Source organism: Saccoglossus kowalevskii, chromosome 4 (assembly GCF_978046115.1).
Source record: "Saccoglossus kowalevskii chromosome 4, keSacKowa6.1, whole genome shotgun sequence".
NCBI lineage: Eukaryota > Metazoa > Hemichordata > Enteropneusta > Harrimaniidae > Saccoglossus > Saccoglossus kowalevskii.
In genome coordinates this window covers 31,392,957-31,465,045 of record NC_140644.1, presented here as the reverse complement: position 1 = coordinate 31,465,045, position 72,089 = coordinate 31,392,957, and the positions used below count along the sequence as shown (strand labels likewise).

Here is a 72,089-nt window from a genome sequence, read left to right as displayed (position 1 = left end):
ATTAATGCCTGATTCAGTTAGGTCTGCACACAAGTACTTTACTGTATTTTGTGTCATTTTTGTGATTTGATCAAATTTGTTGATTTGATGGCATTTGAGCAATGTCAGTCTTGTCATTTGTTTGTCCAAATCAGTATATATTATGCGGTGTTAAGATTATTGCCGCTTTAATTGCCAAAAACATCTTCAACAAAATCATTTTCATAAATTTTTTTGTATTTTTCAATAATGAACAAAATATAATGCTGACACAAATGTGCGGAAGGTTGCACCAAAGTTTTTGCCAGAAATATTTGTTTAAAGGGTTAATTGCCTGCTGTCCCATATGATGTGTATGAATTGTAGTTAAATGATTTTCATCATTTCATCTAGGATGATAAACCTACAGCTAGAGAACTTGTACTTAGACAAGGTGTAAATAAAAAGACAAAGAAGAGACAAAAACAGTTTGACAAAGCCATGAAGGTGTTACAGGTATGGCAAGTCATTTTCTTTTCCCTTCATGTGCTATCATGTTGTGTTGCCAAAGTGCTCAGTCAGTTCTCTTAATTCCACACTTTCTCGCATAAACTGAAGCCAAGAATTATTAAAATTCAAAACACTTCACACATGACACTTCTATATGGATAATGGATATGCATAATCAGAGGTTTGTGCATCTGCATGTAACAACTAAATGATCTAAATTTTCAGTCATTTTGCAACTGAAAAACTCATTTTCGATTTTATAGTGTCTGATAAATTGCCCAAAGTTCTCATTATCATTTTATTTTTACTTGTGTATCAATATTGTCAGCTGATTGTGCAATTTGTTATCACTAAAGTATTAAACATAAATACTGTGAACTGCTTAATTTTAGCTGCAAGGAATTTTCAAGATTGTCGACAGTCTCCAGGCCTAATGTGTTAGTATACTAAATCAGGAAATGCTCAAGACGTTTGTCGACAGTCCCCAGGCCTAATGTGTTAGTATACTAAATCAGGAAACGCCCAAGATGTTTGTCGACAGTCCCCAGGCCTAATGTGTTAGTATACTAAATCAGGAAATGCTCAAGACGTTTGTCGACAGTCCCCAGGTCTAATGTGTTAGTATACTAAATCAGGAAACGCCCAAGACGTTTGTCGACAGTCCTCAGGCCTAATGTGTTAGTATACTAAATCAGGAAATGCCCAAGACGTTTGTCGACAGTCTCCAGGCCTAAATCAGGAAACGCCCAAGACGTTTGTCGCAGTCATTTCAGCGAAGGCCGGAGGACCGTTTACTTCTGCATAGTTTCACTTGATATTAATTATGCATTCAAGTGAATAACGTCACTCAATTTTATTAATAGATGGGGTATGGCTCGGTTCAAAGCTCGCTGAATTCCTCTTATGCCATGATCATAGCCAAGTTTTTTTCAGCCGCGAGAAAAAATATCGGAAGACATGTTCTGCTATTCACACACTATTACCGGAGGTTAACTTTCTATTCCCTGTGTACAGTACGCAATGACGTGTCCTGTGATTGGCTGGCTGGTTGGTTTGTGACGTTGCATGAGATGTCAATCATTTTCTGTTCAGTACTGTTGGAACACCATGTAGTGTCACGAGAGGGCGATTACAAGCGTTAACAGACCTCAGGCATGATGGCTGTTGACAGTCTAGGAATTTTCAAGATTTGATGATTTTATGGCAATCATGAATACAAAAATTGGCCCAAATTACGGACACTCTGTGTCATAGGACTGATGAGATTTAGACTGCTACAAAATGTCACTGTTTTCATTGACTGATATTAAGAAATATTTGTGCCTAACAAAAATAAAGTGGTTTCTAGGATTCAAATTGAGAAATTTGTCCAATTTCAGTTGTTACCATATATTTTCTAATGTAGGATTACAGAAATCACACTTCTCAGTCAAGATATTTTTTTTTATTTAGAAACACAAGAAGAAAAAGAAGCCTCTGACATTCAATTTTTCCGCCCTACATCTCATACATGATCCACAAAGTAAGTTACCTGTACATTCATGAAACTTGGGTAGAAACTAAAGTGTGAAGAGTAAAATGAGGGAAGAAGACGAGATTGAATTCAACAGCAATGGTCAGAGTCAAATGCATGTTGTTATCAATGAGTCAATAATAATTTATATATTGTATGAATTCCCATAACAGGTTTTGCTGAAAAGCTGTTCAAGCAGTTAGAGTCATCTACTGAGAGGTTTGAAGTTCGTCTGATGATGGCCAATCTGATGTCCAGATTAATAGGAATTCATCAGCTGTTTTTATTCAATTATTATCCATTTCTTCAGAGATATTTACAGCCACACCAAAAAGGTACTATACATCAACAGGGTCCATAGCGTTGGGAAAATTCTTTGAAAGACTTTGAGGTCTGGAAAGTCTTTGAAAAGTTTTTAAATTTCTTCATAGTTAATTAATTCATTTTAGAAAGGCCTGTTTTCTCCAGGGAACTACCATATCCTCAGAACTTTGATGAGCTTTGGTGATGATGTTGGCCTGAATTAATTGATTGGTGCTATATGTACCCTGCATCAATCATTGCTTGTCATAAATTTGGTTATGTGTATCCATAGAATGGCATCGTAAAATTACATACTTTTATGAATGTATATAGACCCTTTACACATTCAGTATTTCAAACGCCATTGTCTAGATATTTGCTACTGTAGAATACTTTATTTTCGCTTGGAATTTTTTTTAGCTATTTTCGCTTAAGTGAAAACAAAATCCATTGAATATACTTTTTTTCCTATATTTCACATTCAACTTGTCAAAAATCAGTGAAAATAAATTCCAAACAAAACACCCAAAAAGCCTTTACAAGGAAATTTAATTCCAGCTAAAATAAAGTATTCTACAATATTTTATTTGTGCTTTTTTCAACAGATCTCATAACTTAAGATGTGGAGTACTCATGTCATGCAAATTGTCTTTAGTGAAATCTTTACAATTATTCACATACTCAGTAAAGCAAGGTATGTTCCTCACTTCAATAATCATATGATTTTTTTTTTTTCAGAGGTTATAAAAATTCTCTTGTTTGCGGCCCAGGCTAGTCATGATCTGATACCATCGGAAGTGTTACACCCGCTGTTAATGACTATTGTTAATAACTTTGTAACGGAAAGAAATTCCAGTGAAGTCATGGCCGTTGGGTGAGTAAATTTTGCTAAAATCTTAGCAAATCATTGTATCTGATTGAATCCATGTGGTGGATGTATTGGAAATCAATTCAGCTTGACAGATCAACATAATTAGTTTGCAACACTTTGTTACTGAAACAATATTTGGAAGGTACCACCTGTATAAATAGTAATACTGTATCAAAAAGAATTTGTCAAACAGGTGGTGTTTTATCAACACTATTATTACATTTACAGTTATCAATGTCAACCATATCTATGATGGTCATCGGCTTCATTGTCTCCAACACTACTTTATTTCGGCTTTGTAAAAATATAACAGTGTAACTTGCCAATTATCTAGGTGCACTGTTTTCGCTAATTATAATAACTTGTCATGCTCCATTGATCTACTAAAGAAACTTGTGTTGTATTTCAGGTTAAATGCAGTTAGAGAAATATGCATACGATGTCCTTTAGTAATGAATGAAGATTTACTACGTGATCTGGTGCAATATAAATCCTACCGCGAAAAAGCGGTATCCACAGCTGCTAAGTCACTTATCCAATTATTCAGAACTGTTAATCCAACTTTATTACATAAAAAAGACAGGGTAAGGCTTCATAAGTTTTAAATTTAGTTTTTCAGTCTAAGTGAGCATACAATGCAGTTTATTAAAATACAATATCACAGCGTGTGATTGTACATAGTTTATATTATCTAATACTGCAACAAACAAATTATCATCAACCCAAATTGTTGCTGTTAGAAAGAAATGTGTTTGCCTAAATTAAGGAAAACTAGTATGTTTTTGGACTGATGCATTAGGCATCATTTTTAGTCCCTGTTCGGACGCAGTCCGAAAACGGGGACTTAATATGTTTTGACCTCCGTGCGTGTGTCCGTCTGTGCGTGCGTTCAGACCTGTATCTTAGAAATGCCTGGATAAATCACAATCAAACTTCACACATACATCATACATGATATTATACATATGCACATCAATTTATCTCACGATCTGATTCAAGATGGCCGACTGGCGGCATTTTGTATTAATGAATGTGGTTCTCGTGCCATATCTCTGACTTGCTTTCACTGATTACGTTCAAATTTGAAATATTCATTATACATCATGTCATAGATAGACAGATATATTGGTTTGACGATCCTATTCAAAATGGCCAAATGGTGGCCTTTTTTGTGCAATACAATCATCAAATATCAAGCATTTCTGGCATTTATGGATGGATTTCGTTCAAACTTGGTACATATATTAGACATTACAGGTTCCTGATGCACATCATTTATTTTTCAGATCGAATTCAAAATGACTGTCTGGCGGCCATTTTGTTTTAATGAATGGGCTTCTAGACCCATATCTCTTAAATGCTTTGACTAATTATATTTAAATTTTATATATTAGTTATACATCACGTTATATATTTTTTTCTTGTTTTTTTACTACATGTATATTATAACAGAACCCAGATAAAAAAAAACAGAACCCAGATAACAAATAAAATGAGTGTGGCTGACTGCCATAAAATGGCTTCTAGACCCATATCTGCGACTCGTTTTGACTGATTATATTTTCAAATTTTAAATATTCATTATACATTATGTCATAGATAAACAGATATATTGGTTTGACTATCCTATTCAAAATGGCCGAATGGTGGTAATTTTTGTGCTAAAAAATCATCAAATATCAAGCATTTATGGGTGGATTTCACTCAAACTTGGTACATACATTAGACATTACGGGTTCCTGATGCTCGTCATTTTATTTTTCAGATTGGATTCAAAATGGCTAACTGGTGGCCATTTTGTTTTAATGATTGGGCTTCTAGAGCCATATCTCTTAAATGCTTTGACTTATTATATTTAAATTTTATATATTAGTTATACATCACGTTATATATTTTTTTCTTGTTTTTTTACTACATGTATATTATAACAGAACCCAGATAAAAAAAAACAGAACCCAGATAAAAAATAAAATGAGTGTGGCTGACTGCCATAAAATGGCTTCTAGACCCATATCTGTGACTCGTTTTGACTGATTATATTTCCAAATTTTAAATATTCATTATACATTATGTCATAGATAAACAGATATATTGGTTTGACTATCCTATTCAAAATGGCCGAATGGTGGTAATTTTTGTGCTAAAAAATCATCAAATATCAAGCATTTATGGGTGGATTTCACTCAAACTTGGTACATACATTAGACATTACGGGTTCCTGATGCTCGTCATTTTATTTTTTAGATTGGATTCAAAATGGCTAACTGGTGGCCATTTTGTTTTAATGATTGGGCTTCTAGAGCCATATCTCTTAAATGCTTTGACTTATTATATTTAAATTTTATATATTAGTTATACATCACGTTATATATTTTTTTCTTGTTTTTTTTTTACTACATGTATATTATAACAGAACCCAGATAAAAAATAAAATGAGTGTGCGCTGACCAGTAACAATTCATTAATATTTCGAAGGCCTAATATGAGAGTGTTTTTGATGACAAAAGTTTCTATCACTCATCACTTTTTATAACCCCAGGAAAACACTGCTACAATTTTCCCTGATGTTTAAAATCCATGGAAGATGATCTCTGATGAAATAAAAAGGATTTACAATTTTATTGTGTACATTTTGGTACATGTACAACCACAGACACACACATACATGCACATGAGGTTATTGGTGATGCTATTCCTTTACCTACACTATATTGAATTGAGTGATGACTTTTTAGTTCCTTTTTGAACAAAGTTAGAAGTAGAGATAGCCAACAAAGCAGGATAGCTAAAACCTCTGCAGAGCAAACGTACAAATAAAAAAACAAAAGTGTCAAAATATTTGGTTACTAGAGGGCGCTATTGAAATGCATCATGTTTTTAAGATAAACAACGATGTTGGTCCATTAAAGGGGTAAACTTTTTCGGATTCTACGTGACTTCCAAATAAATTGTGGAAATAAAAACAACTCATAAATGCAGTACTGTTCTCTCAGTTTTACAAAGAGCTGGCAGTGTTCTCAAAACATAACACTGATGGTAAAATATCCAACCAGAAATTCTATTGTTAACTTACTCACATCAGATGCACACAATATACAGAAATACATGACTCATGGTTTAGGATTAGTGTGGTAGTAAAACACCCCAGTGGGTAGAACATTAACATGTAGACAACCAATAATTAGTATTGCCTTTAGAGTGAATGAATCCTGCATCAAATAATGAAGTGTCTTCTAACAGGACTGATCTTAAATCAAATTAGAATCTCAAAAAAAAAATAAAGGGTCAGCTTGCTGACTGCCAGAGAGTGATGTCTTCTAGAAGTTTACTGACTTCTGAATGTTGTAGCCCATTATTGTTTTTAACAAATTTGTAAACTTCTTAATCATTTCTCAACTATATTTTTTCAAAGTAATTGTTTCAATGTATAATGTTTCTATTGAGTAAATGACATGCCAGAGAATGAGTATGATTTTTGTGTCACAAAAGTGTACTGTGAGACCATACTTTACTTTTCCCCCTTCACTCATAATGTTTCTGTTTGTTATTGTTTTGCAGGGGAAACCAACAGATTTTAGTAAAGAAATAAAAGTGAAAGAATATGGAGAAGTGGTTGCTCCAGATTTTGTCCCAGGTGCAGAAGTGTTACCAGAAAGTAGTGCACTGACAGAGAACCAGGTGGAAGACCAACAAGGTAGAGAAACTTGGTGCATAGTTTTAGCACATTCAAGGGGAAATAAATTTAAAGGTTTTGCAACTTAGATGTGACTGATCAAAAGAAATCACAAAATGAATGTGTATTCATATTGTACATACATTTGAATACTTTAGAGTGTTTGATCACGTGCAGTGACTATGAAATCATGAGAAATGATTCTCTTATGTCCCAGACAATTAAATACATACTGTGCAAGTTATTCATGGTCAGTAAGACCTATCCAGTTGTGGTTGCCATGGGGATATGCACATACAGTACTCATTTTACCCAACAACCCACTTTTATTGCTTTTTATTTGAATGCTTATTGCTTAATTTCCATCAGCATGGTATTTTCCAACCAGGAAACAACCGCATTTTTATCACTTTTTTCCCGCTTGATCCCTTATTGAAAACACCAACTGCTTGCCCAAACACTGACCACTGGCACATGAATGGTAGAAATGGTGGTTCTATTGGTTATGTTTGGGTTTACATTGAGTATTAACTATCGTCTCAGTGTATTTTTAAAATTTTTGGTGACAATAATTATTGAATTCTGAAAGCCACTTCAAATCATATGACACTTTCTATCATTTGTTTAAAATAAAATACTAGTATTCCATTCCAGTTAAATCTAGGTCAAAAGGTCAGATTGTGTGTATATAATTATAGATAGTTAAAAACAGAAAGTATTGGAACTTTGGATGGCTATTCAAAGTCTCTGAAAACCAGAAAGACAAAATTATAAATCAATGTGAATTTCAGAACATTTTTAGTGGTCTGAGTTTTAAATACAAGCAAGTAAGCGAGTGGGCAGGTGATACTTCTGGGTTTGTGTCGTCTGAAATAAAGCAACAATTATCTGGTTGATTTCAACAAGCACTCACAAAAGCAATTGAAAAGCGGAAGGGGGTAGGAGATTGAACAAAATGAGTACTGAGTACTGTATCCACAAACATTGTGTATGAAACTATAGAAATTACAGGCATATTTCCAACACATTTTAGACCAGACTTCTTTATAATTCAACCACAGATTGGGAAACAGACAGTGACAGTGATGATAGCGATGGAAGTTGGCAAGATGTACCACAATCAGATGAAGAAGTACCTTTGAAGGAAAAGGAGGGTGTGAGTGAGGGGAATGTCCCCCATGAAGTCCAAACTCAAAAAGCAGCAACAATTACACAGACTAGGATCTTAACACAGGATGATTTCAAACAAATTAAATTGAAGCAGATGCAGAAAGAATTGGAAAGCACTCGGTCCAAGGGAAGTGATAAAAAGAGAAAACATATTGAGATTGTAGAAGAAGAAAAGGGGTTAGTCGATAACAAAATCTATAGTACATTCATGTATGAAAGTTGACTTTACATACCAACTAAGGAGTTCTCTGCCTGTAAAGTAAAGTTGTTGTCACTGTCATTTGTTAGTAATGACCTTGTTAATATCTATTGTAGTTCTCAATAACACAAAATGTATGCAGTATGTATCCAATGTAATGTTTGTTTGTTTCTCTCTATAGAAGCGGTGAACTTGTTAGCCTTAAAAAAATTGAAATTGTGAATAAAAGACCACGACATGACAAAGAAGCCAGATTAGCTACTGTTGAAGTAAGTTGCAGTTACTCATGTTCTGGGTATACTACATTGTAAAGTAACTGGGTATGCACTAACCCCTACCCAGTCACCCATGGGTATGCATTAACCTGTCACCAGTCACCCATGGGTATGCACTAACCCCTACCCAGTCACCCATGGGTATGCATTAACCCCTACCCAGTCACCCATGGGTATGCATTAACCCCTCACCAGTCACCCATGGGTATGCATTAACCCCTCACCAGTCACCCATGGGTATGCACTAACCCCTCACCAGTCACCCATGGGTATGCACTAACCCCTACCCAGTCACCCATGGGTATGCATTAACCCCTCACCAGTCACCCATGGGTATGCACTAACCCCTCACCAGTCACCCATGGGTATGCACTAACCCCTACCCAGTCACCCATGGGTATGCATTAACCCCTACCCAGTCACCCATGGGTATGCATTAACCCCTACCCAGTCACCCATGGGTATGCATTAACCCCTCACCAGTCACCCATGGGTATGCATTAACCCCTCACCAGTCACCCATGGGTATGCACTAACCCCTCACCAGTCACCCATGGGTATGCACTAACCCCTACCCAGTCACCCATGGGTATGCATTAACCCCTCACCAGTCACCCATGGGTATGCACTAACCCCTCACCAGTCACCCATGGGTATGCACTAACCCCTACCCAGTCACCCATGGGTATGCATTAACCCCTACCCAGTCACCCATGGGTATGCATTAACCCCTACCCAGTCACCCATGGGTATGCATTAACCCCTCACCAGTCACCCATGGGTATGCATTAACCCCTCACCAGTCACCCATGGGTATGCACTAACCCCTCACCAGTCACCCATGGGTATGCACTAACCCCTACCCAGTCACCCATGGGTATGCATTAACCCCTCACCAGTCACCCATGGGTATGCACTAACCCCTCACCAGTCACCCATGGGTATGCACTAACCCCTACCCAGTCACCCATGGGTATGCATTAACCCCTACCCAGTCACCCATGGGTATGCATTAACCCCTACCCAGTCACCCATGGGTATGCATTAACCCCTCACCAGTCACCCATGGGTATGCATTAACCCCTCACCAGTCACCCATGGGTATGCACTAACCCCTCACCAGTCACCCATGGGTATGCACTAACCCCTACCCAGTCACCCATGGGTATGCATTAACCCCTCACCAGTCACCCATGGGTATGCACTAACCCCTCACCAGTCACCCATGGGTATGCACTAACCCCTACCCAGTCACCCATGGGTATGCATTAACCCCTCACCAGTCACCCATGGGTATGCACTAACCCCTCACCAGTCACCCATGGGTATGCATTAACCCCTCACCAGTCACCCATGGGTATGCATTAACCCCTCACCAGTCACCCATGGGTATGCATTAACCCCTCACCAGTCACCCATGGGTATGCATTAACCCCTCACCAGTCACCCATGGGTATGTATTAACCCCTCACCAGTCACCCATGGGTATGCATTAACCCCTCACCAGTCACCCATGGGTATGCATTAACCCCTCACCAGTCACCCATGGGTATGCATTAACCCCTCACCAGTCACCCATGGGTATGCATTAACCCCTCACCAGTCACCCATGGGTATGCATTAACCCCTCACCAGTCACCCATGGGTATGCATTAACCCCTCACCAGTCACCCATGGGTATGTATTAACCCCTCACCAGTCACCCATGGGTATGCATTAACCCCTCACCAGTCACCCATGGGTATGCATTAACCCCTCACCAGTCACCCATGGGTATGCACTAACCCCTCACCAGTCACCCATGGGTATGCGCTAACATCTCACCAGTCACCCATGGGTATGCACTAACCCCTCACCTGTCACCCATAGGTATGCATTAACCCCTCACCGGTCACCCATGGGTATGCATTAACCCCTCACCAGTCACCCATGGGTATGCACTAACTTCTCACCAGTCACCCATGGGTATGCACTAACCCCTCACCAGTCACCCATGGGTATGCACTAACTTCTTACCAGTCACCCATGGGTATGCACTAACCCGTCACCAGACACCCATGGGTATGCACTAACCCGTCACCAGACACCCATGGGTATGCACTAACTTCTCACCAGTCACACATGGGTATGCACTAACCTGTCACCAGTCACCCATGGGTATGCACTAACCTGTCACCAGTCACCCATGGGTATGCACTAACCCGTCACCAGACACCCATGGGTATGCACTAATCTGTCACCAGACACCCATGGGTATGCACTAACTTCTCACCAGTCACCCATGGGTATGCACTAACCTGTCACCCAGTCACCCATGGGTATGCACTAACCTGTCACCAGTCACCCATGGGTATGCACTAACCTGTCACCAGTCACCCATGGGTATGCACTAACTTCTCACCAGTCACCCATGGGTATGCACTAACCTGTCACCAGTCACCCATGGGTATGCACTAACCTGTCACCAGTCACCCATGGGTATGCACTAGCCCGTCACCAGACACCCATGGGTATGCACTAATCTGTCACCAGACACCCATGGGTATGCACTAACCCGTCATCAGACACCCATGGGTATGCACTAACTTCTCACCAGTCACCCATGGGTATGCACTAACCCCTCACCAAACACCAATGGGTGTGCACTATCCCCTCACCAGTCACAATGGGTATGCACTAACTCTTCACCAGTCACAATGGGTATGCACTAATTCCTCACCAGTCACCAATGGGTATTCACTAACCCCTCACCAGTCACCAATGGGTATTCACTAACCCCTCACCAGTCACCCATGAGTATGTACTAACCTTTCACCAGTCATCCATAGGTATGCACTAACCCCTCACCAGTGACCCATGGGTATGCATTAATTCATTGCCGGTTACCCATGGGTATGCACTAGTTCCTCGCTAGACTCCCATGGTTATGCACTAACACATCACCAGTCACCCATGGGTATGCACTAACCCATCACCAGTCACCCATGGGTATGCATTAATTCATTGCCGGTTACCCATGGGTATGCACTAGTTCCTCGCTAGACACCCATGGTTATGCACTAACACATCACCAGTCACCCATGGGTATGCATTAATTCATTGCCGGTTACCCATGGGTATGCACTAGTTCCTCGCTAGACACCCATGGTTATGCACTAACACATCACCAGTCACCCATGGGTATGCACTAACCCATCACCAGTCACCAATGGGTATGCAATAACCCCTCACCAGTCACCCATGGGTATGCACAGATAGTATTATCTACACTGGGTGTGACATCATGATAGTGTAGCAGAATGTCTGTAAACAATTATATTCAGAATACAAGGGAACACAATCTGTTAATGTCTGATTACTAGTACTGTGATGTCACTAGAAAAATATGTGTTGACATATATTACAGCCTTTACTTAAAATGATAAGAATAATCTTGTGTTGCATGACACCAGCAGTTCTTACAAGAGACATAAATATAGGGGCCACTGGATAATGACCATATTGTTTCCGTCTTTTGTGTAATTTCCAATAGTAAACAATTATGCACTATGTACATATGAACTTGTTGAAACATGAAAGGACTGAGACCAATTAGAATAATTTGAGTATAACAATGTATTCAGGCAATACAATGACCTAAACTAACTTAAAATTCAACATACATTGCGAGCCTACTTACTTTGAAATAAGATAAATTCAGATGTGGGGGGGGGGGGGGGTGTTAAACCCCCTTATACCAGAATAATGTGTAAGTCAGCATAAATTCTATGCAATAGGCACACTGGTGCTGATTTGCCCCTCCCCCCTCCCGAAATGAACTTAAACTCCACCATATTTATGCCTGTTCAACATATTTACATCTGTTTTTATTTACGCTGTTTAAAGAACACAAAAAATAAGTGAACACAATATATGTTGTTTATTTTTAGACTGGTCGTGTTGATAGGCCGAAGTTTGGATCTAAGAGAGGTCGACTAAACCCACATGCAAGTACAACAAATAAGGAGAAACGTAAACAAAAACCATTTATGATGGTCAAGCAGAAAAGACAAATTAAAGCAAAATGCAAGAGATCATTTCGAGATAAACAGGTAATTTTCATTCATCTTTGTATATGTTAACTTTGCTGATTACCCTGTCTCATACAACTGTTGAACACATCATGGATCATTCAATTTCAGAATTATAGCTTACAATCTTGAACTGATTTCAGCTGCATACAATGTATATTTGTGGATTAAGGTCTCAAACTGAATGTATTTAAGATTCATTCATGACAAGAGGTGATAAACTTAAAGCGAGGGTATTTGGTATTATAATATTTATTTTATTCTCAGAGTTTTTATATCCACCAAATACGTACCTGAGCTATTTTTTATATCGTTATAACATGTTATACTTGCCATAAAATAGCTATGTATATAATTGTGCTGCTAAGTGTGTATTTTCAATTCTAGTAACGTCTTTGCTTTGTACTTCTATGACAAGGGGATTTTAAGAGTAATGGTGATGAAAATTGCTTAATATATTGTATACATTACTATATATTGTAAAATATGTCAGCGTTAATTAATTTTTGCTGAATAGACTTTTCAGGTGTTTGTTATGGCATTTATTTGAATTTAAAATATAGAAAAAAAGGTATATTCCCTAGATTTTATATTTACTGAATCATCTCTTCAGCGAAAATAGCAAAAATTAATTCCAAATGAAAATAAATAATTGTATAGTATACAGATTGCCACATCAATTGTGGTTTTTAATTGATTGCATTCTTATTTATTATGATGCCATTTTTATTGATGTAAAATAAAAGTGGCTTGAAAGACAAAAGTCAAAACCTTGAAGATCAGAGTCATTAGTTGAATTTCACTCAATCTTATTATTCAATACATTCATCTCAAGTTGACGTTGTTCTGAAAAACAAAATCTATTATACTAGTAGGTTATTAGTAGCTAATCCTGCCATTAGTATTAATTAGCTAATTAGCGTATAGATGTATATATTTAATATATACATTGTATATATATATATATATAGTAGACTCTGTATAGAGGTCGAAATCCAATAATTATATAATATTATAATTATTATTGTTAATGCTAACCCTGTGTTGTATATGCTGTTAATATTTGTTTACTTCTGTTTGTTTTCAGATTGCATTGAGAGATTCACTGTTGAAGAAGATGAGAAAAAACAAATAGTTCCTGTATCATCTATTGAAAGTAATACAAAAATGAATTTTTTGTAAAATGCTTCAAATCTATAAATAATTGTCATTCAAGGGTTGTCATCAACCTTTGTACAATGCTGTGAACATTTCTAGTATAATTTCATCACATTTAAATAATGTGTTAACAAAAAAACGCTGACGTGATAACATCCAGAAACTTCCCAGCGTTACATAATGTGCATATGTTATAAACATTACTTGAATACTAATTTAACGGTATGTGTTTTTTCTATACAACATCATGAATGGTTTCCGACTGTCAGCATCAGAAACATCAGAAACAAAAATTTCAGAAAGACACAACTGCTATCATAATATTTGGCCATTTGTTTTAAACCATATCTCTGAAAAGAGTATTTGTTATTGTCCAGACAGAAGTGGTAATAATACAATATATATGTTTAATATGTAAAAATGTCACTTGAATAAACCAATGATATAAAATACTTGAAACTGAAACGTGTACAATTTATTTCTGAAAGTAAGAACTACGGCTTAGTAAATATTGAAATAATATTACAGCTGGTGAACACGAAGTTCAATAGATTCTCTCACTAATAAGTGACATTCTATATATTCACATTCTAGAGACAGTTTTCAAAACCGACTTTCAATATTAACATTTGTGCATTCACTACTTTACAGTTTCAAAACAAAAATATAAAATAATTACCGATAACAAAAAACACAGCACACATTAGTTGATCCATTGTGGTAATTAGAAGACTTTTCACACTTTTATTGAGATGATTAAATTGTTCTAGTTATGAACACAACAGTTAAAAAACATCAATATGTTTCCGATAACTCTAAGTTTGGTTAAATGTAAATTGAACATCAAGTTATAATTTTTGTAACTCTTTGTAACATTTTTGTTTTCTTAATTCATTGTTTGTAACTGGTCACTAGATTTGACAATACTTTTTGTTTTTACACTGAAAAGATATCTGCATGAGCCACCAACAGCGGCTGTCCCTGGCGGTATGCATCCAATATGCACTACTCTATTGTATTTGACAACAAAAGTGTGATGTCATAGCTTGTGGTTTTGATACTGAAAGACGTCTATGAACTGATGCACGAGTTCTCTGAAGCTCTAAACTGCTATGTTTGGCAAGCAATACCAGAAAAACACTTTAATATCATTTGACAAGCTTATAGCAGTAGGAAGTAAGCAATAAATTAACAGGATATAGGAGGGTTTCATGCATAGCTACACAAAATGAGTAATATTTTAGTAAGTCTAATTCAAATTCCTACTGTAACAGACAAAGTGCCTTAGGGGGATCCTGCATCAAACCCGAGCAAGGCTCAGTTGATACTAAACAATGCTACAAAAAGAGGCCATAGTTTCATACAACTGCAAGGGATAATCATGGGTCAGCACTGTGCACACAGTGGGAAAACAAGGCTGAGGATGTCAAATGTTACTCTTTAATAGCAAAAAACAAAACAAAAGCATTTCAAAGATCCAGTATCTTTCATTTCATTTCAAAGATACTGGGAATACTCACCAATTCTGATCTCCAAAATTGAGATCGATTCCTATAACTGATTGTCGCTTATAATCGTAATCTATTTCAAACAAACTCCGAAGTTAAAAGGTCTATCACAATTTGCTGTTGCTTCCATATAATTGTTGACTACATTATGTAACTTATAATGATTGTTATTTCACCAATATTTCCATGTGGTTGAGTTTTACATTTTATATAGATAGGAATCAGGGAAACATTTCAAATAATTGAATATGTGAATCCTATGCAATGCACAATGCGAATAGTCAATAATACGTTCATGGTTCAATTTTCTTTATTTGTTTTTTATCAAACTATCGACGGTACATTTGCTCTGAAAACGAAGGTCGCCAAGGTAATAATGCTGCTAGTATACGGACTTACTGATAGTTAATTTTTTTTTTCACAAAATTTATATTTATTAAAATTTCAAAATGAGCTTGAACTGTCATATGCCATTTATTAATAACTTATATAGATGATATGCTTCAGGTGAAATAATCATAATAAAACTGCATGAATATTGTGTAATCATAAAAACAGCATTTGGTTGAACTAAATGAATAAATTATGCTAAACGGTAATAACAGTTTTGCCTTAAGACAGCAAACATCTGGTTCTTGCTACGTAGTGACTGTCTCATATGGTAGGATGGCTGATAACTACATGGAACCCACCAGTACACTCAACACAAATAAGAAAAAAGATGGTCTAAGACGAGTATTTTTCATAGCAATTCCTGTATGCACGGTGGTATTTATATCACTTGCTGTTACAGTTGGTGTATATGCATCTCGATCTAACGTGGTGAATGGTCTTGGTAATGTATATTTTAATTTAGATCATTATGTTTACAACAAACATTTGTCAAAACCATTGGTTTTAATCCACTGTTTTCACAGTCGGTCTAGTTGTGACTTGTGGCGATAAGGTTAAAAATTACTAGTAACATGTGGAAACACGATTACGTAACATTGGCGTAGAAATCTAGAGATGATTAAATGTATTCTCTCTTATAATATAATGATTAAAAATAATACCAAAAGCACAAACATTCGTAATTATCATACTCTGTGGTTTATTTTCATTTATAAACTTAATTTGAACAAATATTGGAAAAGGAAAAACGAAAATTTAAACATACTTGTAGAAAAGTTTAAGAAAACGAAAGCGGAGGCCAACACCACAGAAGGTCAAGGTCCCATGCGTACCTATGTATGGAAAAATGGTCTCATCTTAACGTGAAATGGAAATCAATATTTTAATACCATTCATTTTTCACAAACATCCTGATATATACATGGGTATGAGTCATACATATCTTATATTATGTATGTTTCAGTGTGTTCACCGGATGAGTACCAATGTAAAGACGGTGTATGCATTTCCCTTGTTATGAAGTGTGACGCAGTTTATAACTGTCCTGACCACTCCGACGAGCAGTGTTGTCCCACTACAGGTATAAATATATGAATTTACGTTTATTTTTAAGTCATTAAACGCTGTAATTATTAAATATTAGATTTCATTGGCTGTCCTTCCTTTTGGGCCTTGCATATGTATTTAACCCTACTTCATTAAAAGTGTAAATGCCTAAAAAATACGTTTCTCATTCTGGTTAAATATCAAAATGTTAGCTAATCTCGTAACATACTCGCCATAACAGGAATTATTGCGCCCGACCCTTATTACTAGGACGATACTATAATGAAGACCTGGTGTTAAAATGTCATGCCGATCAGAGACTAGCTTGTCGTATTAAATTCTACCTTTTATATATGTTTTGACTCAACTGGCCATATCGCGATAATCACTAGCCATGTGATTGGAAACTCCGACGCACGTTTTTAAAGCACGACTTGGGGGTCACATGTTACATTTCATCATTAAAAATATTATGAATGCATAATGTGTATTTGTGCATGTTTTGTTTCACAGAATGTGGTGTGTTTGATTTTTTCTGTGGTGATGGAACTTGTCTTCACAGTGACTGTATGTGTGATGGCGTCGATGATTGTGATAACAATAGCGACGAAAAGAACTGCTACGGTATAAATACAATTACAATAATTCTAACATGGCTATGCGCCCTCCACCAATCAGATCACTCCGCGCTCGTAACTTCAAAACCATGTATACAGGGCGTGTCATTTTATAATCTACATAGACACAATTCAATATAATCTTCAGAATATATAATTTCTATAATGACAGCAAAAGCTCACGATTAGTACTGACGTACATTGATAAACGACGCGATTAATGAGAACGGCGTATTTTATAGAATGGTGAATTACATGTTATGAGTAGCTTTGGCATACTCGGTAATTGTAACTCGACTTTACCGTGTATTACTTATCTCACTTATAGATTGTGACAGTGAAGCGTTTCGATGTGCGGGTCAATGCGTGCCATCGTCGCATGTATGTGATGGTGTGTTGCAGTGTGTTGATTATTCAGACGAACATAATTGCTCACGTAAGTCGTGTCCTGGTTTGTGGTCTGCGAGATAGCAACTTGTCACCGATGATCCCAACAATGCACACACCCACTGTCGTCTTAGATATGGCCACATTCAATGTACCACGACGACCCACCGCCTCTTGAGCGAAAAAAATTAATTCTTGCACATTTTAGAACGGGCGCGGTATTCACAATGGAAAGATATACCTGATGTGCCGCCCAAATGTGTCATTTTTCCATGAATAATCCCTACATATGGGTCAACTTTTTCTGGAGAAAAATTCCTAAATATGAGTCAGATTTGAAAATCCACGGCAATCCGGAAATTACGTCATTTTCACAAAAAATTACTTCCTCTACCAAAAATATAATTTTTTTCTCGTTTTATTTCCAGACCGAAATGTCTGTAGAGCAAGGTCGATGGTTTGTGTTCGATAAGGGATCGTATTCCCATACACTATTTTTCTGTCGCCAATACGAATAATTTTTCGGCGACTACGTTTCTTTCAGGTTGTTTAGACGGAGAAGACGATGTTTGGTCGAATCATGCAGAGTTCTCGTGCGATAACTCGCGTTGTGTGTCAGCATCGCATCGATGTAACGGGGTTGATGACTGCGGTGATTTCTCGGATGAAACGGCTTGCAGTAAGTCATTTATTCAACTTCACGTCGTAACTTATACATAAACATCATATCCACCGAACAATTCTGTGTTGGTGTTCACTTAAAAACGAAGCTATTTTGATACTATTCATTTGAGTGGTTTCAAAATCTTCGCCTGGCGTAGAGGGCGTAAAGACGTATAATTGTTTTATGTTACCGTAAATAATACTTACGCACTTATTACAGCAAACATGGCATGCAACTCGTCGGAGTCTGATCTGTTTCAATGCGACAACTCCGTGGAATGCATTCCTTTGTCACATCACTGTGATGGCGTCAGTGATTGTACCGATAATTCAGATGAACTATACTGCAGTAAGTACAAGTAAACCCGTTCCTATCGCAACAATTCACACAGTTACAATTTGATTCATGGAGAAATGCGGTACCGCTATTAGAAACATTGTTGTTTTGGAAAATGTTATATTTGAAAATATAAATGGCTTTGGCTTGCGCTTCTATACGTTGTTGTCTCAATATTTCATTGAACACTATTGCATGACGTTTTTACTCTTAGACTACGAAATTTCATAAAATAACCAATGGCCCAAAACATTTATCGATGTATTGTATATAACCAATGTTGTCGACAAAACTTGTTTTTGTGATGTACCTGCGGTATAACGATTATAAAGTGTACTATGAACAGTGCTACGAATAGATTTTTCGTGATATCAACACAATTAAGGTAGCGAGACTATTATTTGCTTACTTGTTTTCATCTTCTAATTGTGACCAAATGACTACAAATAGACCCAGGAAAGTATATATTTTTAGAATCGCCAGACTTCAAGCTTTGCAAAAGTGTGTTTGCCATGCCCGTATCTGCATTATATGACCCATTACTTAATCAAAGGTGAAAAATTACTTTTTCTGTAAAAAAAAATAATTACGCATTTATGCTAGCGATAAGAAGTATTTTTTTCACTTTTCCTAGTTGTTCAATAGTCTGGTAAATTGAATGTGTCTGGTCAGTTTCATGCAAGCAACGCGTTTTAAAAAATAGTGTGCTGAATTTCAATTACTGTTTTAGTCGCATTGCCCCCAACTCAAACCACAACTCGTTGGTAAATAATCGATGAAATAGTTTGTCTGGACACATTCAAGTTCCTCTCACTGTCACCTCAAAGCTGTGAAAATTTGGTGTTAATCCGACGACAATAAGTATACGTTATTTTTTGTTAAAGACCTTGTATTTTGAAAAACATAAACTCCTAGAAAATGTCCATGAAGTAACAGCAAAGATTTTCAAGCTTGTTTATCGGCACAATCAATTTGTTTTCCCATCAAGGTATGCTTTAACATGTGTAGGAACATCCAAATGTGTAAGGCTATTGGAAACCAAAAAAATAAAGGAATGGGATAGCTATAATTGGATAAATTCGGCATATGAAAACACCAAAATCAATGATTTTTTCAGTGGCTGTGTGACCTTGTGTCTGACACATTCATATGCAAATGACTAATCTGTGAAACAAACAGGAGCGGAGACAAACCACTCACATGTTTGGAAACACTCATTGTGTGTCAGATATCTACTGATAACACATCCTAACATTGCTTTGTCTTGAGTTTATCTTTGAAACTTATAGGCACACAGATTAAACCTGTGTTATTGATTTTGGAAAACACTACTGAGGCTGCCTTGCTTCCCTTCAGAAAATCTACATTTTAACCAACTTACATGACATTCTATGTTATGTTGACTTTATCATATGAAAGTGTATAGTGCATTTCATCAATTAATAAATAAATGTGAAAATCGTAATTTTCAACACAAATAATAGTCTCGCTACCTTAAGACTTGTTTTGTCCCTCAAGCAGTGTTCCATTTTTTTTAGTGATCGCGTCCACTGTTACCCTGGCCTATGTAGCTACGGTATTTGAAACAGTGGACGCGATAACGAATAAGAGTTAAATAATATTTGGGAGTAAATTCAAGGCTCGTGGCTCTCGCCATTTGGGCTTCTGGTTTACGGAAACGATAGTATTCGCAAACTTGTTATGCATATCTGTTAGAATATGGCTACTTATAGGAAGTATTATTGGAATATAATATAAAAGATTTTCTACTGAAGTAAAAACACTTAATTAATCATTAATGAATTATGACACATTTCTTTTTTAGCGTGTTTGAAAAATGAGTTTATGTGCGCGGACGGACACTGCATCCGTAAAATATATGAATGCAATGGAAGGAATGACTGTGGGGATTTCTCCGATGAAAAGAATTGCTGGTGGTACGTCTCATTACAATGTATTGGTGTTAATAATAATTACGTCTCATAATCGCTACGCAAGTAAAACCTATCGTGTCGATAAATCTGACGACTATTCAAAGCGCACATATTTATGCCATATACATTCGATTGTCTACCATAAAGTTAACTTGTTTTTTGATACATTGCAAGAACTGAATCAATTATAAGTTAGAGAAAAATGTACATTCCATTTTTACATTCACCCTAGAAGACTCATTCAAATCGTTACGTTTTTTAAAATACACACAACTGCAATATAACATTAGACTTTGCTTACGTCGCGGTCATGTGACCTAATTCAAATTGACACCAGTGTGGTAGCGGTTTATGATTAGATTTTTGCAAGTACTACAATACGATATATAGATTGTTATGCTTGAACCGGTACATTTCATTTTTAAGACTCGCTGTTTTGACTTCACGGGAATCTTCTATGAGTTGAATCGGTAATATCATCTTCAAATTAATTTGAAAGAAATCGTTCGAGACCTATTTGAAAATATCCGACAATATATTTTAGGGAACAAAATTGGCCATATAATTTCTAGTAGATAAATAAATATAAAGTTCATCGACACTTGGTAATGTTATTATTTTTTTCCACACAGGCACAACTACACAATATAATGGATATATTCCATACTCGAGTATTTCAAAATGACAGTATTGTGAATTCATGATAAATGACGACAACGCGACTCATGAAAATATACACTACACTATACGGTGTGGTAGATGGGCAAATTTGTTATTAGTTTTGAAAGTAAGGGAAAATCCATTATACTTTTATAGCAAAAACAGTTAATCAAATACAAAAACTGAATTTGTCGAATGGGTTAGTAAAAACAGTACTATCCAATGATAATCTTGCAGTGAATGGTCCAGTATTAGAAAAATGCACAACAAATTTTATGAATTTCACGACCCTTTCGACGATATTTATAACAAAACACCTACATCTCAATTTAAAGATATACTTGACAGTTCCCACTTCGTTTTCAAGTTTATAATATTGTACCGTATTTTTTTCTGTAATATAATCATTTTAACTCCTCTTTGGGAAATTTGTGTGTTCTAAATAAAGTACGTATGATCAAAATAACTAATATCTCGTTCCTTCAGAGTCTCAAGTTGAGTAAGATGAGACGATTTTATGGCCCCCTCTCCAATTTAACGTACGGGTGAATGCAGTCAGTCTCAATTTGAGTTCAACAGTAAATTTAAACAAAAATGTGATGACGATGACACGAGTATGGTAGTGTATTTCATGACATGATCAACTATAATATCAGTTTTCTATTGTTTTAGCTGAGGCAATATTTCATTCACAAGAATGTATCACACTTTGTGATCCAATATTTTTGTGGAAAACAGCTATCAAAATAATCATGTTACTTTACTTCTCAATATATCAATACGTGTAACATATATCACTTGTTGTATTATTGATCATTTTGTTACAAATAATTGTAATTTGCTTTTTACTACAAGTAAAATAGAAACAAATTTTTCCGATAATTTTTGGACATGATAACAATCTGGTCTCGTTTCGTAGATGAGCTTAGTTAGGTAGACTTGTACCCTTTTACACACTTGGTAAAAATGACGCTTTTATGCACCAAATGCTTGTTTAGAGGCTATTTTTTAAACACCTTGTTGAAGTTTGTGTAACAGTCTTTTTGATGGACCTCGTGTTCATCGGGCATTCTCAGTAAGAAGTAAAAAGTTAGTGATTATTAACAACATAGTATAGATAATGTTCTTTTGTGAACAGAGATAATATCGGTGCGACAACCAGCCTTTGTTTATTTTGTAAGCAAATAACACCGAATAAACGGCAAGGTAAAGACTATGTCTAATATAGTAAATACGTACTGCGTGCGTGACTCGAACCGGCGCTCGCGTACGGCACCTAATCGCCTAGCTTCACGCCACTACACGTCTTCCCCTCGGCCACCGGGCATCCCCAAAAAAGGATGCTTAATAACCGAGCTTATTACGTGCAGAGAACGTGAAACCCGTCCACGCGTAATAAGCTCGGTTATTAAGCATCCTTTTTTGGGGATGCCCGGTGGCCGAGGGGAAGACGTGTAGTGGCGTGAAGCTAGGCGATTAGGTGCCGTACGCGAGCGCCGGTTCGAGTCACGCACGCAGTACGTATTTACTATAATTAGACATAGTCTTTACCTTGCCGTTTATTCGGTGTTATTTGCTTACTTTACTTCCTATGTCGACAGCAACTATGAGTTTTGTTTATTTTGGGGGTGTTCCAGATGCAAAAATTACACCTTTTGAGAATTTTAGATTTAAAGCTATTAGGAACACAAAGTTAGTGAGTACATATTTACAATACCAGCACAGGTCATCAGGTAAGACAATACGAAAATAAAACAGGTAAGACAATACGAAAATAAAACAGATCATTGCAAGTGAATTGCATTGTAATTTTCATATTATAATACCAAAGATCTATTTAGAGACGATTATCATGTACAACAAAGACAAAGACCACATATTGACACATTAACACCCACATCTCCAAACAGATGACAACCTACGCAAAAGTTGGTGGATAAGACCTGATTAAATTACTGTAGTTATGTACACACTCTGAAGTGTAATGATTTATTTGGTAAAAAAAAAAATCAGTAAATACGCTTTTAAATAGAATAAAATAAAATAAATATAAGTAAACAATTAGAAGGCATTCCTTAAAGTGCAACACCCACCATAGGTACTAAGTACTACATGTAATCCTGAATTCAAATCTTCTTTCCACAGCAACCATATCTCTGCCAAAACAAGTAGTCAAGTCCAACTCTCCAACAATTTCTTGTAAATTTGTTAATAGCTGTTGAATCAACTTTAAATGAAACAAATCCTTTAAAAACTTGTTGGCAACAAAATCAATTGTACCTTTTTCATCTCAGACACAAACCTTTCAAAACTTTATGAAAATTCATGCACATGCTAACATAATGTTTGATTTTTTCTCAAGCGCACCACTACACGTATACTCAACTTTTGACATTTTGAAGAAATATAAAATAAAGGACTCCAAACAATCCATTGTGAGATAAGAATAGGATGTTTGCTTACTATGTCTTGGCAATTATTGCGCAAATCCCAATCTGATTAAAATCTGATGTAGTGTACGGGCTTTAATTATTTTGGCTATAAACTTATTTTAATTTTTATTACTTTTGTTATTAATGCCCTTTTATTTTATTTTATTTTATTTTATTATTTTACTTTGATTTTGATTTTAAAAAATCACAAAATCAAAATCAAAGTAAAATAATAAAATAAAAGGGCATTAATAACAAAAGTAATAAAAAATAAAATTATAGCCACAATAATTAAAGCCCGTACACTACATCAGATTTTAATCAGATTGCGCAAATCCTTGCTTTATTTAAAGTAGAAGGATACATGTACACATGTTTGAGAAAGTTGGTCATTAATCAAATGACAATGTTCATTGGTTCATCATGGAGCTTTTGTTCCATGGAACCATGAAATAGCATTCTTTCATGTGTTGCTGCGAGAAATTTTGAGACACTTGTCTTAATATTTTTCAAACGTCCCCATTTTTTGAACAATTACACAGAAAATAATGAAAAATTGGATTTTTTCAGCCTGCAATTTGAGAAATGGCATATTTCTGTCATTTGAACATAAAAGTGGTATGATAAAATGGATACTTTCCAGCTACTATTGAAAATGATGGTGACCCCAACTTTTTTAAGTAAATATCCTTAGATCGCCCAGGGGTACAATTTATTGTAAAAAAATAAATCCTGGGTATGAATAGGGTTCTACCTTAAATAATGAATCCCGCACAGCACCATCTATGGCTTCACCACACACATTATCACACATTAAGACCAATTTCTGAAATCAATATGATGCTATGAGGATCCATTATGTTGATATAAACCCCCACCATCAGAATTAAACAAATTTAGGTCAAATTGGGGGCTTTTGTTGAAATGAATTCACTTGCCAATAGTATCAAAATGTAAAGCTATGACTTCACAACAATTTCTAATTATCAATTTGTGTTATTGTGCCAGGTGTCAAAACTTACAACCTGATCAGTATCATTTTATTCACATTAGCAAAAAAGTACAAATTTAGGAAACATTCTGGTCAAAAATTGACACAGAAAATGATTTATGTATCACAATCATAGTAACACATGTTATTGCACTATCTAACAGTGTCACAGTAGTTAAAATGACTTTCAAGTATTCATATACAAATAATCAACTGTTTCTTTTATCACAGAAAGAAAACAATAATTAGAACTGACATTTTCTCATCATATAGCTTCTCCAATATATCTACGAGTTACAATAAGGGACGACGTCAAAAGATCGATGTCGGATAAAAAACTTAATTCCTTTATTTTTTTTCCAAACCCCCCTAATCCCCCACTGAAACTTAATAGATAAATATTGGTCACGGCGTCAGACTACATTCACCATTAAATACAAATTGATAATCGGACAGTAGTATTGCATAGTTGGTTGTCGGGAGGGTGTAAAAAGATTTTACAAATGCACCTCATTTGACGTACAGATTTACACTCGAACCAAACAATTTTCCTGTTTATTTGTTTTTTTCCTTTTTCGGTTATTTCTGTCCATGATTGGATAGAAAAAAAACGAACTACAGATACTCCAAGATTTTTTTTTTTGTAGGATGGAAACTTTTTGAGGAAAAAAACCCACACCCCCAAACTAAAGGAAATAAGTTTTTTATCAGACATCGATCTTTTGACGTCGTCCCTAAATATATAAATATATATTTATATTAAATACATAGTATTCAAGGTGTAAAAAAATACAACACACTTTTTTCCTAGAACTTGCAGTATCAAAGTTTTGTTTTAAATAAAATTTGGTAGCATGCATGTATTATAAATACATTTATAATATTTAGGTTTTGAATTTACTGATACTGATTACAGCACGGTATGAATGCAGTTCAGTTACCATAACAAAGGTCAATGTAATCTTATTTTGCTCGATTATTATTGTGATAAATTTAAATTCTTATACATTCCTTTCTACTTGTTGACATAATTTAGTGAAATACAAAATCCCTGAATGCCAGTGAAAAGCTTTCACAAGATTTAAAAATGTTTTTTTTGTGTCAATCAACAATTTCCAATAGTGTTTTCTTCTCTATTTGTCATATACAATGTAGTGTTGGCGTATAGTGAAGTTTGCCTCGTGTACCAAATTCCATGTTTGTGACTGTGTGACTATCTTCCTAACATATTGCCACTAGGGCAATGAAAGGCTGTATCCCAGCATCAACTAGGCCATGTCAAACACAAGTCCCTGCAAACTTTAACCAAGGTTCCACCAGAGTTGAATCTGTGAGTTATTGAACCTTAGCCAGTGGATATGGCTTTCCCATGGAGTCTGTGGCACACTCATCCAGGGTTGAGGTTGATCTATTTTGGTATTCAAACTAGGTATACAGATTACAAGTCTGATAGAATATAATCCAATAATTGTTATTAAGTAATTTGAGAACAGAATGTTTAAAGCATGAAATAAAAATAACTTATATTCAGCCTCTAAATTGTGTGATGTACTTTTCTTATGATGTGCATATAGTGTTTTAATTATAAAGTTGTTTCATATTCAGTAGCCACTTTATTATGAAGGTGAACATTATTGGAAGTCAGATCTTCAACTTCTGAAGCTCTTGTTTCTTCATATTTTTTCTTTTTTCTCTACACAAGATAAAGAATGAAACATTAAGTTTAACCTTAAATATAAATGTATAACCCAATATTTATATCTGTGCAAGTGAATGTTGATTGCAGAAGAGGTATTTGGAAGGTTACGGAAGGTGGTGGTGAAAGATTACAGAAGGTGGTGGTGAAAGGTTACATAAGGTGACGATGAAAGGTTACAGAAGGTGACGATGAAAGGTTACAGAAGGTGACGATGAAAGGTTACAGAAGGTGACGATGAAAGGTTACAGAAGGTGACGATGAAAGGTTACAGAAGGTGACGATGAAAGGTTACAGAAGGTGACGATGAAAGGTTACAGAAAGTGACAGTGAAAGGTTACAGAAAGTGACAGTGAAAGGTTACAGAAAGTGGTAGTGAAAGGTTACAGAAAGTGGTAGTGAAAGGTTACAGAAGGTGACGAAAGGTTACAGAAGGTGGTGACGAAAGGTTACAGAAGGTGGTGACGAAAGGTTACAGAAGGTGGTGGTGAAAGGTTACAGAAGGTGGTGGTGAAAGGTTACAGAAGGTGGTGGTGAAAGGTTACAGAAGGTGACGGTGAAAGGTTACAGAAGGTGACGGTGAAAGGTTACAGAAGGTGACGGTGAAAGGTTACAGAAGGTGACGGTGAAAGGTTACAGAAGGTGATGGTGAAAGGTTACAGAAGGTGACAGTGAAATGTTACAGAAGGTGGTGGTGAAAGGTTACAGAAGGTGGTGGTGAAATGTTACAGAAGGTGGTGGTGAAAGGTTAAAGAAGGTGGTAGTGAAAGGTTACAGAAGGTGACGATGAAAGGTTAGAGAAGATGATGGTGAAAGATTACAGAAGGTGGTAGTAAAAGGTGGTGGTGAAAGGTTACGGAAGGTGGTAGTGAAAGGTTACAGAAGGTGGTGGTGAAAGGTTACAGAAGGTGGTGGTGAAAGGTTACAGAAGGTGGTGGTGAAAGGTTACAGAAGGTGGTGGTGAAAGGTTACAGAAGGTGGTGGTGAAAGGTTACAGAAGGTGGTAGTGAAAGGTTACAGAAGGTGGTAGTGAATGATTACAGAAGGTGACGGTGAAAGGTTACAGAAGGTGGTAGTGAAAGGTTACAGAAGGTGGTAGTGAAAGGTTACAGAAGGTGACGGTGAAAGGTTACAGAAGGTGACGATGAAAGGTTACAGAAGGTGACGATGAAAGGTTACAGAAGGTGACGATGAAAGGTTACAGAAGGCGACGGTGAAAAGTTACAGAAGGTGGTGGTGAAAAGTTACAGAAGGTGGTGGTGAAAAGTTACAGAAGGTGGTGGTGAAAGGTTACAGAAGGTGACAGTGAAAGGTTACAGACGGTGGTAGTGAAAGGTTACAGAAGGTGGTGGTGAAAGGTTACGAAAGGTGGTACTGAAAGGTTATGGAAGGTGGTGGTGGTGAAAGGTTACAGAAGGTGACAGTGAACAGGTACAGAAGGTGACAGTGAACAGGTACAGAAGGTGACAGTGAACAGGTACAGAAGGTGACAGTGAACAGGTACAGAAGGTGACAGTGAACAGGTACAGAAGGAGGTGGTGAAAGGTTACAGAAGGTGGTGGTGAAAAGTTACAGAAGGTGGTGGTGAAAGGTTACAGAAGGTGACAGTGAAAGGTTATGGAAGGTGGTAATGAAAGGTTACAGAAGGTGGTAGTGAAAGGTTACAGAAGGTGGTGGTGAAAGGTTATGGAAGGTGGTTGTGAAAGGTTATGGAAGGTGGTTGTGAAAGGTTATGGAAGGTGGTTGTGAAAGGTTATGGAAGGTGGTTGTGAAAGGTTATGGAAGGTGGTAGTGAAAGGTTACAGAAGGTGGTAGTGAAAGGTTACAGAAGCTGGTGGTGAAAGGTTACGGAAGGTGGTAGTGAAAGGTTACGGAAGGTGGTTGTGAAAGGTTACAGAAGGTGACAGTGAAAGGTTATGGAAGGTGGTAATGAAAGGTTACAGAAGGTGGTAGTGAAAGGTTACAGAAGGTGGTAGTGAAAGGTTACAGAAGCTGGTGGTGAAAGGTTACGGAAGGTGGTAGTGAAAGGTTACGGAAGGTGGTAGTGAAAGGTTACAGAAGGTGGTAGTGAAAGGTTACAGAAGGTGGTGGTGAAAGGTTACAGAAGGTGGTGGTGAAAGGTTACAGAAGGTGACATTGAAAGGTTATGGAAGGTGGTTGTGAAAGGTTACGGAAGGTGGTTGTGAAAGGTTACGGAAGGTGGTTGTGAAAGGTTACGGAAGGTGGTTGTGAAAGGTTACGGAAGGTGGTTTTGAAAGGTTACGGACGGTGGTTGTGAAAGGTTACGGACGGTGGTTGTGAAAGGTTACAGAAGGTGGTTGTGAAAGGTTACAGAAGGTGACAGTGAACAGGTACAGAAGGTGACAGTGAACAGGTACAGAAGGTGACAGTGAACAGGTACAGAAGGTGACAGTGAACAGGTACAGAAGGTGACAGTGAACAGGTACAGAAGGTGACAGTGAACAGGTACAGAAGGTGGTGGTGAAAGGTTACAGAAGGTGGTGGTGAAAGGTTACAGAAGGTGGTGGTGAAAGGTTACAGAAGGTGGTGGTGAAAGGTTACAGAAGGTGGTGGTGAAAGGTTACAGAAGGTGGTGGTGAAAAGTTACAGAAGGTGGTACTGAAAGGTTACAGAAGGTGGTACTGAAAGGTTACGGAAGGTGGTACTGAAAGGTTATGGAAGGTGGTAATGAAAGGTTACAGAAGGTGGTGGTGAAAGGTTACAGAAGGTGACATTGAAAGGTTATGGAAGGTGGTGGTGAAAGATTACAGAAGGTGGTGGTGAAAGATTAGAGAAGGTGGTGGTGAAAGGTTACAGAAGGTGACAGTGAACAGGTACAGAAGGTGACAGTGAACAGGTACAGAAGGTGACAGTGAACAGGTACAGAAGGTGGTAGTGAAAGGTTACAGAAGGTGGTAGTGAAAGGTTATGGAAGGTGGTAGTGAAAGGTTACAGAAGGTGGTAGTGAAAGGTTATGGAAGGTGGTGGTGAAAGGTTACAGAAGTGGTGGTGAAAGGTTACAGAAGGGGTGGTGAAGTTACAGAAGGTGACAGTGAAAGGTTACGGAAGGTGACAGTGAAAGGTTATGGAAGGTGGTAGTGAAAGGTTATGGAAGGTGGTAGTGAAAGGTTATGGAAGGTGGTAGTGAAAGGTTATGGAAGGTGGTGGTGAAAGGTTACGGAAGGTGGTGGTGAAAGGTTACAGAAGGTGGTGGTGAAAGGTTACAGAAGGTGGTGGTGAAAGGTTATGGAAGGTGGTGAAAGGTTATGGAAGGTGGTGAAAGGTTATGGAAGGTGGTGGTGAAAGGTTACAGAAGGTGGTAGTGAAAGGTTACAGAAGGTGGTGGTGAAAGGTTACAGAAGGTGGTGGTGAAAGGTTACAGAAGGTGGTGGTGAAAGGTTACAGAAGGTGGTGGTGAAAGGTTACAGAAGGTGACTGTGAAAAGTTACGGAAGGTGGTAGTGAAAGGTTACAGAAGGTGGTAGTGAAAGGTTACAGAAGGTGGTGGTGAAAGGTTACAGAAGGTGGTGGTGAAAGGTTACAGAAGGTGACATTGAAAGGTTATGGAAGGTGGTTGTGAAAGGTTACGGAAGGTGGTTGTGAAAGGTTACGGAAGGTGGTTGTGAAAGGTTACGGAAGGTGGTTGTGAAAGGTTACGGAAGGTGGTTTTGAAAGGTTACGGACGGTGGTTGTGAAAGGTTACGGACGGTGGTTGTGAAAGGTTACAGAAGGTGGTTGTGAAAGGTTACAGAAGGTGACAGTGAACAGGTACAGAAGGTGACAGTGAACAGGTACAGAAGGTGACAGTGAACAGGTACAGAAGGTGACAGTGAACAGGTACAGAAGGTGACAGTGAACAGGTACAGAAGGTGACAGTGAACAGGTACAGAAGGTGGTGGTGAAAGGTTACAGAAGGTGGTGGTGAAAGGTTACAGAAGGTGGTGGTGAAAGGTTACAGAAGGTGGTGGTGAAAGGTTACAGAAGGTGGTGGTGAAAAGTTACAGAAGGTGGTACTGAAAGGTTACAGAAGGTGGTACTGAAAGGTTACGGAAGGTGGTACTGAAAGGTTATGGAAGGTGGTAGTGAAAGGTTACAGAAGGTGGTGGTGAAAGGTTACAGAAGGTGACAGTGAAAGGTTATGGAAGGTGGTAATGAAAGGTTACAGAAGGTGGTGGTGAAAGGTTACAGAAGGTGACATTGAAAGGTTATGGAAGGTGGTGGTGAAAGATTACAGAAGGTGGTGGTGAAAGATTAGAGAAGGTGGTGGTGAAAGGTTACAGAAGGTGACAGTGAACAGGTACAGAAGGTGACAGTGAACAGGTACAGAAGGTGACAGTGAACAGGTACAGAAGGTGGTAGTGAAAGGTTACAGAAGGTGGTAGTGAAAGGTTATGGAAGGTGGTAGTGAAAGGTTACAGAAGGTGGTAGTGAAAGGTTATGGAAGGTGGTGGTGAAAGGTTACAGAAGTGGTGGTGAAAGGTTACAGAAGGGGTGGTGAAGTTACAGAAGGTGACAGTGAAAGGTTACGGAAGGTGACAGTGAAAGGTTATGGAAGGTGGTAGTGAAAGGTTATGGAAGGTGGTAGTGAAAGGTTATGGAAGGTGGTAGTGAAAGGTTATGGAAGGTGGTGGTGAAATGTTACAGAAGGTGGTGGTGAAAGGTTACAGAAGGTGGTGGTGAAAGGTTACAGAAGGTGGTGGTGAAAGGTTACAGAAGGTGGTGGTGAAAGGTTACAGAAGGTGGTGGTGAAAGGTTACAGAAGGTGACAGTGAAAGGTTATGGAAGGTGGTAATGAAAGGTGGAAGTGAAAGGTTACAGAAGGTGGTGGTGAAAGGTTACAGAAGGTGACAGTGAAAGGTTATGGAAGGTGGTTGTGAAAGGTTATGGAAGGTGGTAGTGAAAGGTTACAGAAGCTGGTGGTGAAAGGTTACAGAAGGTGGTAGTGAAAGATTACGAAAGGTGGTTGTGAAAGGTTATGGAAGGTGGTAGTGAAAGGTTAGAGAAGCTGGTTGTGAAAGATTACAGAAGGTGGTTGTGAAAGGTTACAGAAGGTGGTTGTGAAAGGTTACAGAAGGTGGTGGTGAAAGGTTACAGAAGGTGGTGGTGAAAGGATACAGAAGGAGGTGGTGAAAGGTTACAGAAGGTGGTGGTGAAAGGTTACAGAAGGTGGTGGTGAAAGGTTACAGAAGGTGGTGGTGAAAGGTTACAGAAGGTGGTAGTGAAAGGTTACAGAAGGTGACGATGAAAGGTTACAGAAGGTGACGATGAAAGGTTACAGAAGGTGGTGGTGAAAGGTTAAAGAAGGTGACAATGAAAGGTTACAGAAGGCGGTGGTGAAAGGTTACAGAAGGTGGTGGTGAAAGGTTACAGAAGGTGGTGGTGAAAGGTTACAGAAGGTGGTGGTGAAAGGTTACAGAAGGTGGTAGTGACATGTTATGGAAGGTGACGGTGAAAGGTTACAGAAGGTGACGGTGAAAGGTTACAGAAGGTGGTGGTGAAAGGTTACAGAAAGTGGTGGTGAAAGGTTACAGAAGGTGGTAGTGATAGGGTAAAGAAGGTGACAATGAAAGGTTACAGAAGGTGACGAAAGGTTACAGAAGATAGTGGTGAAAGTTTACAGAAGGTGACGATGAAAGGTTACAGAAGATGGTGGTGAAAGGTTACAGAAGGTGATGGTGAAAGGTTACAGAAGGTGGTGGTGGTGAAAGGTTACAGAAGGTGACAGTGAAAGGTTATGGAAGGTGGTAATGAAAGGTGGTAGTGAAAGGTTACAGAAGGTGACAGTGAAAGGTTATGGAAGGTGGTTGTGAAAGGTTATGGAAGGTGGTAGTGAAAGGTTATGGAAGGTGGTAGTGAAAGGTTACAGAAGGTGGTAGTGAAAGGTTACAGAAGGTGGTAGTGAAAGGTTACAGAAGGTGACGGTGAAAGGTTACAGAAGGTGACGGTGAAAGGTTACAGAAGGTGACGGTGAAAGGTTACAGAAGGTGACGGTGAAAGGTTACAGAAGATGACGGTGAAAGGTTACAGAAGGTGACGGTGAAAGGTTACAGAAGGTGACGGTGAAAGGTTACAGAAGGTGACGGTGAAAGGTTACAGAAGGTGACGGTGAAAGGTTACAGAAGGTGACGGTGAAAGGTTACAGAAGGTGACGGTGAAAGGTTACAGAAGGTGACGGTGAAAGGTTACAGAAGGTGACGGTGAAAGTTTATGGAAGGTGGTAATGAAAGGTGGTAGTGAAAGGTAACAAAAGGGTGGTGAAAGGTTACAGAAGGTTACAGAAGGTGACAGTGAAAGGTTATGGAAGGTGGTAGTGAAAGGTTACGAAAGGTGGTTATGAAAGGTTACGGAAGGTGGTAGTGAAAGGTTACGGAAGGTGGTAGTGAAAGGTTGCAGAAGGTGGTAGTGAAAGGTTACAGAAGGTGGTAGTGAAAGGTTACAGAAGGTGACGATGAAAGGTTACAGAATGTGACGATTAAAGGTTACAGAAGGTGGTGGTGAAAGGTTACAGAAGGTGGTGGTGAAAGGTTACAGAAGGTGGTAGTGAAAGGTTACAGAAGGTGGTGGTGAAAGGTTACAGAAGGTGGTGGTGAAAGGTTACAGAAGGTGGTGGTGAAAGGTTACAGAAGGTGGTAGTGAAAAGTTACAGAAGGTGGTGGTGGTGAAAGGTTACAGAAGGTGGTGGTGAAAGGTTACAGAAGGTGGTAGTGAAAGGTTACAGAAGGTGGTAGTGACAGGTTACGGAAGGTGGTAGTGACAGGTTATGGAAGGTGACGGTGAAAGGTTACAGAAGGTGACGGTGAAAGGTTACAGAAGGTGACGATGAAAGGTTACAGAAGGTGGTGGTGAAAGGTTACAGAAGGTGGTGGTGAAAGGTTACAGAAGGTGGTAGAGAAAGGTTAAAGAAGGTGACAATGAAAGGTTACAGAAGGTGACGATGAAAGGTTACAGAAGGTGACGATGAAAGGTTACAGAAGGCGACGATGAAAGATTACAGAAGGTGGTGGTGAAAGGTTACAGAAGGTGGTGGTGAAAGGTTACAGAAGGTGGTGGTGAAAGGTTACAGAAGGTGGTGGTGAAAGGTTACAGAAGGTGGTGGTGAAAGGTTACAGAAGGTGGTGGTGAAAGGTTACAGAAGGTGGTGGTGAAAGGTTACAGAAGGTGGTGGTGAAAGGTTACAGAAGGTGGTGGTGAAAGGTTACAGAAGGTGGTGGTGACAGGTTATGGAAGGTGACGGTGAAAGGTTACAGAAGGTGACGGTGAAAGGTTACAGAAGGTGACGATGAAAGGTTACAGAAGGTGGTGGTGAAAGGTTACAGAAGGTGGTAGTGAAAGGTTAAAGAAGGTGACAATGAAAGGTTACAAGAAGGTGACGAAAGGTTACAGAAGATGGTGGTGAAAGGTTACAGAAGGTGATGGTGAAAGGTTACAGAAGGTGACGGTGAAAGGTTACAGAAGGTGGTGGTGAAAGGTTACAGAAGGTGGTGGTGAAAGGTTACAGAAGGTGGTAGAGAAAGGTTAAAGAAGGTGACAATGAAAGGTTACAGAAGGTGACGATGAAAGGTTACAGAAGGTGACGATGAAAGGTTACAGAAGGTGACGATGAAAGGTTACAGAAGGTGGTGGTGAAAGATTACAGAAGGTGGTGGTGAAAGGTTACAGAAGGTGGTGGTGAAAGGTTACAGAAGGTGGTGGTGGTGAAAGGTTACAGAAGGTGGTGGTGAAAGGTTACAGAAGGTGGTGGTGGTGAAAGGTTACAGAAGGTGGTGGTGAAAGGTTACAGAAGGTGGTGGTGAAAGGTTACAGAAGGTGGTGGTGAAAGGTTACAGAAGGTGGTAGTGACAGGTTATGGAAGGTGACGGTGAAAGGTTACAGAAGGTGACGATGAAAGGTTACAGAAGGTGGTGGTGAAAGGTTACAGAAGGTGGTAGTGAAAGGTTAAAGAAGGTGACAATGAAAGGTTACAGAAGGTGACGAAAGGTTACAGAAGATGGTGGTGAAAGGTTACAGAAGGTGACGATGAAAGGTTTCAGAAGGTGGTGGTGAAAGGTTACAGAAGGTGACAGTGAAAGGTTATGGAAGGTGGTAATGAAAGGTGGTAGTGAAAGGTTACAGAAGGTGGTGGTGAAAGGTTACAGAAGGTGGTGGTGAAAGGTTACAGAAGGTGGTGGTGAAAGGTTACAGAAGGTGGTGGTGAAAGGTTACAGAAGGTGGTGGTGAAAGGTTACAGAAGGTGGTAGTGAAAGGTTACAGAAGGTGGTAGTGAAAGGTTACAGAAGGTGGTAGTGAAAGGTTACAGAAGGTGGTAGTGAAAGGTTACAGAAGGTGACGGTGAAAGGTTACAGAAGGTGACGGTGAAAGGTTACAGAAGGTGACGGTGAAAGGTTACAGAAGGTGACGGTGAAAGGTTACAGAAGGTGACGGTGAAAGGTTACAGAAGGTGACGGTGAAAGGTTACAGAAGGTGACGGTGAAAGGTTACAGAAGGTGACGGTGAAAGGTTACAGAAGGTGACGGTGAAAGGTTACAGAAGGTGACAGTGAAAGGTTACAGAAGGTGACGGTGAAAGGTTACAGAAGGTGACAGTGAAAGGTTACAGAAGGTGACAGTGAAAGGTTACAGAAGGTGACAGTGAAAGGTTACAGAAGGTGACAGTGAAAGGTTACAGAAGGTGACAGTGAAAGGTTACAGAAGGTGACAGTGAAAGGTTACAGAAGGTGACAGTGGAAGGTGACAGTGAAAGGTTACAGAAGGTGACAGTGGAAGGTGACAGTGAAAGGTTACAGAAGGTGACAGTGAAAGGTTACAGAAGGTGACAGTGAAAGGTTACAGAAGGCGACAGTGAAAGGTTACAGAAGGTGACAGTGAAAGGTTACAGAAGGTGACAGTGAAAGGTTACAGAAGGTGACAGTGAAAGGTTACAGAAGGTGACAGTGAAAGGTTACAGAAGGTGACAGTGAAAGGTTACAGAAGGTGACAGTGAAAGGTTACAGAAGGTGACAGTGAAAGGTTACAGAAGGTTACAGAAGGTGACAGTGAAAGGTTACAGAAGGTGACAGTGAAAGGTTACAGAAGGTGACAGTGAAAGGTTACAGAAGGTGACAGTGAAAGGTTACAGAAGGTGACAGTGAAAGGTTACAGAAGGTGACGATGAAAGGTTACAGAAGGTGACGATGAAAGGTTACAGAAGGTGGTGGTGAAAGGTTACGGAAGGTGGTACTACGGTAGTGAAAGGTTATGGAAGGTGGTAGTGAAAGGTTACAGAAGGTGACGATGAAAGGTTACAGAAGGTGGTGGTGAAAGGTTACAGAAGGTGACGGTGAAAGGTTACAGAAGGTGGTGGTGAAAGGTTACAGAAGGTGGCAGTGAAAGGTTACAGAATGTGACGATGAAAGGTTACAGAAGGTGACGGTGAAAAGTCATAGTAAACAAGTAAAATATTTGCCTGTGAAATAGCATGAATAATTTACATTTCAGTGACTGTTTGCTATTAATCAATTCATTTATCTTCATTTTTAATGTTCTAATAAACTCAACACAAATAAACAAATGCATATTATTAATGCCAACTTTATTTTGAATGTAAAATTGACAACTCTTTGTAATGCATATTTAGAACCAATCGAAGGTCCGTCATTTTTGCCTGGTGCCTAAATTACATACTATTGGAAATATTCTTGCTAACTTGATATCAAAAGGTGACTAACCCACATTGCAAGTAATAAAAAGTGTTAATAAACAAACAAACTGCACCATGTCACTGACCAATGTATATGCTTATTAGTTAGCCAGTATCCCACCTCTATGTGGTCGAAATGAAATAAAAAAAACAGACACAGATCAGAGTACATTGCACTTCCCATCTGTTCTTTTAGGGGTCTGAGCAGAAACACAGAATTTATTTAATATAGAACACCCTACATAACATAAAACCTATTTATACAGATGCTATAATATCTACCAGTATGAAGAGAACCATGTGACAGATATTAAATAACATTATAATTACCAATCGGAAATGATAGCATGCTGACCCACAAGCCACAGTGATAGCTTCTCCACAGAAACTAGCCAGTAAGGCACCAATACCATGAGACGCTCCATGTACACTGATGGTTTGAAATTGAAAGGAATATTACAAAGCAATTTATAATGAACAAGTAATTGAAGTACACAGTTAACCATTTTGAATCCGATCTAACAAACAGACATGCATCAAAGGCCTAGAACATCTAATGTTCACACCAAGTTTAACAAAATTTGTTCATGCTAGACTGAGATTTAGATCCAGAATTGCAGAAATGCTTGTTTTCAGTCAATTTTTAACATTAAAATGGCTTCCTTCGGCCATCTTGAATCGTATCACTAAAAGAATAAATGTGCATATGTGCGACATGATGTTTAAAGTTAATACAAGATTGGCCAGGAAAAGTCATTAATTGTTAAAAACAAAAAAATAAAGCATTTTGAATCTGCTCTGAAATGCAAAATGATGTGCATGAAGTTCTCATAATGTCTTATGTTTGCACCGAGTTTGAACAATCTCATTCTATAATGGCAGAATGCTTGATTTCCATGAATGTTGAATTGAATTGACCACCATTAGGACATCTCGAGTTGAACTGGATTGTCAAATAAATATACATACCACATAATGCACAGTGCATACCGGTATAAAATCTTAATGTTATTGATCAAAGCATATCACTGATATGGCTCTTGAACAGAAATTAAAAACAAAATGGCTGCCAGTTCATTATGAATCTGATCAAGGTCCTATAATGTCCAATGTATGTACCAAGTTTGTCCATTCACAACTGAGATCCGGTTCCAGATTTGCAAACATGCTTTATTTTGGTGAGTTTTAACATTAAAATGGCTGCTATTCCGACATTTTGAATTGGATCACTAAGCAAATAAATGCTTCAACAAAATCTTTGTGACATTTGCATCCAGGTCAATTGGTATCAAAGACCATCAATCTGTTTCTCAGTAAGTCAGAGTTGATATTTTTTTTTGAAAGACTATTTTAGATTATTACACAACTTCATGTACCGAGTAGCAATAAAAATAGCAAACAAGATGGCTGCTTTGATGAAGACTGAGATGAGAATATCACATGACACCTATAAAAGCTGCCAAATATGGTCTAATGGGATTGTTTGGGGAACAAAGCATGTATATGTACATACCCACACAATGGCAACACTAAGAGTGCAACAATTAAGCAAATCAATCTGACCAATGCACTTGGAGCAACAATTCTAGTTTCTTTGTAAACCAGTAACCACGATGTAAGATGAGCTCTTGTTGCAACTGTCAAATAAACACACACCAGGTATATCAAACATTTGATAGTATGAATGTATATGAGTTATTAGTGGATTCATTGGACAGACATTAAGTACCAAAATATAGTGGCCTCAGATTGGTACTTTAGTTGGCATGCATGTATCACATACCTGGCGCATTAATTAACACATTTGGATAGTAACAGGAGACTCCAAGATACATCATAGTACTAGATAGGTAGATGACAGAAAACATTGATACATACCTGGGAACGCAAAAAATGTAAATATACGTAACGGCCAAATGCAGAGATCAGCCATCCAATCTTCTACTCCAATGACTGATATCAAGAATGTTACTATAATTCCAGGAATCCAAAAAATTATTAACATAATCTGCAATAAAGATATAGTAGATGTTAAAATTATAATATATAAATATAGATTAAATTAACATTCATTTATTCAGATTTAGCCTTTGAATACCAAAGTCAGCTTCTATTATCTTTCAAACAAAATAATATTAAACCAAGTAATTTTTTACATTATTCTTAAAATGACCTGTCTGTGGTCAGTGTGAAATTATATTCATTTAATACTGAATTAGCTTTTGAAAACTATTATCCCAACAATGTTTACCAAAAAAATGATGGCTATCAGAAGATTGAAAACAGGCCTGGAAGCTGTAACTGTACCTAAGCTACATGTTATTCAGATTACCTTTGCAGTAGAATTAATGTACAAGTATGGTAGGATGCATGTACATGTTATGCTTATGTTAACTAGGCTTGGAAACTAGTTAATTAACTTTGGTTGAAACAATTTATATTTCAGGTAATTTACATGCTATACGTTGCATGATGTCACATAACGTACATTTTTACTACAGACAAAATATGAAAAACTAAGAATTGTGTCCCCTTAACATGTTCCTCCATGAATTCAAACTACAATTTATTTACTGCAAACTTTGGATGATAAAAGAAGTATTGTCTCTACGATTATAGATATTCAACTTTGTGTTAAGATTATCACACTTACCAATACTGAGAATGACAAAGCACCAATATTATGTATTCGTATGCGTTTTGGCGTGACACGATTACTTGGTCCATCAACCATTAATGCCTCCTAGAAACAAAACAAAAAGTAGATAAAAAATGACATGTTTATGTTTTGGTTGAGTATATTAAAAGTGAAAATAAGGGTGTTGTTCACTGCTGCTGCTATTAAATGTACATAACCATTTTAATAAAACAACATACAGTCAACCTGTGTTAGTGAATACCTACCCATAATGATTATTTTGCAATCTTCAAATATCTGTTCACAAATGTTCTTTAACTAAGAAATTCTTGTCATATCTTATTTAAAATTAATAATCAACCTCCTCCTAAAGATGAAATGTCTGTAAATTTCATGTTTTTTTGAGTACATTTGGCATTCAAAATACATAGATTTAACTGTATAGACAATGTTGTCATTGTAAGATTGCAACCTAGTGCCTGTAAGACATGTACATACTAGTTTGCAATAATGTTAAATAAATGACGTCACTGACTGGTAATGTACATGGTTCATTCACCAAGGATTAGACACTGGAGTTTACAAGTTCCAAACATTCACACATATGATAACTACGCAATAACATAATCAGATAAGTATATTCATAGGGATTTCAAAACTTGAGACTACCTTGCTAAAAGCAGGTGCTATTGCTTTCAGTTCATTCAGCCATCCCCATGGCACTCTCCCAACAGGGTAAGTGACTGTTAAAACTGCCAAGGCCTGTAAAATACAATAAGTGGTGTATTATTACCGGTAAGTCATGGTGCTAAAATGCTGTAAAATTTTCATTATTTTTGCTGAAGGGATGATTCAGTAAAAATAATATCTAGCAAATATATCTTTTTGTCCTATATTTTACATTAACTCGTCAAAAATCAGTTAAAATAAATTCCATACAAAACACCCAAAAAGTCTTTTCAGCGAAATTTAGTTCCAGCTAAAATGAAGTATTTTACAATATACCACAAGCCAATCTTGTGCATACATGTAGTAAGGACTAATATCACAATCAAAATACTAGTAGTATAGTCTAATGTTGCTATTTTTATTATATATTTTTTACTTAATACATTACTATGTTTCCAATTTTCAATTTTTTTTAACTTCATTGATGTACATAACCAAAAAAGAAATATTTTCTTTACGGTGTCAATAAAGCACTACTCTATTCTATTCTGTAGTAAGGTAGCCTCTAATACCTTACCTGCTGAAAGTCGATAGTTGGAATGAATGGAAAAAAAATGATATCAACAGGAAAAACATTTAATGATTTGCACCTTTCACTTAGTAAGAGCTCAGACTAATAAAAATGTATTACTAGTCTGAGGTAAGAGTTACTGATTTCAATAAGTTTGTTTGAAGATATACTAGAAAATTTTCTCTGATGTACATGCAACATGTTACAATTTCACTGTCAATTTGAATGTTCAATGTGGAAGGTCACATTCAAATATTTCATGTCAAGTCAAGTACAAAATCCAAAGAAAATATTAATTATGTTTCTAGATGGATGAATTTTGAAACAAAGACTTGTCCACACTACAAAGTATGGACATACGCATTGTACTAGCAAGTTTTATACATTGTGTTTTCAAAATCAGGTTACATAAACAGTAGTACTTTATTTTGAATCTTAATGGGAGTATTACCTTAATCCCACTATGTCTTTTTTAATGTGTCAGATTGCACAATAGAACATAATTCAATGGCCAAGATATCAACAATATAAATTTGTTACAATGCAATACCATGACAAGAAGAAAACTTACAATGGTTGCCTGGTCAGTTCCTTTTAAATCTCTAGCCACAAATACATTAACAATTGGTCGACTGATGCGTTGTATCGCCTGAACTAATCCCAAAGGCCACCAGAACCATATCACTTTTAAAGCAGTCAAACGATCCTGGCAAACAAAATTATTATACAATCAGAACTGTGGTGGTGCTATCACTATTTTTCAACAATATTTGTTACTACAGGTGAGGCCCAAGAACAACATAGGTTTTGCTATTATCCATTGCATGCGCAAGTTTGAAACCTGTGCCTCACATATTTTGTTTGTGTGTGATTGGAGAAATGCTCATTTTCTGTTTCAGAAGATCCAACCGTCATTGCATGTATTAAGAAAGCATTATAATAAAATAATAAATATTCAACACATATCATATATACATGTATCAACATTTATCAACAACAAAAAAACATGCCACCATATCATTTGTCAATGTATCTAATGACAAGAAGTAAAACCTTATTATTCGCCAGTGCATAAAAGTGAAGAAAAAAATGATAATCACTGGATCTATGTAATACATAAAATCATATCAGAATTAGTGATTCTGTAACAATAGAATTCATAGAAAAATTGACTGGATTAAATGTTTTGACCGGGTTTTAAAATTTTTACAATTTATAATAATATTTACATAATAATCATGTGAAATCAAGTAATCATGTGAAATCAAGTAATCATGTGAAATCAAGTAATCATGTGAAATCAAGTAATCATGTGAAATCAAGTAATCATGTGAAATCAAGTAACTGATTAGGCATTTTAATGGTGTAGAATACTGCTGAAACTATTAATTTATAAATTAAAAATAAACATACATTTGAGACCAAATAACTTTAAACTAGTACTTGGTATATAAACCTACCCCGGTAATAATTGCTAAAATTATAGTTATTGATGATCATCTTCACTAAGCTGTCACAGCATCACTTTCATGTGACACACAAAATGGAATGTCATTTTGAGTGAACTGTTTCACCAACCAAGAAGACCTTGTATATAAATACGTAGCATGGATGACATTATTACTCACGGAGTGATCGGGTTCATTTTTGTGATAATTTCTATAATTTCATGAGAATCAAAGTCAGAATAAGCATACAGTGTTGTAGCAATTAATTTTCATAAAAATTTACTAGGTTAACCTTCAAATTATCAACAATTTATCAGTTTACAGAAATTAATTGTTGATTTATTTTATTTTAGTATGTTTTGTTTGTTATATATACCAGCAAGCTATAAATAAACAAGCAGCCTGTCGGCTGAGATAGCTCCGCTGTAAGCAATGCACATTGTAATTAACGAACAGAAGATATCATTAGAAAATGAACAATATGTATAGTATCACAGCAATCGGATTTACTGTTTTCAACAAGAATTCAAAAATATCACTTCACCAAAAATGACAAAAACAATCATCAAAATTAGATAAGTGAAGATATCACCACGAAATTAAAAAATCTGAAAGAGGTCCACATGTAGTACCTATATATGTAATATACAAACAATTGGACTTGCGATTTTCAACAAGAAGTCAAAAATATCACTTTTCACCAAAATGACAAAAATATTCATCAAAATTGGAGAATTGTAGATATCATTACAAAATGAACAAATCTGAGAGAGGTCCACATGTAGTACCTATATATGTAATATCAAAGCAATTGGACTTGCGATTTTTAACAAGAAGTCAAAATTATCAGTTTTTACCAAAAATTACAAAAATATTCACCAAAATTAGAGAATTGTAGATATCATTACAAAATGAACAAATCTGAGAGAGGTCCACATGTAGTACCTATATATGTAATAACAAAACAATTGGACTTGCGGTTTTTAACAAGAAGTCTAAAATATCACTTTTTACCAAAAATGACAAAAATATTCACCAAAATTAGAAAATTGAAGATATCATCATGATATGAAAAAACCTAAGAGAGGTCCACCCAAGGTACATATACACCAAGTATCAAAGCATTCAGGCTTGTAGTTTTCAAGAAGAAGTCCAAAAAGTAAATCATTGACACGGACGACAGACAATCACTCATATGATAAGCTCCGCTCGACAAAGTCAACAGCGGAGCTAAAAAGGTCATATTACCTTTGGATCACCCAATGGCAGTGCTTTCATTTTTCTGTGTACACATACAAAGTAGCCAGTCATAACAATTGTAAATCTGACTATACATCCTACGTATAAGGCTATAATTGGTACAATTATTGACTCTAGACTGGCCTTTGGAATTTGTAATAATGCTGCAATAACACCAATCTGTGACAAGAAAAACACAACAATGTTTAGAGATAATATACACACAATTGTTAGCTTACAACAAATGTCAGACCAATTAATCAGTATATCAGTATAAGTCAATTTCTTGAATATGCTAATCAAAATGACCATAGACAAATGAGCATACTGATTGGTAGAATATTTTTAAATATGGAAGCCATGGTAAAATATAGCCTATATCAAAGATACCACAGTTTAGAAGAAGGCCCCAAACATGAATATATGCAGCAAAGAGTAGGCTTAATTCCAGCTTTCAATTAAATTGGCAAAAATCCAAATTATGCAAATGATTAAAAATAGTTATTGCTGTCTGCAGTGGGTGGGTTACCCTGGCTAATTTCAAGGTTGCAAATAGTATTTCAGAGCTTATCACATTTGTACATGGTTTTTGATAATTTAAAGTTATTCCAATATAATATAATTACATTTAAAATGATATTGGTATAAATAATATAATGGCAATAAACCAGCACCGAAGTTGTGTATATTAAATTAACATGCAGTAATAAGGTACGTATGGTAAGAATTATTTAGAATTTCCACTGAATTATTTTTTTGTGAAATACCAACAGTTTTTCTTCAAAAGTGATGAAAATTAGTTCAGAGTTATACCAAACATTGTATACTGTATTTGCTCTTAGTAGAACATACGCTTGCTTGTGACGAGGTGTTTTTATTGTCAAAAAAGGCATTTTGATGAATTAACATACAATGCAAATATGATATACTGAAAGTGCATTGTGAGAGATAACTGCTGTTTTAAGCATTTCACTACAGAGATATATAAAAAAAACATGCATACAAACTAACCTGCATGAATATATCTGCAAGCGATGCACCACCGACTATAACACTGTATTTATATTGTAATAGGATACCACTGTAGATCCAAGACTAGAAATCAAACCATACGTGATTATAAATACAGTATAGGTATGACATATTAACTTCATTTCATTTACAACAGAGTACCGGTACTTTCCTTGTAAACAAACATTGTCGATAGGAAAGAAACCAGTAAAAAGAAACTGTTTGGAGAAAATGTTCTTTCTATGCTGAACAAAAACTGTCAGTTATCCAAAGACAATACAATACAATAAAGATGATTCAAAAAGTAGTAATACTTTAGTTTAATACACCAATGAACAGCATTTATTTCAGTTTATTCAACATTTAGAACCAATGAGACAATTTTTGCTTATTTTTTTCTTCCACTTTCAACAAGCTTAATTGTTTGATTCTTACCACGAAACAAGGCTAGATGTAAAGAGGAACCCTGAACCACTGGTTTGGTGTAGAAGTAATGACACAATATTTCTACCTTTGAAGTCAGACATGTGATGAATAAGATGAGACATATTGTTACAATAGAGCCCTTTGAGCACAGCACATGAAAAAAATTTAACCGCATCAATCAGGGAACAGGTACTACATGCCTCTCTCCAACTCTCTGAATCATGGTTTTGAATACTGACATAATCTTAGATTTTGGAGGAATGGTAATAACATTTGTAGTGAAGGGAAATAGCACATATCATATAATGGTGCATTCCCATAATGAAAGAGAAAAATACTTGGTCAGACTCATTCTATATGTACTAGTGGCTTTTGTAGATACAATCAGTACAACAAACACAGTTTTGCTGTTACACTGAACAAGTTAACACATCCCCTGCTGCAAGTCTCCATGGTTACCCAATATGATTAGAATGCAAGTGCAGATGATTTGTTAATGGGTTCTTGTTGAAAAAAAAAAAAACGGATAAGATTTTCTTGGTCATCCATCCATGAATAGATTCCTGCTGAAGAAGCCTGGCCACAGCTGTCAATTTACCATGAAGTTTGTCATTATTGATAAGAATTAAAATTATAATGATTCAACAATAACAAATATTTTTATGGTCAAGGTTCAAATAATAGAAAGATTACCGAATTAGTATTATACTCACAGTGCCATCTATTAGTGGGTATAAGCCAAGGTAGAATATACACTGTTTTGTCATCGATGACACAACAACATCCACACTGTAGAGTTGATCAACTACATAGTAACCCAGCTTGGTGAAATCTGCAGAAATTGTACACATTGTTATGTAAGAGAAACCAATTGAAGTTTAATATCGTTTTAAAAAATGTGACCAATATACAAACAGAACTATTCATTGTCAATGACTAGTCCCCATCCAGTTTTTAGTGACTGACAACATTAATGCCAAATAATTATTTATATTCATTTAACAGACACAATACAAAGTGGAGCCAGTTTATTTGTGCGATTTCTTCCTGTATTCTGCCCATGTTATTTATAATGCATTTCTAACACAACAATGATGATAAGCAATCTAGAATCAGATTTTGAAATGAATGCATATGTAAAGTTCTAACATAATCAGTCCACCAATGTTCGCAATAAGGCTCCAGAAACATCATTTGTTAAAAAAAAAAGGCAATCATTGAATCAAATCTGGGAAAAAAGGACTTACATCTAGGACCCACTATGTTCATTGGACATACCAATATTGAATGAAATATATCCATGCATGACTGAAATCAAGTTTCAGAAGGCCATAAATATATAGCACTAAAATGGCTACCATTCAGCCATTTTGAACTGAATTGCTTGATTTTGATGAATTTTAGCATAAAAATGACTGCCATTTGACCATCTTCAAATCATGAAAGGAATTGATGTGCATATGTATGCCAAGATGCATGATGTATGTGTGAAGTTTGAAATTGATCAGCAAAGGCATATATCTAGTAGTACTAACAAAGACCAACTCACTCCTTACTGATTAATACTGCAAAAGCGCCAATAAAGCCGGCAAATCCAGCAACACAGAATACGACTTGAATACTGTCAGCGATACTATGTACTTGAACTAGACCACTGTGTTTTATTTCCATAAGCGGGCCTGTAGCAAACTTGATTAAATTATAGCCGATACCAAAGCTAGCAAGAACTTGTGTTGAGTTAGTTGCTGATGTCATACCACGATTCAGGGCCTGCAATGAAAAGAATATATTGGAAAGTATATTACTCTAATTAGATATATAAAAATTATATGAGAGAAGCAGCATTGCCAGACATAATATGCATTCAATGTTTGTCAACATAACCTTGCCAATAATATTAAGTCAGCAAAGGCATGTTATTAGTATAAATTTTACTGTTTGAAATCACTCTCAAAATAAATGCATTGCTAGGCAGGTGTTTTTCTGTTCTGCAAAATCAGTGTGAATATTCATTGTCTGTGTATTAGGGCGGCAAACTATGTGTATATTCACAGTCCCTGTTGAGGGACTGTGGTATATTCTATGCATGGATCGCAGCTCCTGGACCATAACCAATATGAGCTGCTATAACTGCAGCAAATAATAGAAGCATTTTAAGTCGAATTAGTTATAACATTTACCTGTTCTGCCGAGTCTTGTACAACAATGGTCAGCGCCAAAGGTACTAGAAATTTGATGATGGGCCAATAACTCCATCGGCATTTCATTTTACGAGTCTAGATTACAGTCACAAGATACAAACAGGATGCTGTCACAAGGTCATTGGCACTGTCACTGGCTGGGGAAGAGATTAACGAAGAATCGCGATGAAAAAGGGAGACCTGCTGGTAACGCACCCGTTGTTAACGAGGAAAGCAATCCAACAAAATCCGCCCACATACTCGTGAAAGTACAACTGACATCAACCGGCATCTTACACCATTTTTGCTGACCTCTGACCTCACACATGAGCGCCCTCATTCAAAGTCTTCGCCGACTCCCGGCGTTCCTTGCGAATGGCAAGTGGGAGGAAGGTAACCAATCTCCTTCCCATACAATGAACATTAGTTTATTATATACAATCATGAAGCGAATGTCGCATGGTACGATGAGAAATGACATTATTTTGTGTTTTACAGTTAAGCTTTTTGAGAAACGTGTCCTAATATTTCTTGTCCCTTCCCGACATGATTCACGCTACGAAACTGCATTCCTTTCAAAGTTAGATTATTACATAGATTATACGATAAATTACTAACTTTATAAACTTACTAGAATCGTTGTGTTCTTTTGCTGTTAGACGCGGAAATCGAACCCGTTCAAGCCAGAAATAGTATTGAAATATTTACCAGAATACAAGATGAACGGAAATGTTAGGAAACCCCTTTCAGTGAAATTAGTCTTTAATGTTTTTTTCCCCAACTATATAACTTCCCAGTTTTAGTGTATCACGTGCGCCATTTTACATGAGACGGATTTCGAGGATCTCCCTAATTTTGTTGCAAAAGACTTATCGAAATTACCACCAATCGACATAACGCATGTAGATATCTCGGCAGTTGTGAAGGAAATTACAGCCCTAAGACGAGACATGACGGAACTGAAAGATCAAGGAACGTATCGATCGGCTTCAAGCTGTGAAGTACTGCAAGACGTGCAGAATTTGCGTCCAGACCTTAAAAATAGACTTAAAGATTCTCACATGGAGATGAACTGTACAACTGTTACTACAAATGCAGTACCCATGCCTAGTGATTGTTTACTATCTCCATCTGGTCCTAAAACAAGTAAAGTGAGTTGCAATGCTGAACCTACTCCGCAACATTCCTCCCCACTGCATCGGTTACTTTTGCAGGTATGGTTACGTCGCACAAGTCTCATGAACTGAATGAAAGAAAACCTGCCCATGGCAACGTGAAATCACGTGACAAAAACAGAGATGGTTTTATCACCGTGAACCATAAACGTAAAAGTCAACGAGGTCCCAGAGTGGATTACTGCTGATCCAGACACAGACTGTGCCAGTAAAGTTGTTCATTACGCGGCTTTCACCTTTGACATCATCAACGGAAGATTTTCAAAGCTTTGTTAAAAAGGACCAATAAATCATGTATGTATGGGGGGCTAAAAACTAACTCTGCGACGCGATTGTGCGACTCGCCGAATGTCGATTATTTCACTCTGCGACAGGATCGCAGTGTCACTCATTCTCTACCATCGGCCCCACGGACGTTACCGGAGGATGGCGCGTGACCCTTGTTACGCAGGATGAGTGTCACTCTGCGAAGAGCACGATTCCTATTGGTTGCTTGGTCGAACAGCGCGAATCCCAATGGTCGATGTCCACCGCAGGCCTTATAAAAAATTAAGTTTTAAATAGTAAAAAAGGTACGGTAAAAAAAGTGTGTAAACACTATGTACCGGCGACATGCCGCACTGAACAACAACAATTTATTAACTCATAACAACCTACTGGAGGAGGTTAAAGGTTACAACAACAAAAATTACAGATACAAATTAATCAAATTACAATGGCTAATAGTTTAAAGACAACCAAAAACAGACTAAATTGAAGTTAGTAACGGAAATATATAATAAAGTAAAATGAAACACCAATAAAAAAACTATAAACTGAATATAAAAACAAAAACCCAATGAACAGGTGTAAACAAAAAAGTCAATGACTAAGTAGGTGCTGCTGTCTAATAGCAAAGCTGTATTTCAGATATTGTGCCAGAGGAATTGCTAAGCTATTATTTGACATTATTTTTATGAATTTATTTTCAGGTGTGAGATTAGTAAAGTCAGGAATAATCTTTTCAGCTTCATTGTATAAAACGACCCTCTCTTTACTATATACTGGGCATATTATGAGGAAGTGATGTTCATCTTCAATATCATTTTTATTACACAATTTGCAGATTCTGTCGCTACTTTTGATTTTGTTGTGTCTTCTTTTTCAATTTCTAAACTGTGATTGCTCAGTCTGAATTTAGTTAGGGTACTTTTCAGTTCTTTATTTTTTAGCTTAATTAAGTAGTTTTCCAAAATGAAGTTTGTTTTAAATTTTTTGTAAGTCCTCAGTTTGTTTTTTGTATTAGTGTTTTGTCTGTTATCATCATTAATTGAGTTAATCCAATGCTTTATAAATACATTTTTTATTTTATCATATATCATATATCCGTGACATTTGTGACGATTTTAGCTCATTATTGTCAATATCTGATAGTGTTGTATTTGTAGATTTCAGTACTCAGTTAAGTTCATTGTACCACTTACTTTTTATAGTCTTGTTAAGTAGGAAGGCTTTCGATTTAGTTGAAATATCAAACAGGATACTTCAGACTTATCTCGAATGATTATGCATAGTTGAGAGCGCGATTGATTATGCATACCGGTAGTTGAGAATTTCAAACTCTGTCAGCAAAGAAAGGAAATGCAGTCCTGAGTTTGAGGGCGCAAACGCATGCGCAGATTGACACAATCAAGGCTGGTATCACAGAAAATAGAAAATGGCAAATTTCGTCATAAATGCGTAAAATCTGGAAAAATATATGATTTATATGTAATCGGACAACATTTTGCGATAGTTCAATGTCTTATAAGCATTCGTAACTGGTTTGGACAAGGTATTTTGTATTTTGAGGTATGATTTTTGGCAGCTAGAAAAATGTGTGCATATTTTGTTTCCTCCCTTGTTTTATATATAGTGCAAGCTGATCGGCCGGAAACAAGTATTAGTGATTTTTGTGGTTTCGGAGCGTGATCAGGGGCGTCGATCCATTCTGAAATATGAGGGGGACACTTTTGTGTCCGCGTAAGCGGCCAATGTCCTCGCTTGCGCGAACAGGGGGGTGTCTGAGAAGGGGGGACTGCCCTATGTTCCGACACCACTATGTTCCGACACCCTTATGTTCCGACACACAGTATACTTGTGTCAAACTTAATCTGACTAGCCGTGCGTGACCTTTTACTACCTTGATATAACCAGAATGTCCTGTGGGTTAATACTGGAAATCCAACTGTAGTGTAGTCCGGCCATCATGATGCTCGAAAGTCCATGAAGAAGGGATCTTGTATAATGTTATCAGATAATTATCAAACAATGTTGCCCATTGTATCATTCTAATACTTCGACAATTATTTGACAATATCCGTGTCTGTTAGATATGGTTCCAACCTTAAATCCTCCGATTGCCTAACTATCGAAGTTTTAGATCGATAATTATCGGAGAATTATTTTACCTTTTTTATGAAAGTTGTACTTCGATATTCATCAGTCGCGGAATTGCAAGGTTGCCGTTTACATCCGGTAGCACCTTTCCAAGTTTATCTACATATTAATTAAAATCATTTATTTATTTATTATGCGAGAGATGAATAGGCACAGCATTTAGCATTCCGTAGTGTTTGCATAAGTTATTTCTTTCCATTCCTATATTGTGTGTTTTCGGCCAACATTCCTTGTTTACCTCCACACGTTATACGTTTTCCTATCAATCTAAGACATTGATAGGTCTCAGAGAATTCCATGTTTAAAAAAAATTAAACCACCACCCAGCTGTAGACCCTGTCTAATATCAATCTAAAACATCGAGAATTATCAGATATTTATCCGATAATTCAAATGTACAATAGACCGGCTTCCTCTAATGCGAGGATATTGCACAAGTTTTTACTACCTGCAAATTTGATGCATAATTCATCGTTCAAGATTAAGGTCCATATTAGACAGATTTCCTTAAGTCAGAAAGCACTATTCTATTCTATTCTTCGTTGTTCCATTGCATTGTTCTGATATTCCTCTTTATTCTGAAAATATTCCCATATGTTACACTCATAAATTACAGTTGGTATAATAGACAATTTAAATACTTATCCTTGTATCTGCCAAAACATATATGTCCCGTATTTATACTTTACATTATTTTTTCAATATCCTTCGTGTTCTGCAGATGTATTTGAAACTGCCTATTCGCTCCATTGTGCAGTCGTCGATTTTGTATTTTACGTTTGTGTAAATTACCCAAACTTCTTTGCTACATATGTTTAATTTACTTATGTAAATCTTAGGTCAGGCAACGTCTCGCCATCTATTTGAATTCAATTTTTATCTATATGTAATTTCTTGGCAGTGTAATAGCGTTCTCTTAAATAAATAAATAAATAACTAAATAAATAAGTAAATAAAATATTGAGAAAACATAAAAAGACTTATTTTCAAATAATTCATTTTATCAAAGACAGGATTTGCCCATGAAATGCCATTTGATGATTTTGAATATAATAAAGTTAATGAATTCATAATATCAACAAGTAATGGATTATACGATGTGATATCCAACGTAATACTTGTACGCTACACTAATAGTTTTAATTTGATATATAACATATGTGACAGGCTATTACGTAATTAAATCATTGTATAAGGTTGATCCTATAAAATTCCCTTTTTATTTGACGCTGTGTATACTTTTTTAAAGCTAACATATTTACCCTGATTTTCGAGGGCAAAACGGCTCAGATTCTACAGCCAAAATTGACCAAATAAATTCCCACGTTTCTGTCTATTTTATGGCATATAAATTTGACAGCCTTGTCTTAATTTTAATTGTACAGTCAGTATTCTGTAACTAGACTGATCGCGCTGAACAGAGACAAACATGTTGCTTTGTTCTACCATGGGAGGGGTATTTATTCAATTTTGGCTTCCGACCACTAGCGTACATATTTCCATTGAAAATATGGCACATTCTGGCCGGCTCAGAATTTATTGGATGATCGTCGAACATAAAAGTACTAAACAATGTAATTTAGGTCTCCCCGAGTACAAGTTGTCAGAGGCCCACATGAAGACTGTCAGATACATAGTTTATTGTTGATCTGAACGTTTGGCAATAATTAAAAAAAAAAATATTTTGCGTCTGAAGCTTGATAGGATACATCGCGTCTGAGAATATTGCCGACGATGATCACAAAAACACATCCATGAAAGCCCATGGCCAGAAGAGTGGCAAGTATTATAATCCGGCATAGTTGTTTTTTGTAACATTGTGTTACAAAAGGTGAGCGTAGAATAATATTTGAAGAATAATAATTATATTTTTTCTTATAGTAAAGAGATAAAAACGCAGTGAAATGTCAAAAACGTTTCTAAAATTTCGTAGGTGTCAGAACCTATTAACATCTCAACATAGGGTTGTCGGAATATAGGAATGTCTGAACATAGGGGTGTCGGAATATAGGTGTGTAAACCCGAGGAGGGATGTGTCCCCCTCAGAAGGTAGAAATTTTTGAAAAATGCAACCAAAATGAAGTCATTTTGTGCATACTTGGGGATTTTCATTCTTGATCATTAAAAATACAGTACATGTACTATCAGGGTGTAAAATCTTTCTACTCTCTGGGGTTCTCACACTTGTCAGGGGGGAAACTCGTCTCGTCTCTCTATCTCGTCCCCTTGAGGTACGGGATCGGGGAAGTCACTTTAACTTTACAGTCAAATAAGACACGCACAACGAAATACGTTTCAACTCTCGTCTTCGTCGATCTTTTGGAGCACTCTATAAGACACAGCGCCCTAGGGAAAAGTCCCCAAGACTCTCTTAAGGCTGAACCAAGACTCGCCCAAGACTGGACTGCCTCAAGGCTCGCCCCCTGGACTCGACTCTCGACTGCCCAGGACTGCACTCTCTCTCTCTGCGTCTATCGTGGAGTATTCGCCAAGACCAACTCAAACTCTATTTATTTTCAAAACTCTAACCAATTACAAAACAGTAAAAGACTCTAGGGCGTAACCTTCAATCATAAAGCCAATCACACTAAGTACTGAATACGTCATATCTTTTGATTAATCGTTCACTACATTAATAACTATGGATATAAACTGTCAAAATGAGTAGTCTAAAAAGCGGTGGTTATCAGGTAATTAGTTCCAAATCACTGAGCCAAGTTCCGTCCAAAACTTCAAATAGGCCTACACGATGACAGACATAACACAGCAATTCGCTAATAATCAGTTAATTAAGTCGGTTAACAGATACGCAAAAACAAATTCATGACAGTACACAGAACCAAAGGCCTTACACAAACGCAGGCTTTGATATAAGCCTATTATTGATAGTTGGGCAAGTAAGGAAAGTGGAGGGGACAGTTGATATTGTGTCCCCCGCCCTTCAGAAAGTTGAAGGGGGGACGTGTCCCCCCTGTCCCCCATGATCGACGCCCCTGAGCGTGATGATTAAATTTAATAACATATGCTTGCTTTACATTACTAAACTGTTTTAATTCCATAATTTCTATTATTTTGAGCAAGGGTAAGGTCCTGTACCGGGACATAGTCGCACGGCCCCATAGACGTCCACGCATTGAGACGAATAGATCGTCAAGCCCCTGTGGTTGTAAGGCTTCGTCCCGACGACTATGCTTATTAGCATAGGCGGCAGCTTCAAAGCGAGTGGAACGCGAAGTATTTCTCACGTGTTCTGCAACGAATGTTGTACGTCTTCTTTGACTTTGTTGAGTGCATCAAAGAAAATAATTTACATGCAGTGAAAAAAAAAAATCATTCACGACGTGCAACGTTTGCCATGGCAGCAGTTGTTTGCAATCGTCTGCCTTCGTTTAGATCATAAACAGACTCAATACTTGATGTCTACGATCGATCAGCTGGTATTTTAACCACCAGAAATGAAATACTCTGTAATAACAAGTAACCTGTAGAATGATGTGTGGGTAATATTTTTATATTGATTTTTGTTGCATTTGCAGCAAATAGTTACCAAACAATGAGAAATCTACTAGGATTGAATATACCTATCGACTGGCTTCACATGCATAGTTCAAGCCTGCCTAACCGGTGCTTATACCAGGATTTAATTACAGCACCTAGACGGTCTGTGGTTACAGCTACATGGTCAGAGTAAGGCCACACTGATTTAATTTTATGGATGACATCCTCTGGAGACCCCAAAACTAATGCGAGAGGGCGAAAAAAAAAAATCCTGCCAAAAAAAAAAAATCCTGCTAAAAGCACAGGACTACGGAGCTGCTATTACGAATTGGACCACAGAACACAATGTATCAAAGAACAACAAGAAGTCTTTATTTGTAGGAGGCACATTGATATACACATCTCGTACTGTATTACTGTCACAGGTATAACCATTTCAGACAAGCTCTAGTACATGTAGTCATGATGAAGTACCTTCAGTCAAAAACACTGCATGCAAGGTACAACATGAACATCATTTTCAGTACAAGTCAAGGCGGAATGTACATATCACTACTTTATGACAATGACTAACAAAACATTGCAATGATACAGAAATGTCCTTGCTTGCTCCTCTCTACACAGTAGGGGTTAGCTTTAACCAATCTCTCGTATAGCTGTGTAAACGTCATATCTCCCTGGCCGACGTCAATTGCCTACCAGTTTACAACAATCCCTCAGTTTTTCCTCTGAACTGTTATGCTCACGTATTCCTGGCAACGCAATACGCATGTGCAGAAGATCATTTACGACAAAATTGGCACATTTTTAGATAGTCCAAAAAGAGTTTTACGACAAGCCGGCGCTTTGCGACAACATGAGTCAGCAAGTTCCGGACAGAAAACTGATCTGTAGAGACTTGTCGTTGGAGATTTTTTTTTTTTTTTGAGAAAAGGCGAAAACTAATGCGCGCGTGGATGTCATTCATACAATTAAGTCGGTGTGGCCTAATCGCAAAATTGATATTACAATAGAAAATCATGAAAGACTGGCAGTCCCATGCAATTAATAGCAAGTGAAATTCCTGGGATTGAAACATGTATTTTGAAGTAGGCAATGAATGATAACTTCAAGTTGGCATGAAGACGAGGTAGTTTATTTAATCAGTGCTGAACTAGAGGCTGAAATTATAATTGTAAGTGCGTTGTCATATAATTTGTTTATTTCAATTTCTTCTGAAGTCAAATAGAATGCACTGGTGAAACCGTGAGTGAAAGGATGTTTTTGGGGGATAGTCTACATTGTGTATGGGGTGGTAGGGTCGGGCGTCACATAATTTGTTTATTTCCAACTCTTATGAAGTCACATAGAATTTCACTTAATTTATTTTCGCTGAAACGTTTTCAAGCATTACATGTGAATCCGATTTTCCCTGTGCTGTGTCTCAATAGAGTATGAGGTAAATGGCATTTTCACTGGAATTTATTTCAGGTGAAAAACGCTTTCAGTAAAAATGAAGTATACCACTTTATTACATATGTACTGTAGTTTATTTTGATTCATCTATTAAATTGGTATTTCCACACCCCTTATGCAAACAAAGTAGTCCTTTCTAGAGTAGCGTTTTCGATTCATAGCAGAAATAAACAATATTCGTAAGTGCGATAGTTTACCCCTTGGGATACACGAGTATACATGTACTTGCCGAGTGAAATGAAATTTGAACAGTAATGACAGTCACTTATTTTGACTAAAACTAATTTGCATATCACCCATGCAATAATGTTTTCGGTATTTTCACGGTCGATATGCTAATAAACATGTATTGGCTATCCGCTCTACTAGGATTGCCCCTCAAATCATGTGTGTGTGGTTTCCAGTGTTTTCACGTATTAGTTCTTCTGTGATTTTTTTTGGCTTGGCCGATTTCACTCAAACATGGCAGGTAGGTCACACCTTCACCCTAGTTATTAGGAAAAATCTCAAAAATGTTGGTCCATCGTTGCCATAGCAACAGTAAAACATGATTTTTGGATAGCTTCGAGCTTAATGTATCTCCTACAAATTTAGGATACAACACCTTAGACATAGCTCATTGTACTCGGCTTGAGTATGGGCACAATGATACTATTTTTTTTCATCAATGAGAAAGTTGACCCCAAATTAGAGTAACTGTTCACCAGGTATGGCTTTTTAACTATCTCTTCTGTGATTTTTGTTGTGGCTTGGCTGATTTTGTTCATACTTGACAGGTAGGTCGTACCATCACTAATTGGAAAAACAATCCTGACCCACCAGTACCATGGCAACAGCCAAAATCTGTTTTTTGAATACTTTCGTCCCACATTTATTACCTCCTACCAGTCTCGCAATAACAGTGTTCAAATGACCATGCCTTTTATTTTGGCTACGTTGCGCACTGGTAAGATATCACCGGCGCTGACATTGTTACACTGTATCAATAGGGATTTCAGGGGGAAATTATACACATATCATTGAGTGGTGTCATTAGTCAGATCTCTACTAGAGCAATACAATGCACTTTATTTGATGAAAATCAGGGTAACAGTTCTCGAGGTATGGTACTTTGTAGCTTCAATCAGCATCGCTTAATTTTGGAAAACGGATGACACAACAAAGCACTACTGAATAGTAAAGACAACAGCACCATTTTGGATGAATAAGCACTAATTATTTAATTGGAGCTGAACTTAAACTGCCATATCTCCTTTTTTATTGAATTTTCACCAAATTTTCAACAAATGAACTTTCTATCAATGTTTATCTAATGTCATTAGAGGGAAATATATAGACCATCTGTTACCATAGAAACGGGCCATATTCAAATTTCATTTTAAATCATTTGTCAGTGTCAATAAAGATAAACAAGTTTTACGTTCGTTTATATTGCCTTCGTTTTTATTCTTATACAAATGCATTGAAAACGCCCCCATCGACCAGCTATGCGTACTACCAAGCTTTGCTTATTTTTACGTACTCTTTATATTGATGTCACACTCACAAAACCTAGATTTGTCTATTAAATATATATTTTTTCAAATTATGAGTGATATATATGCCAGAATTTTGTCGATACGAAAATTTCCGTTTAACTTTTGTTTTTATTGCCGTTTCGCCAATTTTCGGCCGATTCTCACCTATCACCTATCACCTCTCATTCTATAGCTGTCATCCCCTACTTGATTTCAGTGGCATTCCAACGCGGGGAAAACGCAGCAAACTTCTCTGGATTTAGAACACCGGATTAAATTTGGAGGTCACGCCCGCGTTCACGGCGCTTGCCAGGATTTTCAAATGTTTCAATTTTATTCTCCAGTGTTGTCAAAACGGCTACTCGCAATGAGTTGCAATTTTCAGAAAATGGCCATAAGATATAGAGATAGAATTCATGGTAATTTTTTTTTTTGCTTTTAGTTTTGCTCACGTATTTTGTAGTTTTTGATGTCATTAACCAAGTGACTGAAATTCCTAATATTAGTTGTACACCACATGGAATACTACGATTGAGAGAACTTGATGTACGTTGAATGAGCTTTATCATAGACCAACATCAAAGTACCAGGAGGTTTCTGCTGGCGAAATTGCGGCGTTACCCAGTTCCAAATAAAGATACCAACGTCAAATGAGCGACATTTTTACCGGAAATCAAGATTCATTCAATCCACGGCTAACAAGCAACATCACACGTTGTAGCGTGCAGCTCATCAACGACCGCTGTCGACGAAAGTCATTCCGTCAGTAGAGTACCGCAGTTGTGACGTCATGTTTGCCAATGCACAATTCTGTGGAGGAACTTTTACCTTAATTTAAACTACGGATGACCGATTCGAAACATTCTATCGAGATCGGACGGTGCCCTATCGTGCCATCCCTTCACCATTGTATTCAAACGAACCATGTGGTGTGCTGTTACACTCCCCTTCAAACCCGGGATTCAACCATTAGGAGAGTTTTAATAAAAAAAAAAAACACATCGTAAATCATGCGAATATAGCATTTTTAAACAAGTATACTAAAAAGGAAAAGCTCAGCGATGCAAAAGAAGGATAGATATTACTTTTCAGTATACATATCTCTGTTTATACAATCCTTCACATATTCTACTCCCAATTATTCCTGCGTAAAATGGAATAGCCTCTTTCCATGTCGACATTCTGAGTAAAATCACGTGATAGGCTGTTACAATTGGCTGTTGCATACTCTTTCGCCGGTCTGGAAAAAGTGTTTAATTAGCTCTCATTCAAGCGACAATGCATATTTCCCGGTGGGAGTTAACCTAGTTCGAATCTGCCATTAAAAAATAGGGGTCTTTTCAGCAAAAAAACGAATAACCCTTGAGTGCACACAATACACTGAATTTTGGAACAAATCTTGCGTTAGTTACAGCAGCAAAATACCACAGAAATATCAGTCGAAACATGAAAACACTATATATTGTATTTTGGCTTGAACCCTCTCTAATGCAATTCCAGGAATTACCCCCATATGTGCAACCATTTTCCACCTTGACGCAATGATCCCGGGACCCGCCGTAGGCGGCAGTATTTTCATTCGAGGTCAATTTTGAATCACCAGGTCATTCCTAAACGCGTAATTAGGACTGAGTCGAGAATCAATTTTGGGTGCCAGAAATCATCCAAAGACGTTTATTTGGGTATAATTTGCGCTCTCAAGACAAAGTTCAGGCTAATAAAACAAGATTGACGACGTTTTCCCATGAGAAAAAGTGAATTATTTGTTGAAAAAGGCGGAGAAAAATTGATACGCAGAAATCGTGACGTTGACTACGCATGCAATGCAGCGTCATGGAAATTGTCTACAGTACACGTACACGCATCTTTCGATGACGTGATTATTTTGCCAGCCAGCCCAGGACGCCGTACAGGGCTCATACCACTAATTGAATTTCCATAGACGACAATGTTAACATATGACGAGATTGCTATATGAAAATGACGAAGAAAGTTGAAAATATGGCTCAAAAATGGGAAATCAACATGCCAGTAATCAACCATATGAAAAAAACTAACATGTTGGCCAGCTCAAACTCTTGCAAATCTCAGGTAAACAAGACACACCTACTGTATTTGGATTGCAGCAAGAGAAATCACTGGAAAAACACCAAGATTAGAACATCCATTAACACACAGAATAAACCCACAGGTACACAGCCGCTAAGTAGTAAACAAAAGACCACATGTTGGTCTCACCTCTGACCCAGGTGATCACGCCCTCAAACAGAGCCCCTGAGAAAAAAAAATATTTAAAAACTTTCATTGGTTCTTGCTAGGCATTTAAATTGAATTTAAATGGCTACGAGCAGCCATTGGTTAATTAGTGGCATGACACCTACAGACATTGTACTAAAGTAAGAGCCGCCCCTTTGCCCTTTTCCACAAATTTTAATATATTCTTAACAATTGCTTTACCTCTAAAACTCTGCACACTGATCATTCAGTGTTTTGTACTAAACGACTCATCGCTTAGCAAAGCCAATTTTCAGGATTTATTGGCACATGTCATCAATCAGAAAAACTAATGACCAAAAATAAATATTGCATCGTATATAAATGATGACAGCGATTTACTAGGCCCATGAACTCATATGTGTGTAATAGTAACAATTACCTAACCTACCGGTCCTTCACGGCCACAGTTGTCGCGATGCATCTCAATAAAATAGTATCTAAAACCAATTAAGGCCGATATGTGTAAATACTTGTACATTAATAGTCTAGTCTATGCAACCAGCAATAATGACATGCAAGAATGGAATTGGCAAAATGATGACCTCAGATGTAGCCATGTCTAGCGGCATGGATATGATTTATAGTCTTTGCCCATTAATGTAATGTTATAATGTATATGAAGTATTGATTATTCGGCATAGGCTACCACACACTGTATAATATTGAGCAGAAAGTCATGCAAGAAATTGCATTTGATTCACCACATTGGCATGGCTGGCTGTATTCATTCTTACTTTTTCATGATCATTGTTTGGCTCACTACAAGTTTCTTGTGATTTAGGTGGATTTTTGACACATGCAAGAAACAGCAAGAGCTGCAATGTGTACATCAGGGGCTTTTATCATGCTTGTGATGTTGCTACTGTAGGTAAACGGCCACAGCAGGAATGTACATAACCGTCATTTATTAGGCAGAAACTGATAGGGCCAATTCCTTGTGCTCACTACATACACATCAGTGAAGGTTTTTCTGTTGCCAGCTGCCACTTTTGAAATGGTGCCACCAATCAACAGTTCATGCCACTCACCTCAACCTTAAACAATGACACGTGTTGTCATTTGTTATTAATTTTATTTTTATGGAAATGAGTTACCTTTTTCTAAAATAAACACAATTTGATAGTAATATCACCATGCAAAAAAAAAAAAAAATAGTTTAAAATGATTGTATTTGATATAGACAGAACATGTTGGGGGAAAAAAAAATAAATCTAAAATAATAAAATCCCTGCCTAACTACCCAATAGTTTTCACTCTAATATTGGAAACACCAAATTTGTTTTTCATTGGCCTCATAATGGTTTGAGATCTTTTTAACATGATCCACATAAATAATGAGGGATGAACTGAGATTCTGTACAAACAGGTCCATGTATTTACATTTTATGTTTCTGGTTTCATGTTGACTCATTTACAGCCATGTCATTGGTGATACAAGAAGTTTACTCCTTATAGCATGTGTGTGGGCTGTCTTATGCAACACAACAATGCTGTTTTTGCACATGGTCAATTCACTCCGGTTATACGGTATGTCAGATGATACATTACCATTGCCATGCGATAAATTCATTACTTTTACCGGTTCTATCAGTCTGATGGAATTGATGTCATCATTGATAACTCTATGAAGTACAATTACATTCCATATAGTCTCTTTGCACCTACTTTATTTCTTATTCATTCTGAATGGACAGTTGGATGAACATACAATAGCCTAAAAGTAAGGGGGTATATTTGTACAACACCCTGTAACTTTGCATGATATGGGTCTATAATACTGTCTGGTAAACAGTTAACTACTGGTTTTGTACAGTTTATTGTTGCTACACATATACTTATTGAAAACAAGATATAGTATTTTCGGCAATATGACTACTACCAAATTGGTTGGTGGTGATATCTATCATTTGGGTCTTCTGTCGACACTTATCTGCTTTTGCACCACTCGTCGTTCCATGCACATCATACCAGATTTAATCATGACACTCCGTTTACAACACTAATTTACCTCATTATAATGTGCATAACCTGTGTTTTCATTGAGAGGATGCTTGAATGCACGGTAGTGCTTTCAGCATCCTCTCACTAGTTATTTACAATGTGCCTCAAGATTTAATTTATGGAAAGTCCAATCATATCCAAAGCATTTCAAAAATGTTCTTCCTATTGAACATTCCTCTACTCAACACCTTACTCAAATCAATCATTCATTCATTGCAATATATAATCCTTACCACTTGTTTTTTTATTTTCTTCCAGGCGAGATAATTCAACCATCACCTGTATCTCCTATTGGTTCAACTTTTTACATTATTCTTACTCGAATTTTTTTGTAAACTTGTTGTATATTGATGGTTAAGATAAAAAATAAAAACTTTATTTTTTCCTTGTTCATCACAGACGTTTATTCTATTCACACTATTTTTACATGGTTGTCTTCCAAATAGTCATGCTGAGTGATGTCTAATAGCAGCTGGCCAAATTACAATCGAGTGGTGGGTGGGTCACAGTCAAGTACAAATAAGCCATTCACTGCCAAAGAACAAATATAATCATTCTTTCCGATCAAGTACGTTAACCCTCTTGATTCAAATGACATAACCAAAAGACGCAAGACATCACCTACTTCCTATAACACACAACACCATTCTCACATAATTGTTCATACATGTATACATTGTCACAGCAAAATCAATTACATAAATTTACCAACAGCTCCAGAAAATCATCTGCCCATATTAACTATAGCCTCTTTTGTAATCCCTCTAATACTTCTATTTTGTGTTTCAATTACATAATGTTAGTCCAAAAATGTCAGCTTCTATTTGAAATACACACATCATTTTATTAGGATCTCCCACCTAAAAATTGTTACGCCGGCAACACACGCTATGTGACGCCACGATCTGACACCGTACTTTAACCACGTATGCACCTGCACGTGGCCAAAATAAGAACGGTTGGTACAGCCTTCACGTTTTGTCACACAACAATATATTGCCTTATGTTACAATCCCGGACGAGCCCCCATGTTATTACGTTCAGACGCTGGTACTCGACTCGTATAACAAATAAAACGCCCGAACGCAAGCAGTGTGCAAGATAGTACAGTAGTATATTTTCAATGGCCTATTGAAATGTCACATAACTTTGTGTGCTACACCACACCTCAAACAAAAATGCTAGCAGTAACATACATCCAATATAGACTTCCGTTTAAAAACGGCAAAAAGAACAAACAGTCAAAATTAACAATACTTATCAAATCAAAGAGTTCGTTCTGTGCTGGCCTGTCACTCCGTCGTCTTCGAACTTTTGTCACGACTCCCAGGTGGTGTCAATCTTCATTCATTCATCTCCGTCGAAGCGTACCAAGTTTCAGCTCACACGTGGACTTCTTCCAGATTCTTCCAACACGTCACCGGAATGAAAACACAAGCCAGACCGGACAGCTAACAATGTTCAAGAACAATCCCCATTTCCTAATAAACTGATAAACCAGTCAGTGATACTGGTAAAAATTATAGTGCTATCAGTTCACCGTCTATTTGGAGTCTTCTTGCTATCAGTCTACCGTCTAATTGCCGTCTACCTCGTCAACGTAAAACAAAAGGCTTTTATAGCCAAAGCAGACTCCCTAACTCAGTACAAATAAATATGCAAAATAGGGATAAATTGACAAAAGAACACAACATAAAGCGACCGAGGACAATACGACGTTTCAATAAAACCCCAACTACAAATTACACAAATAATAAATACATAAAAATAAACACAAACGTAACATCCATACATGATACGAGTAGATTAGTACAGACAATGATGTTTGCCCATACATGATACGAGTAGATTGGTACATACATTGGTGTTTGTCCATACATGATACGAGTATATTGTAAAGACATTGGTGTTTGTCCATACATGATACGAGTAGATTAGTACAGACATTGGTGTTTGTCCATACATAATACGAGTAGATTGGTACATACATTGGTGTTTGTCCATACATAATACGAGTAGATTAGTACAGACATTGGTGTTTGTCCATACATGATACGAGTATATTATAAAGACATTGGTGTTTGTCCATACATGATACGAGTAGATTAGTACATACATTGGTGTTTGTCCATACACAATACGAGTAGATTGGTACATACATTGATGTTTGTCCATACATAATACGAGTAGATTAGTACAGACATTGGTGTTTGTCCATACATAATACGAGTATATTGTAAAGACATTGGTGTTTGTCCATACATTATACGAGTAGATTAGTACAGACATTGGTGTTTGTCCATACATTATACGAGTATATTGTAAAGACATTGGTGTTTGTCCATACATTATACGAGTAGATTAGTACAGACATTGGTGTTTATCTATACATAATACGAGTAGATTGGTACAGACATTGGTGTTTGTCCATACATAATACGAGTAGATTAGTACAGACATTGGTGTTTGTCCATACATTATACGAGTATATTGTAAAGACATTGGTGTTTGTCCATACATTATACGAGTAGATTAGTACAGACATTGGTGTTTATCTATACATAATACGAGTAGATTAGTAGAGACATTGGAGTTTGTCCATACATGATACGAGTATATTGTAAAGACATTGGTGTTTGTCCATACATTATACGAGTAGATTAGTACAGACATTGGTGTTTGTCCATACATTATACGAGTATATTGTAAAGACATTGGTGTTTGTCCATACATTATACGAGTAGATTAGTACAGACATTGGTGTTTATCTATACATAATACGAGTAGATTGGTACAGACATTGGTGTTTGTCCATACATAATACGAGTAGATTAGTACAGACATTGGTGTTTGTCCATACATTATACGAGTATATTGTAAAGACATTGGTGTTTGTCCATACATTATACGAGTAGATTAGTACAGACATTGGTGTTTATCTATACATAATACGAGTAGATTAGTAGAGACATTGGAGTTTGTCCATACATGATACGAGTATATTGTAAAGACATTGGTGTTTGTCCATACATGATACGAGTAGATTAGTACAGACATTGGTGTTTGTCCATACATTATACGAGTATATTGTAAAGACATTGGTGTTTGTCCATACATTATACGAGTAGATTAGTACAGACATTGGTGTTTGTCCATACATTATACGAGTATATTGTAAAGGCATTGGTTATTGTCCATACATTATACGAGTAGATTAGTACAGACATTGGTGTTTGTCCATACATTATACGAGTAGATTGGTACATACATTGGTGTTTGTCCATACATGATACGAGTATATTGTAAAGACATTGGTGTTTGTCCATACATTATACGAGTAGATTAGTACAGACATTGGTGTTTGTCCATACATTATACGAGTATATTGTAAAGACATTGGTGTTTGTCCATACATTATACGAGTAGAATAGTACAGACATTGGTGTTTGTCCATACATGATACGAGTATATTGTAAAGACATTGGTGTTTGTCCATACATTATACGAGTAAATTAGTACAGACATTGGTGTTTGTCCATACATTATACGAGTATATTGTAAAGACATTGGTGTTTGTCCATACATTATACGAGTAGATTAGTAAAGACATTGGTGTTTGTCCATACATGATACGAGTACATTGTAAAGACATTGGTGTTTGTCCATACATTATACGAGTAGATTAGTACAGACATTGGTGTTTGTCCATACATTATACGAGTATATTGTAAAGACATTGGTGTTTGTCCATACATTATACGAGTAGATTAGTACAGACATTGGTGTTTGTCCATACATGATACGAGTATATTGTAAAGACATTGGTGTTTGTCCATACATTATACGAGTAGATTGGTACAGACATTGGTGTTTGTCCATACATAATACGAGTAGATTAGTACAGACATTGGTGTTTGTCCATACATGATACGAGTATATTGTAAAGACATTGGTGTTTGTCCATACATTATACGAGTAGATTAGTACAGACATTGGTGTTTATCTATACATAATACGAGTAGATTGGTACAGACATTGGTGTTTGTCCATACATAATACGAGTAGATTAGTACAGACATTGGTGTTTGTCCATACATTATACGAGTATATTGTAAAGACATTGGTGTTTGTCCATACATTATACGAGTAGATTAGTACAGACATTGGTGTTTATCTATACATAATACGAGTAGATTAGTAGAGACATTGGAGTTTGTCCATACATGATACGAGTATATTGTAAAGACATTGGTGTTTGTCCATACATGATACGAGTAGATTAGTACAGACATTGGTGTTTGTCCATACATTATACGAGTATATTGTAAAGACATTGGTGTTTGTCCATACATTATACGAGTAGATTAGTACAGACATTGGTGTTTGTCCATACATTATACGAGTATATTGTAAAGGCATTGGTTATTGTCCATACATTATACGAGTAGATTAGTACAGACATTGGTGTTTGTCCATACATTATACGAGTAGATTGGTACATACATTGGTGTTTGTCCATACATGATACGAGTATATTGTAAAGACATTGGTGTTTGTCCATACATTATACGAGTAGATTAGTACAGACATTGGTGTTTGTCCATACATTATACGAGTATATTGTAAAGACATTGGTGTTTGTCCATACATTATACGAGTAGAATAGTACAGACATTGGTGTTTGTCCATACATGATACGAGTATATTGTAAAGACATTGGTGTTTGTCCATACATTATACGAGTAAATTAGTACAGACATTGGTGTTTGTCCATACATTATACGAGTATATTGTAAAGACATTGGTGTTTGTCCATACATTATACGAGTAGATTAGTAAAGACATTGGTGTTTGTCCATACATGATACGAGTATATTGTAAAGACATTGGTGTTTGTCCATACATTATACGAGTAGATTAGTACATACATTGGTGTTTGTCCATACATGATACGAGTAGATTGGTACAGACATTGGTGTTTGTCCATACATTATACGAGTAGATTAGTACAGACATTGGTGTTTGTCCATACATGATACGAGTAGATTAATACAGACATTGGTGTTTGTCCATACATGATACGAGTATATTGTAAAGACATTGGTGTTTGTCCATACATAATACGAATAGATTAGTACAGACATTGGTGTTTGTCCATACATTATACGAGTAGATTAGTACAGACATTGGTGTTTGTCCATACATTATACGAGTAGATTGTAAAGACATTGGTGTTTGTCCATACATAATACGAGTAGATTAGTACAGACATTGGTGTTTGTCCATACATTATACGAGTAGATTGGTACAGACATTGGTGTTTGTCCATACATTATACGAGTAGATTAGTACAGACATTGGTGTTTGTCCATACATGATACGAGTATATTGTAAAGACATTGGTGTTTGTCCATACATAATACGAGTAGATTAGTACAGACATTGGTGTTTGTCCATACATTATACGAGTATATTGTAAAGACATTGGTGTTTGTCCATACATTATACGAGTAGATTAGTACAGACATTGGTGTTTATCTATACATAATACGAGTAGATTGGTACAGACATTGGTGTTTGTCCATACATTATACGAGTATATTGTAAAGACATTGGTGTTTGTCCATACATTATACGAGTAGATTAGTACATACATTGGTGTTTATCTATACATAATACGAGTAGATTAGTAGAGACATTGGAGTTTGTCCATACATGATACGAGTATATTGTAAAGACATTGGTGTTTGTCCATACATGATACGAGTAGAATAGTACAGACATTGGTGTTTGTCCATACATGATACGAGTATATTGTAAAGACATTGGTGTTTGTCCATACATTATACGAGTAAATTAGTACAGAAATTGGTGTTTGTCCATACATTATACGAGTATATTGTAAAGACATTGGTGTTTGTCCATACATTATACGAGTAGATTAGTAAAGACATTGGTGTTTGTCCATACATGATACGAGTACATTGTAAAGACATTGGTGTTTGTCCATACATTATCCGAGTAGATTAGTACAGACATTGGTGTTTGTCCATACATTATACGAGTATATTGTAAAGACATTGGTGTTTGTCCATACATTATACGAGTAGATTAGTACAGACATTGGTGTTTTTCCATACATGATACGAGTATATTGTAAAGACATTGGTGTTTGTCCATACATTATACGAGTAGATTGGTACAGACATTGGTGTTTGTCCATACATAATACGAGTAGATTAGTACAGACATTGGTGTTTGTCCATACATGATACGAGTATATTGTAAAGACATTGGTGTTTGTCCATACATAATACGAGTATATTAGTACAGACATTGGTGTTTGTCCATACATGATACGAGTATATTGTAAAGACATTGGTGTTTGTCCATACATTATACGAGTAGATTAGTACATACATTGGTGTTTGTCCATACATGATACGAGTAGATTGGTACAGACATTGGTGTTTGTCCATACATTATACGAGTAGATTAGTACGGACATTGGTGTTTGTCCATACATGATACGAGTAGATTAATACAGACATTGGTGTTTGTCCATACATGATACGAGTATATTGTAAAGACATTGGTGTTTGTCCATACATAATACGAGTAGATTAGTACAGACATTGGTGTTTGTCCATACATTATACGAGTAGATTAGTACAGACATTGGTGTTTGTCCATACATGATACGAGTAGATTAGTACAGACATTGGTGTTTGTCCATACATTATACGAGTATATTGTAAAGACATTGGTGTTTGTCCATACATTATACGAGTAGATTAGTACAGACATTGGTGTTTGTCCATACATTATACGAGTATATTGTAAAGGCATTGGTTATTGTCCATACATTATACGAGTAGATTAGTACAGACATTGGTGTTTGTCCATACATTATACGAGTAGATTGGTACATACATTGGTGTTTGTCCATACATGATACGAGTATATTGTAAAGACATTGGTGTTTGTCCATACATTATACGAGTAGATTAGTACAGACATTGGTGTTTGTCCATACATTATACGAGTATATTGTAAAGACATTGGTGTTTGTCCATACATTATACGAGTAGAATAGTACAGACATTGGTGTTTGTCCATACATGATACGAGTATATTGTAAAGACATTGGTGTTTGTCCATACATTATACGAGTAAATTAGTACAGAAATTGGTGTTTGTCCATACATTATACGAGTATATTGTAAAGACATTGGTGTTTGTCCATACATTATACGAGTAGATTAGTAAAGACATTGGTGTTTGTCCATACATGATACGAGTACATTGTAAAGACATTGGTGTTTGTCCATACATTATCCGAGTAGATTAGTACAGACATTGGTGTTTGTCCATACATTATACGAGTATATTGTAAAGACATTGGTGTTTGTCCATACATTATACGAGTAGATTAGTACAGACATTGGTGTTTTTCCATACATGATACGAGTATATTGTAAAGACATTGGTGTTTGTCCATACATTATACGAGTAGATTGGTACAGACATTGGTGTTTGTCCATACATAATACGAGTAGATTGGTACAGACATTGGTGTTTGTCCATACATTATACGAGTAGATTAGTACAGACATTGGTGTTTGTCCATACATGATACGAGTATATTGTAAAGACATTGGTGTTTGTCCATACATAATACGAGTAGATTAGTACAGACATTGGTGTTTGTCCATACATTATACGAGTATATTGTAAAGACATTGGTGTTTGTCCATACATTATACGAGTAGATTAGTACAGACATTGGTGTTTATCTATACATAATACGAGTAGATTGGTACAGACATTGGTGTTTGTCCATACATTATATGAGTATATTGTAAAGACATTGGTGTTTGTCCATACATTATACGAGTAGATTAGTACATACATTGGTGTTTATCTATACATAATACGAGTAGATTAGTAGAGACATTGGAGTTTGTCCATACATGATACGAGTATATTGTAAAGACATTGGTGTTTGTCCATACATGATACGAGTAGAATAGTACAGACATTGGTGTTTGTCCATACATGATACGAGTATATTGTAAAGACATTGGTGTTTGTCCATACATTATACGAGTAAATTAGTACAGAAATTGGTGTTTGTCCATACATTATACGAGTATATTGTAAAGACATTGGTGTTTGTCCATACATTATACGAGTAGATTAGTAAAGACATTGGTGTTTGTCCATACATGATACGAGTACATTGTAAAGACATTGGTGTTTGTCCATACATTATCCGAGTAGATTAGTACAGACATTGGTGTTTGTCCATATATTATACGAGTATATTGTAAAGACATTGGTGTTTGTCCATACATTATACGAGTAGATTAGTACAGACATTGGTGTTTTTCCATACATGATACGAGTATATTGTAAAGACATTGGTGTTTGTCCATACATTATACGAGTAGATTGGTACAGACATTGGTGTTTGTCCATACATAATACGAGTAGATTAGTACAGACATTGGTGTTTGTCCATACATGATACGAGTATATTGTAAAGACATTGGTGTTTGTCCATACATAATACGAGTAGATTAGTACAGACATTGGTGTTTGTCCATACATGATACGAGTATATTGTAAAGACATTGGTGTTTGTCCATACATTATACGAGTAGATTAGTACATACATTGGTGTTTGTCCATACATGATACGAGTAGATTGGTACAGACATTGGTGTTTGTCCATACATTATACGAGTAGATTAGTACGGACATTGGTGTTTGTCCATACATGATACGAGTAGATTAATACAGACATTGGTGTTTGTCCATACATGATACGAGTATATTGTAAAGACATTGGTGTTTGTCCATACATAATACGAGTAGATTAGTACAGACATTGGTGTTTGTCCATACATTATACGAGTAGATTAGTACAGACATTGGTGTTTGTCCATACATGATACGAGTAGATTAGTACAGACATTGGTGTTTGTCCATACATTATACGAGTATATTGTAAAGGCATTGGTTATTGTCCATACATTATACGAGTAGATTAGTACAGACATTGGTGTTTGTCCATACATTATACGAGTAGATTGGTACATACATTGGTGTTTGTCCATACATGATACGAGTATATTGTAAAGACATTGGTGTTTGTCCATACATTATACGAGTAGATTAGTACAGACATTGGTGTTTGTCCATACATTATACGAGTATATTGTAAAGACATTGGTGTTTGTCCATACATTATACGAGTAGAATAGTACAGACATTGGTGTTTGTCCATACATGATACGAGTATATTGTAAAGACATTGGTGTTTGTCCATACATTATACGAGTAAATTAGTACAGAAATTGGTGTTTGTCCATACATTATACGAGTATATTGTAAAGACATTGGTGTTTGTCCATACATTATACGAGTAGATTAGTAAAGACATTGGTGTTTGTCCATACATGATACGAGTACATTGTAAAGACATTGGTGTTTGTCCATACATTATCCGAGTAGATTAGTACAGACATTGGTGTTTGTCCATACATTATACGAGTATATTGTAAAGACATTGGTGTTTGTCCATACATTATACGAGTAGATTAGTACAGACATTGGTGTTTTTCCATACATGATACGAGTATATTGTAAAGACATTGGTGTTTGTCCATACATTATACGAGTAGATTGGTACAGACATTGGTGTTTGTCCATACATAATACGAGTAGATTAGTACAGACATTGGTGTTTGTCCATACATGATACGAGTATATTGTAAAGACATTGGTGTTTGTCCATACATAATACGAGTAGATTAGTACAGACATTGGTGTTTGTCCATACATGATACGAGTATATTTTAAAGACATTGGTGTTTGTCCATACATTATACGAGTAGATTAGTACATACATTGGTGTTTGTCCATACATGATACGAGTAGATTGGTACAGACATTGGTGTTTGTCCATACATTATACGAGTAGATTAGTACGGACATTGGTGTTTGTCCATACATGATACGAGTAGATTAATACAGACATTGGTGTTTGTCCATACATGATACGAGTATATTGTAAAGACATTGGTGTTTGTCCATACATAATACGAGTAGATTAGTACAGACATTGGTGTTTGTCCATACATTATACGAGTAGATTAGTACAGACATTGGTGTTTGTCCATACATTATACGAGTAGATTGGTACAGACATTGGTGTTTGTCCATACATTATACGAGTAGATTAGTACAGACATTGGTGTTTGTCCATACATGATACGAGTATATTGTAAAGACATTGGTGTTTGTCCATACATAATACGAGTAGATTAGTACAGACATTGGTGTTTGTCCATACATTATACGAGTATATTGTAAAGACATTGGTGTTTGTCCATACATTATACGAGTAGATTAGTACAGACATTGGTGTTTGTCCATACATAATACGAGTAGATTAGTACAGACATTGGTGTTTGTCCATACATTATACGAGTATATTGTAAAGACATTGGTGTTTGTCTATACATTATACGAGTAGATTAGTACAGACATTGGTGTTTGTCCATACATGATACGAGTATATTGTAAAGACATTGGTGTTTGTCCATACATTATACGAGTAGATTGGTACAGACATTGGTGTTTGTCCATACATAATACGAGTAGATTAGTACAGACATTGGTGTTTGTCCATACATGATACGAGTATATTGTAAAGACATTGGTGTTTGTCCATACATAATACGAGTAGATTAGTACAGACATTGGTGTTTGTCCATACATGATACGAGTATATTGTAAAGACATTGGTGTTTGTCCATACATTATACGAGTAGATTAGTACATACATTGGTGTTTGTCCATACATGATACGAGAAGATTGGTACAGACATTGGTGTTTGTCCATACATTATACGAGTAGATTGTAAAGACATTGGTGTTTGTCCATACATAATACGAGTAGATTAGTACAGACATTGGTGTTTGTCCATACATTATACGAGTAGATTGGTACAGACATTGGTGTTTGTCCATACATTATACGAGTAGATTAGTACAGACATTGGTGTTTGTCCATACATTATACGAGTAGATTGGTACAGACATTGGTGTTTGTCCATACATTATACGAGTAGATTAGTACAGACATTGGTGTTTGTCCATACATAATACGAGTAGATTAGTACAGACATTGGTGTTTGTCCATACATAATACGAGTAGATTAGTACAGACATTGGTGTTTGTCCATACATGATACGAGTATATTGTAAAGACATTGGTGTTTGTCTATACATTATACGAGTAGATTAGTACATACATTGGTGTTTGTCCACACATGATACGAGTATATTGTAAAGACATTGGTGTTTGTCCATACATAATACGAGTAGATTAGTACAGACATTGGTGTTTGTCCATACATGATACGAGTATATTGTAAAGACATTGGTGTTTGTCCATACATTATACGAGTAGATTAGTAAAGACATTGGTGTTTGTCCATACATGATACGAGTACAT

The 72,089-nt window shown here is 36.6% G+C and overlaps 3 protein-coding genes and 1 long non-coding RNA gene across 4 annotated transcripts in view; 2 read left to right on the top strand and 2 right to left on the bottom strand.

The window, feature by feature from the left end:
• LOC100374954 (protein SDA1 homolog) overlaps positions 1 to 14,159 on the top strand; it is a 26,654-nt gene extending 12,495 nt beyond the window's left edge. The window contains exons 8-17 of the mRNA XM_085498067.1: positions 373 to 474; positions 1,921 to 1,990; positions 2,155 to 2,316; positions 3,023 to 3,158; positions 3,565 to 3,739; positions 6,714 to 6,849; positions 7,890 to 8,175; positions 8,379 to 8,466; positions 12,402 to 12,563; positions 13,630 to 14,159. Of these exons, the coding sequence (XP_085354193.1) occupies positions 373 to 474; positions 1,921 to 1,990; positions 2,155 to 2,316; positions 3,023 to 3,158; positions 3,565 to 3,739; positions 6,714 to 6,849; positions 7,890 to 8,175; positions 8,379 to 8,466; positions 12,402 to 12,563; positions 13,630 to 13,677 (1,365 nt within the window). The 3' untranslated portion in view covers positions 13,678 to 14,159. The remainder of the gene's footprint in view (positions 1 to 372; positions 475 to 1,920; positions 1,991 to 2,154; positions 2,317 to 3,022; positions 3,159 to 3,564; positions 3,740 to 6,713; positions 6,850 to 7,889; positions 8,176 to 8,378; positions 8,467 to 12,401; positions 12,564 to 13,629) is intronic.
• A 1,511-nt stretch (positions 14,160 to 15,670) lies between these two features.
• LOC146747356 (uncharacterized) lies at positions 15,671 to 20,638 on the top strand. Its single transcript, XM_085498389.1, has 7 exons — positions 15,671 to 16,043; positions 16,566 to 16,682; positions 17,162 to 17,272; positions 17,594 to 17,701; positions 18,197 to 18,331; positions 18,536 to 18,664; positions 20,478 to 20,638. The coding sequence occupies exons 1-7, from the start codon at positions 15,794 to 15,796 to the stop codon at positions 20,636 to 20,638; spliced, it is 1,011 nt and encodes a 336-aa protein (XP_085354515.1). The 5' UTR covers positions 15,671 to 15,793.
• A 5,613-nt stretch (positions 20,639 to 26,251) lies between these two features.
• On the bottom strand, positions 26,252 to 46,541 carry LOC102808964 (progressive ankylosis protein homolog). The gene is made up of 12 exons (XM_085498388.1): positions 46,222 to 46,541; positions 45,598 to 45,811; positions 44,755 to 44,873; positions 43,616 to 43,699; positions 42,614 to 42,784; positions 40,489 to 40,623; positions 39,347 to 39,439; positions 38,693 to 38,782; positions 37,918 to 38,047; positions 37,553 to 37,676; positions 36,322 to 36,469; positions 26,252 to 26,362 (listed from the first exon to the last, which is right to left on the bottom strand). The coding sequence occupies exons 1-12, from the start codon at positions 46,306 to 46,308 to the stop codon at positions 26,252 to 26,254; spliced, it is 1,506 nt and encodes a 501-aa protein (XP_085354514.1). The 5' UTR covers positions 46,309 to 46,541.
• Positions 46,542 to 61,657: 15,116 nt separating this feature from the next.
• The window catches only part of LOC146747355 (uncharacterized), a 20,678-nt gene continuing 10,246 nt past the window's right edge, over positions 61,658 to 72,089 (bottom strand). Inside the window, exon 2 of the long non-coding RNA XR_014929210.1 lies at positions 61,658 to 62,051. This is a non-coding gene — a long non-coding RNA (uncharacterized LOC146747355). The remainder of the gene's footprint in view (positions 62,052 to 72,089) is intronic.

What these genes read in the sequence shown, in the direction of transcription:
- LOC146747356 (XM_085498389.1), top strand. Translation starts at nt 15,794, where the DNA reads ATGCTAAACGGTAATAACAGTTTTGCCTTAAGACAGCAAACATCTGGT. An exon ending in CGACGAAAAGAACTGCTACG is followed by an intron (nt 17,273 to 17,593) that starts GTATAAATACAA and finishes TCTCACTTATAG; the next exon opens with ATTGTGACAGTGAAGCGTTT. An exon ending in TTCAGATGAACTATACTGCA is followed by an intron (nt 18,665 to 20,477) that starts GTAAGTACAAGT and finishes TTTCTTTTTTAG; the next exon opens with CGTGTTTGAAAAATGAGTTT.
- LOC102808964 (XM_085498388.1), bottom strand. Translation starts at nt 46,308, where the DNA reads ATGAAATGCCGATGGAGTTATTGGCCCATCATCAAATTTCTAGTACCT. An exon ending in TACAAGACTCGGCAGAACAG is followed by an intron (nt 45,812 to 46,221) that starts GTAAATGTTATA and finishes TTTTCATTGCAG; the next exon opens with GCCCTGAATCGTGGTATGAC. An exon ending in TTGCAGATATATTCATGCAG is followed by an intron (nt 42,785 to 43,615) that starts GTTAGTTTGTAT and finishes TTCTTGTCACAG; the next exon opens with ATTGGTGTTATTGCAGCATT.